Below are 72,089 nucleotides of genomic sequence, written 5' to 3' on the forward strand. Positions count from 1 at the left end.
CCTATAACTTTATCCGCTCAGTGCGATTATTACCCTATTGTTACCTATTTCCTTATCCTCCATCTGTAATCTTGTGCTCTTACCCTGTTGGTTAACCTGTATCATCACTTAACATCAGGTTGATATCATGTGTGATGCTTCAGCGGCCCTGCTACAGGGTACCGGTGCTCTAAAGATACAGATCTTCCTTTTTTATTAATTCATAATAACTGAGCTTGGGTCATGCATATTTTCCCCGAGTGTGGAAGGAATATGTACAGAATGTAAATAATTGCGGATATTATAACTCAACGTGCATTGTTTTCACCCTGTTCAGGTAATGCCTTACTGACACCCTTGCTGTAGCCCCACTTGTCATAGTTAATTGATCTTACTGCTAACAAACAAAACCAGTGTCTTTGGACCACAAGTAACAGCATATGTGGAACGTCTGGTTAACCTGTGCACGAGTTTGGCATATTTTATGTGACACATAATGTATTATCCCTTGTTAAATCTAGCTTCCTAACTCACTTTATTTTTCAGATGCCTACAAGAGATATATCTTAGAGCTATCATCTAGCATGATCTGTAAAGGTGTTGAAGACGCTGTACATCAGGCAAGAGTGTGATTGTTCAACAGACATGTCAGAGGGATGATGAACGATATCAATAAAAAAAAATAGAAGCTGCATGATTTGTTATTTCCTAATATACACAGCACAAAAGGGTGCACAAATTATACAGGATCACCACGAGAGACTTGGACCTATTTGCATGTAGGACCCAACGTAGGTCCCACAATCAAATAGGATCCTGTTTATATGTAGGATCGCATTTGCATGTAGGTCCCACAACCAAATAGGATCCTGTTTATATGTAGGATCGCATTTGCATGTAGGACCCACAATTAAACAGGATCCTATTTGTATGTAGGTTCCTTCATCATGTAGGACCTGGTGTCATAATACCATATGGAGTCAAGTAGGAATTTCCAATAGGGTGTCTTCCCGCATTGCATCGCAAACAACGATCAGCATCAATATAGCGTCGGCGACCGGCTGACAACGGGACAACAATAGAGCACGGCGAGGGAGGTCGCTTAGCCGTGAGGCCGTGATGTCGCATGACGCGATTCAAGTTAGGCTCCTCCTAATGGCCAAACTCTCCCCATAAACGGCTCTGCATTCGTTGAGGTCGGACGCGTTTGTTCTCGCATCTGGATTTTCGCGTTTCGTTGTGGCTCAGGGCTCCTCTGGTGCACTGAACTGCTGTGGACGTGTTATTCTGCTCTACAGGTGATGCCTGGACATGCTTTCTTGTGTGCGTGTTGGAAGATACGTCCAGAAGCTCTTAGATTTGGTGAAGTAAAGGTTAGTTGCGTGCCAGTAGTGTCATGTTTCGTGCTTCTTATTCAGTATCCTTTCCAGCATGTGGGTTCGCCCTACTTTATGCTCTCAGTGTGAATATTACCCTTGTGATTCCTATTACGTTATCTCTATCCGTTAGCTCAGTGTCCCTATTGGTCCAACGCCTATCAGGGTGAAGATGTCACATGTGATGCTCCAGTGGCCCCGCTACTTACGACGAATTTGTGAATTTCAGATGCTTTTCGCGGATGGATTTGCGTGAACAACGCAGATGAGCCAGCACACACACGACGTGGGAAAATGAACAGATACGTCACGGAAATGTTGAAAGACAGCAAGTAAGTCGCGTCAAAGTACGCTGCAGAGCTCTTCACTCATTTGTGTTTACTGTGAAACAGATGAGGCATACACCTCACCCATGCAACTCCGTCATCTGCTCCACGGCAGTGCAAGCCTCTACAGCTGTGTCCTTGAATGTAAAAAATTGTGAATGGTATTAATAAATAAAGGGAAGTAGACGGTATTTTATTGTACTCCTCTCTTATTATTTTTGTTCATTGCATGTGTATGCATGTATCGCAACAGCCAAATTTCATACCGTGTCCCCATGCACACAGTGTACAGATCATATAGGAGACTCAGGTCCTACATCTCCTATAATACCTATATTGCTCCTATAAAACCTACACCACTTGGTACACCACTTATAGGTCCTATATCCAATAACATCATGTGAGGATCTACATATAGGATTTTCCAGTAGGGACGGTCCATGTGAGAATGTATGTCCGAGCAGAACAGACTTCAGACTTCATTTTTTCTTTCTGTCATCATTTATACAAAAACTATGTAATTAACAGTACCACTAGGCAAGCCTGTGATGTGGTTCTGCATACATGAATACTACAGAAAAAGAATATGCAATATCATATACATGCAGCCAATGTATATAAAAAGCAACGTAAGAGATTAAGTTAGAGTAGGGGGCAGTATCGTAACAACAACAAGATACTTCAGCTTAGGCACAGTGATCACTGAAAAAAAAAACAAAAAAACGAGAGTCTCTTTTTAAAGGCATAAAGCGCAGGGAAAATTGCGGATAACAACAGGAAGACTGTTCCAGTTCTTACCGGAAAAATAGCAAAACGAAAACATCCCAAAGTCAGTACGAGGATATGGCAAACCCAACATAAAATCATCAGCTCGACGGTCGTAAACACTTGTGCTAAAATGAGGAGTTGTTGAACAGGAATTCACAAGATTATTGATTATTTTATACAAGAGTATCAAGCACTTATACTTGATAAGCACAAAAAACGGCCAAATGTGCAACAAGGAAAATGCAAATGTAACAGTGTCATGGAGTGGTATTTGTAGCATTATACGTAGCGCTCTTTTCTGCAAAACATACAGATCACGGAGTGGGATTCATATGTCAACCCGTAAACTTCTACTGCATATGAGATGTGGCTATGAAATAAGGAATAATAAATCATTAGTAGGCTCCGTATTGGCAGGATGAATTTTAGCCGTGATAACGCATATAATCCACTTGTGACTTTCTTTCTGACATGCTCAATATGAAATCGCCATGACAAGTGAGAGTCGATGTGCAGCCCGAGAAACTTTATATTTTCAGCATTTTTAAGTTCGATATCCCTGAAACGTAATTCTAAGTTACTTGTGTCTAGCACTCTTTGTTTAGGGTGGAAAATAATGTAGCAAGACTTATCAAGGTTAGGTCTTAATTTGTTTATACAAAGCCATACACTCAAAGACAGCTGTGCGTAATGCGTTAACAGACGTTATGCGTAAACACTCCTTCTTATGAGAAGCAAACCGGGAACGTGGTTATTGTATGTACGTATCACAATGCACAACGCAGTATTAAAATAATTTTGTCCCCCTATGCTCGTCCCCCGGCAGACAACCGCAGGATGTACGCAACTGACCATCACTGGAAGCTATCTAATGACGACACTCTGTGGCCCTCCTCCAGACATCCCATCGCGGATGGGGACGTGATGACACCTTGAGGAAGTCCTGAGTTCCGCGGGTGTTCTTGAGGGGTAGATATGGTACGATGGCGTCAAACCTAAGGCACAGTTCAGCACCAGGAAGCTGCTCGAACATTTCTTCAATCAATCTCAATTTCGTCATCGCCAGTGGATCCTCCAGCAGCACCGGAAGTACTAGCTCCGTAATTGTCGATGGAATCGACTATACTCTTGTAATCCAGCGAAAATGCTAGATCCCTCGCCGTACGATTTCGGTTGTCCTTCAGGTCGACGTTGGAGTTCTTGTCAAGGAGAAACTGAACAATCGCTCCGTCGCCAGCCATAGTCGCCCAGTGCAGCGGTGTGTAGCCATCTTTGTCTTGAACGTTAACGTCAGATCCCGCATCGAGAAGTGACTTCACGATGTCTGGGTAAGCCATATAGGAGCACCAATGGAGAGCTATCCTCTTGAAGTCATCCTGAACATTCACGTCGACTTTATGCTCTATGAGTAACTCCACAATAGCCTTGTGTTCATTCGTCGCGGCTACGTGCAAGGCTGTTAAACCTTTTTGGTCTCGAGCGTTTATGTCTGCACCAGCTTCGAGAAGCGCTTTCACGGACTCCGTGTTTCCATTGTACGCTGCCCAGTACAACGCCGTGCGATTCTTTTCGTCCAGGGCATCCACGTTGGTGCTCTCAACTTCTTTCATTTTCTTTATGACCTCAGTGTGTCCGTTTGTGGCAGCCCACTGTAGCGGAGTCTTCCCTATTTTGTCCGGTGCATTCTGATCTGCATCCTTAAGTAGGCCGACAACCTCCGTGAACCCACGAATCCCTCCCCAGTGCAGGGGTGTCAGCTTATTTTCGTCGCCAATGTCCAACTTGATACCTTCTTTCTTGATGAGCAACTCTACGACCTCCTTAGCATTACTGGCAACTCCCATGTGCAATGCTGTCAAACCGTTCTTTGCTTGGATGTTGACGTCGATGTTTTCTACCCTGAGTAGCCTTTCGACTGCTTGAGGTTTGTCCATAAATGCCGCCCAATGCAGCGCAGTTCGATAGTTCGAGTCTTTGGCGTTGACATCTGAATGGGGCAGCAGCATTTCCATAATCTCCATGTGACCATTGTACGCCGCAATAGCTAACGGCGTTAATTCGTTGTCGTCCCCTTGTTTGGCCAACGACGGGTCCTTTTGCAGTAGTTGCTCGACAGATTTGATGTCGTTCATGTACGCACATCTGTGCAGCGGTTTCCAACCACTTTCATCCGCTGCCATTGTGCAGTGTGGAAGGTGCTATCGGCTGGTGTCACGGAGTGACGCTGGCAGATCAGGATGTGGCCGTAGTTTGATAGTTGCGATGATCCTGCGGAGATATTGCGTATGGTATAGTAAGAGCCAATGACAGCATAACAGTTGATCGCATTTAAAGTGATAGGCGACACACCCTTTTGATATATTCAGGCTATCCAAGCTAAATGCGAACATATCTCTTAAATATATACATACAGATATTTATGTATGACTTTTTCCGAGGGTGGACTCAGTTTGCATTATACCATAGGGTGATGGGCACTTCTTAAAAGGGCATTATCAAGCTCCTAAGGCAGTGCCTTAATTAACTTTCAATTTAATTCGCTTTTTAATTCCAAAAGCTACGAAGTTGTCCCAATAAGAACATCTGGTACCTTTGGTTACCTGATACCGGAGCCGTTTTCGTAACAAAAATCAGTTCGATGGATCGACCGCAAAAAATTCGTGAAAGAACACCATTTTTCTTTATTTTGTTCATTGCGCAACTTCGGAGACACGGCTTTCTTTCGAAGGGTGAAGGGACACAGTGCTGCCTCATGCGTCTAAGATGAGCTTCAACTTGCGGAAACAAAACACAAACAAATGTATGGGGTGACTCCATATGGGCATTTGCTCACCCCATACATTTGTTTTTGTTTTGACCTAAGGGACCAGATTTTCACATTGGGACAGCTTCGTAGCTTTCATTATTAAAAAGTTAATTATGAAAATGAATTAAGGCATTGCCTTAGGAGTTTGCTAATGCCTTCGTAAGGAGTGCCCTTCAGCCTATGCTATCACGCAATTGATTTCGTCTCGGAAAAAGTGATATACCGATATTTTTCAAAAGATATGCAGGCATTATAGCTGGGACACCCTGTATAATTATGGAGTAAGGTGATCAATAAACCTCTACCCGAGAAACGTCAACATGACGTTGGTAGACACACCGAAACCAAAACAGATCGGAAGGGGAGTGCTGGGTTCCACGAATGGGGACTTGTTCGCTGCCTCCTATTGAAAGAAAAGTAGGACCGAAGATCGCGTCCTTTTCAGAGACCATCGTAATCCCCTCAAGACCGTGGCTTTCGGGCGCGATCTTGTTCGCCACTAGCATTGAACGTAGTTCAACTCTACCAAACTCGTGGCGCTGTCGAACCTTATGACGTCATTTGTTTACAATCAGGTAGAGGTCTATTGCACTCTTATAGAACCCTCAGTTTCGAATGATAATACATGATCATACTCTGTGCTTGAAGGTTGCGTCATCCAAAGCATAAAAAAAACAAAAAAACAAAAAAACTACTGAAACATAATGCTCAAAGTGGCCCAGGAATTGCAAGACACGCTAATGCTTAGGCTTTGGAGCGGTCAGTACAACGAAGGCACCCAAACAGAATTCATTATGTGTCACCCGGCAACAAACGCGAGAAATGAAAACGAAGTGTCACCTAGAGTGAAGAAACGAAGAATGAACAGGCCGAACCAGTACAAACCGAAGTAACTATACAATAGTTAGCGCATCAAAATCGTCAGGACAATTGACGTTCCGCAAAACGGTGTGACTTTCAGCAGACAGCTAAGAATTTTTAGAAAGAACTGATGACAAATGTTTTTGCATCGTGGCACTGTACAGATCTCTACCCGAGAAACGTCATCATGACGTTGGTAAACGGACTGAAACCGAAACAAATCGGAAGAAGAGGTCTGGGCTCCACGAATGGGCACTCGTTCTCTGCCTCCTACTGAAAGAAAAGTAGGACCGAAGGTCGCGTCCCTTTCAGGGGCCATCGTTCCCCTCAAGACCGTGGCTTTCGGGGACGAACCGTAGTTTAACCCTACCAAAATGGAGGCTTTGTCGAACGCTATGACGTCATTTGTATACAAGCAAGGAGAGCTCTATTGGTAGGGTGAGATAGGTATGTCGTTTTAGATGCCCCGCTCATAGACAGCCAAATAGGGCTTCTAAGCAGTGCATACTTAATTTCTTTTTGTTTCCCTTAGTTTTCATTTTCTTTATTTTTTTGCTTTTTCGAACAGCAACTACATGGTGATGTTCTGACGACCGTGGGTACGATACTGAATGTCCAACTTCGATTTCCACACTTGGATGGCCTTAGACAAACAGGTGGCTCAAGCTGCCGTTAAATCAGCGTCAAACAGCGGAGGTTACCATCTTGTGGAACGCAGTTGCCAGACCCGGAAACACGAAGTTCGCCCGTGACGGCGACACAGAACGCCGCCGTTGTATTTTTGTCATATTTTAAGCAGAAAGCTGAGACAGGTGTAGCCGGTGGAGGAAGGGTTTTTAATAACAGTCGGAAGGCATAGAAGCCGAGACCAGGATCAATTGGCCACGGTCTCGCGTGATGGTCAGAGCGATGGGGATGATTGCGATCCGTGATCTTCTTCACATATTTGCTTAAACAAATGAATTTATTGAGAACAACAACTAACAACAACCTTATTTGAAGATGGAGAGTGGGGAGGTTCATCGTCAGAGGCGATACTCTACCCCATTGCTGGTGGGGATGTGGGGAACAAAGAAAATAATGAGCCCCTTTGCAATAACGATTGAAGTCCGATGGTGTTCAGAAATTTCAAAAGAGGTTTGAGCGCAGATCGTTGCTGGGCTGGATTGGGGCAGGGACCAAGCAATTTCGATAGGGAGAAGGGGCGAGAGTCCAGCTGACTGAGAGACTCGGGGAGTGCACTTCGGGAAGATTGGTCGTGTGGGCAATGAAGAAGAATATACTCCAGATCCTCAAGAGCACCACAGTGGCAGCAGATGGGAGAGTCAACTTGTCTCAAGCGCACTCTTTAAAAAAAGGGTGTACCTTAACTCCTTTCCTTGCCACCCTTTTGGAGAGTACAATTACGCTCAAAAGGGTGTCTCCTCACTCCCTCAAGGGAGTAGCATAACAGCTTCTCCCTGCAGGGGAGTAATATTACTCTCCAGTAGGGAGAAAGGTGTTATGCTACTCCCTGGAGGGAGTGAGGAGACACCCTTTTGAGCGTAATTGTACTCTCCAAAAGGGTGTTATATATGTGGCAAAAAAAGGAGTTAAAGTACACCCTTTTTTTAAGAGTGCGGCAACGCCACTGAGCTGTAAAGGCCACATCGAGGCGCATTCGGTGGATTAATGCAGCATGTTGACGAGAGGTGTTTCGTGGCATGCGGAAAGCGAGCGCTGGATCAACTCTGCTCAACATAGATGGGGGAGTATGTCGGTTGTCCATTGGCGGGAAGCCAGGGGTGTCACGAGGCGTCGCAGAATGGAACGGCGGTCTCCTCTCAGCACAACAATACTGGGCCGTTGCCGATACGAGGGTGCTGCTTCTGCGGCGCTGTCCGCTTGCTCGTTCCCCACGACACCACAATGGGCTGGAACCCACTGGAGAACTAGCCTGTGGCCTGCTGCATAGATAGTGTGGTAAGCCATTAACACATCTGTGACTAGGGGTGCGGATGGGCTTCGTATGCCGGAATTTTCAGTAGCTTGAAGTGCAGATTTGGAGTCTGTGAAGACTGCCCATTCCCGCGGTGTAAAATCAGCGATATGTTGTAGAAAGAAAAGGATGGCATATAGAGTTCCGCAGCTGTGGAGGAAGTTGGATGTGAAAGGCGTCTTCCGTGCACTACGCCTTCGGATGGTATGACGAATGCTGAGGCGGACTTGTTGTTTCGGCATGCGCCATCTGTATATGCTGCCGTAAACGTAGAAAACTTCTCGTCTACCACAGCATGGAAATGGGCTCGGAGGACTTGAGGGGGGACCTGATCTCTTCTTTCCAGAACGTTTGCAAGGCACGAAAGTCGGCGGCACCGGGAGAGACCAGGGGGCATCCGGCGGTATAATACCCTTAGCTATAAAGCCAGTGAGAGTCTGACGTGTCCTCTGCATTACTCGATAGAAGTCGCTTTCAGGGCGGTGTCGAATTTTCCTGAGGAGCAGGTGACGGCGAATGTGAGCACGCAAACGTAGGAAGTGCCGAGCCGTTTCACGTTGACGTAGAACCTCAACCGGGAGTTCACCAGCTTCAGCCAGTACGTGCAGTGTTTCAGCCATTCTTGGGACTCCGAGGCAGCCACGGCGGCTTCGAGCAAACAGGGACCGAAGGGTATTTAATGATGTTGTTGATATCCTGTGCAGAATACGAAGGCTGTAAAGCACAGTCGCCCTCACCAACGCCGCGTGAACTGCGGGCTGGGAACGCTTATCACAGCCCCATTCTGAGCCAGAAAGATGTTGAATTCCGCGGAGCCAGCGCTGCACTTTAGTTTCAAGGTGTTTAATGTGGCGAGCCCAGCGCAAGTCCGAGTCGATTACAACGCCAAGAAAGCAGTGGAAATGTACCGGCTCAAGCTTCTTGGCACCAACCCAAAGAGGGAAATTGGTCATAGCTTTGCGCGTGAAAGGGAGCTCGACGCACTTTTCGGATGAAAGGTCCATTCCAAGGTGTTTGAGGTACGTATGTACATTATTTAAAGCGAGCTGCAGGTGACGCTGTATGGCTGGGCGTGATTTTCCTACTGTCCAAAGGGCGACGTCATCTGCATACACGGAAAACAACACTTTGCGTGGAATTACTGATTGTAGGCCGGCCATCACCACATTAAAGAGTGTCGGACTGGGAATACTACATTGGGGGACTCGTTGAGGAACAGAATGCTGAGGGCTTTGGCCTTGGGACGTAAGGACAGCGACAGTTCGGTCCGTAAGGAAGTCTTGGAGCCAGATGACGAGCCGACTGGATATATCCAGTCTGCTCGTCATCTGGCTCCAAGACTGGCTCCAAGACTGTGCTCGTTTGGGGTATACCCCAAACGAGCACAGGGCGTGCAGCACACAAATGTGCGAGACGGTATCATATGCGCGCTTGATGTCGAGGAAAACCGATAGGACGATCCGCCAATGAGCACGAGCATGTTGGACTGTAGAGACTAGGTCGAGAATTCGATCCGTGGAGCTTCGGTGGCGACGAAACCCAGCCACTTCTTGAGGGAACGCACCGTGTTTTTCGAGCCACCAGTCGAGGCGATGCAAAACCATTCTCTCCACCAGTTTCCCTATACAGCTTGTCAGGCTCACATGGCGAAAGGGGGATAGGGCATTTGGGGGCTTGCCTGGTTTTAAGATGGGAGCAACCAATGCCTCGTTCCAGGTAGGTGGTAAAGATCCTTGTTGACAAGACGTATTATACACATGAAGGAGTGCTTGGAATGACCGTCCGTCAAGGTTTCGCAGTGCGGCATAAGTGATATTATCGGGTCCCGGGGACGAGCCGGCGTTCACAAGCTTCAACGCTGCCTTTAGCTCGATTAGTGTGAAGTCGCAGTCCATTACTTCTGGTGGACGGGGCCAGTCTTGGTGAAGTTCAGCCGTCAAACTGTGGACAAAACTGCGATGTAGCGGTGTCGTCGAGGCAGCCGCCGGTACGTTAGTACCACACAAAAGTCCGTCGCTAGCGTGTTTTCATGTACACCCTTAATGATAGCCAATGCCGCGAGAGGATTCTTTTGAGGAGACGCCTCCTTCAAGTTGTGAAGTGGTGAAGTTCATTTGTAAGAGTGTACACTCTTAAAAATTAACTTCACCGCATAGCACGCTCCAAACCAACCATCATCGCAAATGATATCGTTATCTGCCCTGATTTGTTGAAAACGGGAGGCGTACGCCTTTTTTGTGACACTTATGCTGTTCATAATTGTCACAAAACAGGCGTACGCCTCCCGTTTTCAACAAATCAGAGCAGATAACGATATCATTGGTAATGATGGTTGGTTTGGAGCGTGCTATGAGGTGAAGTTCATTTGTAAGAGTGTAGATACCACACGGACGACGAGTATAAAGGTAGTCACTTCTTCGCGCAATGTCCTCGTGGGATTACGCTGTGCACCTTCCTCTGCATCATCCAAAGCGGCCTCTCGCTGACCGGCGTGCGTCACAATACTTAACGAACGCCAGACACATCTGGACAGAACGCACAGGATCGTACGTCCGCAGCGATTGGAACACCGTGAATACGCGCACACACGCACCGGCATTCCTTTGGTAGGCGTCACCATTTGAGAGCTGGCTTCGCCTAGCACTTTCGAGTACTGCGGGCAAGCCCGCTTTATGGAACGCTGAGCGTTGTTGTTGAACTCTTCGTCATTCCTCGCTGTTTCCCGTGGTTTTGGTGATTCTTTCTCTATTTTTGACATTAACCAAGCTGACGATGTCTTGGGTTAGTGTAGTGAAATTAGGTTATGTTAATTGGGCCATGGCGGCTAGCTTTCCCCCCAAATTCGCTTCCATAATGACGTCGGGAGGGCGAGGCAGGCTGCCATAGCCCCAATAATTTTAACTAATTTATTACTAAACAATATCTATGATGTCAGGTTGAAGTTGTCTTTCCCGCAACACAAATAAATGAATCGAAAAGTTCCGCAAAATTTACAAACATAGAATTCCGCAACAATAAGCGTTCGTTGAAGTGGGTTTGCCCGCAGTACAGGGAAGTGTTAGGTGAAGCCAACTTTCAAACGATGATGCCTACATAAACAAAATACAGAAGCCGACACTGAAGATTTTTGTTTAAGTTTAATTTGTACAAGCTTTCGCGTGGAGGTCCACGCTTCCTCAGGTAGCTGAGGAAGCGTTTACCTCCACGCGAAAGCTTGTACAAATTAAACTTAAACAAAAATCTTCAGTGTCGGCTTCTGTATTTTGTTTATGTGATCTACAGGACCTGACTCCCCTCTTCGTATACACAGATGATGCCTACCAGAAGGAATGTCCACACACCAATTCAGGAGCGACGGCAGCCATAACTCACGCTGGACTGGACGCGGATTGAACTGAATATTCTGAGAAATAGCAGGCTCGGTGCACATTGTTTGCAGATTTCTACTTCGATACAGATCTAGGTGGAAGATTTTACGATGTTGACCACAACCGCCCCACAAGACAGCGATTGCCGTTGTTTCGCGCTTCATCATCCCTTGGAAGAACCCAAATCGAAGGTCATATCCCTTCCAAAGAAACAACCGGGCGCGCAAACTCGCGCTGGGAGAGCGCTAGAAAATTGACCTCTGGCAACAGATATTGTTTTCCAATTGTCCCGGTGTTTTTTGTTTTTTTTTGTTTTTTTGTTTTTTTTTTTTTCAGGAAACCCCTTTCCCTGACGGGGAAATCCGATCCGATTTCCAATCCGACTAACGCGTCCTCTTTTTGCTTCTCTTTCTTTCTTTTCTCTCTCTCTCTCTCTCTCTCTCTCTCGTAGCGGCTTCGGAAAGCGACACCAGGTCAACTAGCTTGTACCGACTTCCCTCATGCAAAGGCTCAGATTATATGATCCACTCCTCCAAGTGGCAAAGAATGTTAGCAGCCGTATTCGAGACCTCATGAAACCCGCTTTATTCACCCGCTAGTGTAAAGAGAATGAATATAATTCCAACATTGCTTTGCTGCGTCAAGATGATCCAGGTGGTCCAATGTGCAAGAGTATAGGCGTACCAGTATGCAAGGAAGGCGACCGGCCGCACGCTCAGAGTTGTCGCCCCATATCTCAAAAAATGGACCACAGGTAAATTTTGGGACCACATAATAGCAAAGTCTTTACCACAATTCTCGTGTGGAGACACCATTTTGCCTAGGGATGTGCCGGCCACACCATAGGCAGGGATTCCGAATCCCAGTGCCCCAACACGGCGAATCGAATCTTTCGAATCCACGACACTTGCTTCTTTAAACGTGAAAGAACGGATGTTCTGAGGCTGGGACAACACAGAAGGAACAAATACATACAAAGCCTCAAGGCTTTGCATGCGTATTGAGGCTTTGTATGTATTTGTCCCTTGTATGTTGTTCCAGCCTCAGAACATCAGTTCTTTCATGTTCAACAGTTGCCGCCTGCGTCGATCCCGTCGTATGAATGTGTGTATGAGTGAGCAAAAATGTAAGAGTGAAAGGAGGATGAGTGAGAGAGAGTGGCTGGTCTGTCCCTTCAGATGTCGCACCCTGGAAGTCGCTGAGGAGGCCTGTTAGCTTAGCTCAATTGGTAGAGCCGTGGACCGGTAATTCAGAAGACGTGGGTTCGATTCCTACAGCTGGCTAACCTTTTCAGTGACTTTCAACTTTCATCGTTAATGTCTTGTTTCTTTCTCGAATTGGCGCCTCTAGAGTCTCCCGAAAGCCTCATTGGCCGACGAGTGTTTCCCTGTTTAAACAAGTTTAAAAGTAACGTGTTTTTTCTTCTTTTTTTTCCTTTTGATTGTGGTTTAGTTTTATGGAAATAATTCAGACTCGAGAATATAGGCATTGCTTGTAGTCGGCGAGCAACACGTTAAATAAATTATGTTTAAGGAGAGCTATCTGGGGGTATATGTTTTCCTGAGACTGAAGCCGTATTTAATTTATTTTTCACTAAACAAATGCATCATATTCTGCTTCGAAACAATTTTCACTCGAAGTGTGTTTTCCTTGTTGTTGTTGTTGTTTTTCTGGCTTTTAAAACTCCTGTTACAGAAGGGATTCGAAAGATTCGAGACTGGCAAGATTCTTGGATTCGTAGAAGCTGCCTTCGATTCGGATTCGAAAAATTTTGGATTTGTCTCGTCTCTAATTTTTTTCTGAATATCGGCATGGGCAGATCTGTAAGTATTTGGAGTATCGTATTTAAAATGCTGTATTTTAAATACAATTTGCGGTATTTTGGTACTCTACTGAATACTCTTTCTTTTGTGTATTTGCACTCTATTTAAAATACATTTTATGGTATTTTCTACTCAACAAACTAATTACATATTTTGGATCTCCCTCTCAAACTGTCTGCGTCCCGTCTTTTCAACATCTTGCTTCTTCAGCGGAGATTTCCTGAGTCCCTCGGTCTTGACCCAGATAGTGACTCTAGACCCGGACATGGGCCGTTCTTGGAAGTCTCCATTTAGAGATCTTGCCCCGTGTGTACTAATCCTTAGCCAGTGAGGGTTCTATTATGTGTGCCCTGAAGCGGTGACACTGAATTCTGACCTCTGTTCTGGTTCACGTATATTTAGTGGAGTCATGTGGTATCTCTTCATCTTTTCGGACTTGTGTTTCGATGACTCCTATATCACACAGCGGCGGCTAGCGTAGTGCGCGGGGGTTCAGGTGATGCATGGGACATAACGGCGACTTGCCGCATTGACCAGTGACCGGTGACTTTTTGCGTTGAAGGATAAATAGTATTTTAATCGTATTTCAAATACTTTTTGAAGTATTTTGTACTCCATCTTAATTACTTTAATTTTCGTGTATTTACTGCCTTAATTACATTCTAACGTTAGTATTACGCAGTAGTAGTATTAGGTTACCCAACCAGTAACCCGAAGGCTCACGAGTTCGCTGCGGTTCTAGATAAAGGAGGGTAGGTAGACGTAATGTTTCTAGTACTCCAAAAGCCTCCGACAAAGTCCCCCACAACAAACTCTTCGTAAAATTGCAACGTATAGAGTTGTCCCATCCCCACTCATTGGAGTGCATTCAAGCATACTTGAGTGGCCGCGAGCAGTTTGATTACATAGGCGGCGTACGGTCGTGCTCCTTCGAGGTACAGGGTTAGTTTAGCAAACGTTACACATTTCAATCACATCGTAAAAATAGAAGATTGGGTTTACTCTACCCCAAACTTTGAAGACTGATAGCCATTTGTCTCAAGTTTTGTTGGTATGTTTTGTAAATAACGCTGTGGTCACGTAGGAAGAGAATTAAAATCGGGCAAAATCTCGCCCCATGCATTTTCAATGGCCTACCTCACGCAAACACCGCCAATTTTTCTGGCGTTTGCTTCACATTTCACATCACATTACACAAGCAGCGCAACCTGCAGCGATGGCGCAAATCCTCTTCTTTTTTTTTATGTTGGCGCCACCTGTGTGTGGTGAAATGAAATTGACATTCACGGGCAAAATGGTGGCTTTTGACTGATATAGGCCATGGAAAATACATAGTGAGATTTTGCTCGATTTTTAATTTTTATTTTTTTTCTACAGGACCGGAACACTCACAAAAGATTCCAATAAAACTTCAGACAAATGGCTGTGAAGTTTGGGGTTGGCTAAACCCCATCGTCTATTTTTACGGTGCATTTGAGATGTGTAACGTTTGCTACACTAACCCTGTAGAATCCGGAGTACAGCTTGAGAAAAAAGTTCACGGAACACCGGGGTGTCGCATTTCTCCTTTGGCGCGACACCCTAGCGGTAAACAGGAGCGGACTCAAATACTGCAGGATGAATAGAATCGTCTGACACCTGTTTCTTATTCGATCTCTTTCTGATATCTCGTAGGGGGCGGCTCTGATGATGAAATACACCAGTGCCCTGTCCCGCGAACTTTTGTCCCAAGCTGTACCTCGAGGATTGATTGATGCGTAAAAGAAAAAAAAAGAATGGAGATGTTAGTCCCGAGCCACTCGGGACTGGCCACTCCAGGAAGCGTTATTCAGAAAAGGAAGGGAAACTACACAAATCTATACACTTTGAAACGGAATGGATGAAACCATCACCACAAAACTTGGCACCGAGAGCAACAGTGTAGGAGTCCACGTGTAAAATAGCTATGCACACACACAAACACACACACACAAACACACACCGAAGAACAAAGAGAAAACAAAGAGTGTGAGAAAGCGTCAGGGAGGTCCGCCGAGACGATTATAGTACAAGCCCACGCGTGGCAGGCATGAGCTGTTTAAGGGTTGGTATTAGGATGCCCCGCTATTCTTGTCCTGCATATAAATCTCCTGAGAGAAAGCGTTGGGCCGTCACGTCTCCATGCGCATGTTTGCAGATGATTGCGTGTTATGTACTCAGGTTTCAACAATTCAAGACCAGAAACGCGTAGATCAATGCACAGAGAATCTTGATGTTTCTTTCGGGTGAGAACTGGCACTTAACCCCGCTCAGATAGTATAGTATACACGTGCGTAACGGCAAAAAGAGAACCTCTCAGTTGTTCTTACAATACTTTCTACACGCTTATTAATAAGGCTGATGAATATAACCTTAACCTGGAAATTATTATGGTCGAAATACGTAGATATCATATGTTTCACAGCAACAAGAACAACAACAACAACGAAAAAAAAAGGAATTGTATTAACCACGACGAAAATTTCCGAACACTTCTAAGGATCTAATGGTAGCGGCTTACAGGACAACGATTCGTTCCACACTGGATTACGTGCCTATCGTATGGGATACCCAGGCCCCCAAAACAACATAAACAAATTCAAAAATAAATTTCCAAGGTTCGCCGCCCGATGCATCTTCAATAAATATAATAGATATTGCTCGCCATCACATGTGCCGTGAGAAGCCCGATTACTATCGTTGGTTTATCGAAGAAAGTGCGCTACAGATAAGTTAAATGTACGTACTGCGTACAACCGCAAGTTTTGCATGCATTCCGACCACTGCTTATCTAAAGCACAAACCACCGGACATACACGCCCATATACGTTCGCACTAACAGGTTCAAGAGCTTTAAAAAGAGAACAAAGTACCGAAAATTTTGAAGGATGCAAGGGAGGACGCGACGAGGTTACTGACAGGACGGGGAAACGTGGATATCTGCTCAGCATAATAAACAGATAGGTAAGAAAGAAAGAAATAAAAATACAACCTACTCACCTTGAGCAGGTGTAGCGTGTACAACACCATATCCGCATAACTTTTTTTCCGTCCCAAGCAGCACAATGTACCGAAAGTCGAGTGCAATAGGGGTTGACGGTATGTGTCTTATCAATGTTCTTTGTTTCACGAGTGTGTTCAAGGCCTTCCACCTATACCCGTCTGCCCCTACTGCACTCAACTTTCAGTACACGTTGCTGCCTGGGGTGTTTGTTATTTCACGTCCATTTGTATACGGTCACTCCTGCTACAGGGCCCTAGTGGCGCCAATACAGGGTTGCGTAAATAAATAAAAATAAAATAAATAAATAAATAAGTCGTCAGGGAGTCCAACGCTGCGGCTTCCACGGCATACACTAATAGGCTGACTCCGAACCATTATTATAAGATACTATACTGAGCTCGGACATTTGAAACCGACACCCAGAAAATTCAACATTACCGCCATTCAAGCGGCACCGGAGTGCATCGGTCCCTCTCTGGGGAGCAACGAACACAGACAGGTGTAATTTCATGTACACACACATAGACGCATGTATACCCACCTTTCTTGCGGGGCTGCTCTTGGGAACTGACCTCTTTTTCATGTCGAGGTGTGCCTTTGAAAACTGTTACAACACACTAGTGCAACACTTGCCCCTTTGGACCAGCGCCAATTTCACTATATCCACGACGAGCGTCCAATTCGGCGGCAGCAGTGAAGCTCCACGAGAAATGCTGTGCGCGGCCGCAAAAGCTTGCAGCGGCTTACAGCAACCCCCTCTACCCGTGGATATTTGCCACGTGCCACCAGGAAGTTCGCAGTTCTGGGTGGCTGTGGATCTTCGTTCGCGTCGAGTGAAATAAATAACGACAACAACGACCGGCTTCGGTGGCTCAGTCGGTAGCGTGTTCGCCTTCTGATCCCGAGATCGCGGGTTCGAACCCGGCCGAGGACGCCAGCAACTTGGTGGCAGGGTACAAGTTGCTTAGACACGCCGTCTTCCGCGAGGGACGTTAAATACGGGGCGCCGTGTGATGAGCTTTCATCGCACGTTAAAGAACCCTCAGGTGGGCAAAAGCAATCCACAGACCGACCGCTGTGGCGTCGCTCATGATCTCAGTTGTCTCGCGACGTAAACACCCAATTATTATTAACGACAACAACAAATTTATTTTGGCTTTGGAAAGTGAGGAGGTTCATCGCCACAGACGATACTCTACCCCGTTGCTGGTGGGAATGTGGGGAATAAAATAACGAGCCCCTTCCCAATAACGATCGAAGTCCGATGGTGTCCAGAAATGTCGGAAGAGCTTTGAGCCCAGGGCGTTGCTGGGCTGTATTAGCCCAGGGACCAAGCAATTTCGATAGGGAGAAGGGGCGAGAGTATGAGAGAATAAATAAACGAAATAATATAAAATAAATATGAGAGAATAAATAACGAAACGCTGTTAGCGCTGACTGTTTCCGTTACACAAAGTGCTTTATTTTTCGGGATCGGTATTTTCAAATGACAAATATGCAGTCTGCTGTAGGCGCGCCAAACATGGCCATGACATGAACATTCTTTCTGAAGTTCGAGTGATATGCCGAAGCAACTTTCCGTGTATTGATAGTTGATATCTCACGTGGAAGATTTGGCAGTAGAACAAGAGTGTATTGACTGGCACAGGTACATGCATTCACGGATCGGCATGGCAGAGAACATGTCCATATCCCTTTGCTGCATGTATAGGCGTCTGGTTGTCCCATTACAAAGGGGCTTATGCAGCCGGTATGCCGAAAGATGAAGGTGCTCCAACGACTCAGAGTGGCTTATCCATACAGATGCTTTTCTGTAGCAGATATGACTTGAGTGCTTATACATGAGCCAGGAAGATCAGAACAGGAATCTGAAACGCGAAAACCAAACAATTTTACCGGCAGAAATGCTGCGAATTTGCCACAGGTGCGATTCTATGCTATTCTAAGCGGCAAAATGGAATACGAACTGACTTACCTGTCATCGAGTGAGTATCCGAAAAACGCAGTATGAGTCCTTCTTGGATCTTTGTCGCATCAAGCAAGCGAGGCAGACCTGCCTTCCACTTATCTATCACTGAATTGACTTCCTGAAGTATCCAAGAGGCCCTGAGTTTTTCAAAGTCAGTATCGACAGCATGTTAAAAGGTGGACACCAAAAACCCTCCAAAGCGGTGCTGGCATAGATGCACTGCTTGCGCCCCGGCTGTACCCACCATATTTCGAAACTTTACGCCGAGCTGCTCCGGCACCGCGCGCGCAACGGAAAGTTCATTATTTCAAACTGTCTAATCAGCACTCGCATACCGGGGAACCAATGGGCTGGTAAGGGTTGAGAAGTCGCGCTTTGACGTAAGAAATCTGACGCCCCATGACGTTTGATGACGCGGAAAGCCGCAAACCCTCACTTTAGTCCGTTTCGAGCGTGTATGTGTAAGTTTCGTGTAATACCCCTGTCACACGGGCATTTCGATCCTTCTCGAATCCGATCTGCATTGAACTTCCCGAGCACGCTCGAGTTTTGACGCTGCTACACGGCCACTTTGAATGCGCATTGAATGGTTGACCTGTGCAAATGAATAAACGGAACTCATTAATTTCGCGTTTCCTATATAGCAGCGATATTAGTGGTAATTTATAGTATACCGATGTAAGCATCATTTGTAGCTTCGCGCGCATGTCCGTCTTAAGTTATGACAGTTCACCGGGGTCGAGGATGCAAATGGCGGCCGTCGAGCAGTCTCGAAACTCTCAATCCTGTTATGGGAACTGTCTTGAGTCAAGCAGGATCAAAGTTCGATCCTGCTTGGAAGCGGCGGTGTAGCACCATCCGATCTGCATTGGGTTCAAGCAGGTTCGGTCGAGCAGGATCGAAAATGCCCGTGTGACAGGGGTATAAGTTTCGAGCGTGTAAGCTTCCAGCGTGTATGAGGAAAGTGACCGTTTCAAGAGATGGCTATCGCGCGTGTGACCAGAATCTATTGCATACTGCGTGGAAACGGATAGTACTGCAGCGCCTAAACAGGCGCATCATAACAAACTTACGGTAAATAACTTTCGGTGTTTACTTTCCGGTGGCAGTTCAATCGAAATTTCGATCACGATACTTGAGCGGGGTATGGGAGGCGGGGGGGGGGGGGGGGCACTGTGAATTGAAAAGTACGTATTTTTCTTTAGCAAATGTAGTTCCGTTGCTAGCTGCTGCTGCCGACTAGGAAATGGATCGGTCGCTGTTACTGCGATAGCGAGCGGAAGTTGTTGCTAGAGGTTAGAGCTCCATTCCTGCAGCGTGACAGCACGGAAGCTGACGTCCGTGTATGGCATAAGGGCGGTTTCCTATTGCAACATTCCGCTATAACCGGTTTGGTCGTTTCTCCTGGCGCTTTGCTGAAACTTAAAAAGCAAAAAAAAAAAAAGAAAGCTGGTCATATCTGATACCTGTTTATTCCATAAATGGAATATCGAGACTTCCTGCACCATTATTTGTCTCTGTTCTGTCGTTTGCCCCACCGAAACGTTTTTCGTTCCGCTTCTAGCATAAACGGTCCGGTACCGGTTCTGCTCCGGAGCAAAAACATACCGGTTCATACCGGTTTTAACCGGTTCCGCTTCTGGTGGGCATATTCATCCCCCCCCCAAAAAAAAATCAATGTTCAAAAATGTAAACCCGTTTATTCCGCATACATGGTATTTGATATTAATAGGCAGCGGTGAAATTGGTAGCTTCAGGTTGCTGTAGGTGACTCTCTGTTCAAATAGGCCTTCTTCTTTCCTGAAGGGCATGATACAGACGGACTTGTTTGTCGTGAAGTCATACGTAGAGTACTTTCTTGTTATATTGGTGCGATCGCGTCCCATTCGAATGTCTGTTGCTGCTTCCTAGCCAGCAGGCACCACCGCACTTTTACGACACAAATCGAGGAAGACCTTCACTCGCAAACGGGCTCGATTGCTCCGTTTTCCTTTCTTCGTGTCCTGTCTACAAAAGAGGCGTCACTTCGCATGCACTTGCCCTCACAGATATGTAAATGTATTCAACTTGGCTGTTCTCAAACAAGGGACGCGTTGCACGACGTTGCCGACAGAGAAGCCGTTACGCAGCCCCTTTGGGTCGCTGTTTAGTTGAGGAGAGTTTGGCCGGATGAAACCACAACGAAAACTACGGCACATTGGTAGAGAGTCACAACCGGTCACATGCAGTTCTAAGTCTATGTGCGCGAACGATAAAACGTTAAAAAAGGGAGCCTAAGGGATACACAATACCGACATACATTCCGCCGTAACCGTAACCCTCGTAATGTATCCATGACATGACTTCAGAACACACGACGTCAGTTTCATTCGCCTCTTCGTAGTTCAAACTGGCGAAGTTCTTTCGTCGACCGAAAACCCGGTTAAATAAATTTTTCGGGTTCCCTCTCGAGCGAAAAAAGCGTATACAGTTTCGACTCCGTTCCGGTTCACATCAAAATAGCGTGTTCTTTTTCTTTATTTGTTTTTTTGGTTCAGGTTTTTCGTTCGCTCCGACACCCTCTTCGTATCACGTTTTAGAAATGTAAACTGATGAAACCGCGGAGCCAGGGACTGCGAGTGCGTTCTGTTGCGCGACCGGCTGCTTCCAGTTGCCTTGCCAAACAGTGTGAAGATATCCAATAAGCTGTGTAAAACGTACTCGGAGACCAATTGTCATCTTAATGAACTTTTTAATTATTTAATTTAGGAAGCACATTGCAGTTGCAATATTAAAGCCTGATCACTACACGATCCCCTCGAACCACTGATGAAGCATCACCTCGGCCGTCCGCTGTGAGGAGAAAGTGATCGCCAAAAGAGCGACGGTGACATGATGTCTCCGTCCTTACTTATCGTAGCAGGAAAAAAAAAGAAAAACGTAATGGGTCGCGATCTTTGGTTTGTTTTATTTTTTATTGTATATATATATATATTGTTTTATTATTAATTTTTGCTTGCAAAGAAGTTACAAAGAACTTTCGGCATCAGCGCTACGTATCAGAGCTCATCGTACTGGGGAAGGGCATGAGCTGTGTCCGGAAGGATGAAATGACTCATACGGCAAGCGGCTGCGTACACATGAAAGAAAGAAAGGAAGGAAAAACAAAAACAAAACAAAGATTCTGAAAAAACGGCGTGATAAGGGTTTGCCAACATCGCGTATGACCTTTTTCCGTGACTTCAAGCGAGGGCGGAGACATCGACGATACCGTCGCTCTTTTGGTGATCACATTCTGTTTCCAGCGGACGGCCGAAGTGAAATACTTGGGTCCACAGCACGCGCTGAGATTACTTAGTGGTTCATCAGTGGTTCGAGCGGATCATGTGGCGATCAGGCTTTAATATTGCAATTGCAGTGTGCTCCCTAAAACAAATAATTAAAATTTTGATTAAAATATCTCTGTTAATTAGTGCCCACGAAAAAAATGATCATTTGTGGTAAACCGCCCTAAGGAAACTCCCTTTTTTATGAAAATTTGTTGCAGATAAAAGGAAACACCCTGTATATATATATATAGCTTACACATCTTATCGATTATCTTATAAATATCTTATAGATCATAGGATTCAGGAAGAAGACTGCTCTGCTCACGCATCTGTGAGAACGACGTGCACGCCTCCTAATGTACGGAATGGGTATGCAGTGCTGTGCAGTCTCCCCTTGACATATTTAAGGTTTGTTTGTTTTTTTTAGCAGAGAGACAAAGAGACAAGAAACAGACAGGAAGGCTGCGTACTCACAACTAAAGGAAAATTTTATTGTTGCACACTTAAATAGGTAATTTGCATGGCGTAGGCATATCACAAACACGTGAGCAACGTAGGAACAACAGCAACAACTTTATTTCGGGATGATGGGTGGGGAGTTTCATCGCAAGGGGCGATACTCTACCCCATTGCTGGAGGTGAGGCGGGGAATGAAATAATGAGTCCCGTCACAATAAGATCTTCAACTGCACTGCAGTGGCTGCAGTGGGGAGGGGCAACTTGTCTCAAGCCATAGCGCCACTGTGCTGTGAAGGCCACGTCGAGGCGCATTCGATGAGCTAATGCGGCATCTTGACGACACACACACGCGTAGAGATACGATGATGAGATGGGGCTGATGCCGGCCAGCAGGCTGGGCGCTGCCCCAGTGCCACTTGTACGTGATGAGAGAGACGATGATGGAGAGGATAAGGAGTCCGGTAATCAAAGAAGGGGCAGAGGCCTGTTGATGACAGGAAATCCCAAAGGTGACGGAGACCTTGGTGTGCATGTGCGGTACTGGACTATGGGCCCAGCACCTTGCCTATGGTAAATGGGCGGTGATCGATCGCATGCAGTTCGTGCTGCAAGATTTCCTGCTCCCGCTGGTAGTCCGGGCAGTCCATAAGTAGGTGGTGCAGGTCTGCGCGCACATTGCATGATGCACTAAGGTCCGAAGGCGCACGGCCAAGACGCTCCCTCATAACTGGTGTAAATGCAACATTCAGCCGCATGCGGTGTAGAAGGGATGCGTAGTGTCGTGGAAGGCGACGAGGAAGCGACAGTGAAAGAGAAGGATCCACTGGGTGGAGCAGAGAGTAGGGTGTAATGTCATGCAGCCACTGTGATCTTGTCTTGTCTGCAGAGAGAGCACGGACGAGGGCCTGACGATCACCTTTGGCATATTGTTGAATGCAGCAAGAAACAACACAAGGAAAACGAAGTCGACACCACTGCTGCTTGCTCACAACTGACAGAATATTTATCCTGCGGCGTGTGATCACCTTTGGGCAAGATGATAGAGTGGGCTGAGGCTATATGATGACCCCGCAGGGCAGCCCGGTCAGCCTCTTTATTGCCGTGTACGCGGACATGACCGGGTACCCACTGTAATACTATGCAGTGGCCCAGGTCCAGCATCTGCTTGTAAGTTTCAAGCACGTCAGCAACAATGGACATGAGATGACCTCGAATGCCCATTCTTGCGAGGCATTGGATAGCAGCCTTCGAGTCTGTGTAGAAGACCCATGGCCGAGCTGAACACCGCAGGATCTTGCGCATGGGAAAGAGCAAAGCATGTAGCTCAGCACATGTTGACGACGTCAGATGCGAGAGACGGAAGATACCAGTTATTTCTTCGGACGGAATAATATAGGCGCATGCAGAGCTGGCTTTTTGGCATCTTGACGAGAGATATGTGCTGGCATGCGGAAAGCGAGCGCTGGGTCTCACTCTGCTCAACATGGCAGGGGGTAGCATGTCAGCGGTCCGTTGGCGCGTAGCCAGGGGAGTCACGAGGGGTCTAAGTATGCGTCTAGGAACATTAGGGCACGTGAAGACTGGGAATCATTATCGAGATACATTATCTCAGCTTGTTCGAGTACAATGGATGGTGTGCTTACACATTTATCACCTACTTTGTTAATCAAGTAGGCTTCAAGGATACCCCTATAGGCTTGTGTATAAAAAAGTACCTATACTATTGCGTTTTTTTTAAATAGTTGTTCACACCCGCAGTTTTTGCAGTGAACTGGCAGATGACCAGATAGGGTGTTAGATTTTTGGGGAGTAGTGTGTTCGCTCAACCTTGTGTTTACACGTCTGCTCGTTTGACTTATGTAGATTTTGCTGCATGATAAAGGGATATTGTAGACAGCCCCTTGTGTACATTCTACCCAGTTATTCTTGGTTTTGTATCTGACAAGCTCTAATCGTGTTCTCGGTTTTGTTTCTGGCAGGGCATAGGGCAGGTTTGTCCCTTCAGATGACGCACTCTTGGAAGTCGCTGAGGAGGCGTGTTAGCTTAGCTTAATTGGTAGAGCCCTGGACCGGTAATCCAGAAGAAGTGGGTTCGAGTCCTACAGCTGGCTAACCTTTTCAGTGACTTTAATCTTTCATTGAGAAGTTTATTCGGTGCCATGGTAACCACGGGAACTGCGTGCCTTTTTCCTACATTTTTTGAAATTGTGCGTGATGCTAAGGATGTAAGGTAGCTTAACAGGTCTCATCCTCGCTTTCTGTTGTTGTGTCTTATTCGAACCTTTTAATTTTCTTAGCATGGTTTCTGCTATCTCTAACAACTAGGTTTCTTGGTACCCGCTCCTTCTCATTCTAATTGCATGCAGAAGCCTTCATTGAGGGTATGCGTACATGATTTGTCCAAGGCTGCCGTAAGCGCGGACATGATGATATCTCTTTTCACGATCCTTGCGTGACCCGAGTCATGTGGAAGAATACCTTTTTTGTACCTTGGGTGATAGGTTCAGCAGAGGTGATCAACCTCCCGTGTGCTGTTGATGTCCAAAAATTGAAGCTTACCATTGTCAGGTAACTCATGTGTATATTTCATTCCCTGTGCATACTGGTCGAAAAGATTCATTATATAAGTAACACCACACCCTGAATGGGGGGTCTCCGAAATCCACCATTAAGAATAAACGATTAAGAATAAAACATTCAAGAATCATCCGCTTAAAAAAATACACGGTTAAAAATATATCTCCTAATAAACCGCTTACTATCCCCGCTTAGAGATCACCGTTTAATAATCCACCATTAAAAATAAACTGTTTCAAAATCCCCTCACCATCTAGCACGGGGATGGACTGATTGCAATTTGCGCCGGGTTAGATCATGTTATGTTAGGTTAGTTTAGTTTGGTTTCGGTTAGTTTGGGATAGTTTAGAGTAGTTTGGTCCTGTGAGGTTAGTTCAAGCCCTTTGCTTGCAGTTCACCTTGGTTTGGTCCATACCACATTACTCTAGCAACTGTAGGGTGGATTTGGGGGATTCTGAAACGATTTATTTTTAAAGTGCAGCTCCGCTGCTGTTCCGAAAGTATGAAGACGTTGTGATATTCAGAACCGTGGTCCCAACTTCATTCATAAACGCACATTGCTTTCCAAATTTCCGTACTCCTTCGTGAGAAATTTGAGAAAAACTACCGGGCGGCGGTTCCACTTGTGACGTCATACTTGGAACTGCGCGGATTGGATAGCCACACCTAGCCAGCTCTGCCTGGCAACCAGTTTGTGTTTACACTCCGTCATGGACGCTGTATCGTGCTGAAATAGCTGTCACGAGCTATCGGGGACCACCGCACCGTTTTATTATGTTTCTTATAAGGAATACTTCGTCTTCGAGCACGTTCTCGTTCTCAATAGCTTTGGTGGTGCTTTCTGCACGCGCAGCAAGTCCGCGCATAGTGCGCTGCCAAAGCTATTGAGAATGCGTAAGTGTACGTCACACGTTAGGTGTTAGGTCTTGTTGGTAGCATGAAGCACAGTGCGGGCACAGAATGTCCGCTCACGACGGCCGTCGTTGCACAACGAGGCCATCCTGTAAGGATTGTTAAAGAAGACCGGCAAAACTATCTTTGAGGCTATTAACGACAGCAATTATCACGGAACATACCCAAAACATTCACCTTCCCCATAGATCTCCGCCATCGCATCGACGATTTGGCGTTAGCCAAGCCACAAGCGCGGCTAAGCCGGGATTGGTCAGGACGAAGGATAAGGACGAAGCCGGGATTGGTCAGGGTTTGCCGACCACAGGACCGCCGTGCCAGGGAAAGTTAAAAAATTGTTTTCTTAAAAACTACAAACAAATGGGTGAAAATTTTTCACATGTATGCTCCCTGTGCGGAAACGAACGCACAGCCCAAGCATGGCTCCATTCTGTCGCAGTCGAAAATCGGCGGAGCTGAGCCAGGGGAATGAACGTGTAGTATAATTCTATTGTTGGGAAAAACTCACGTGACCTTAAGCGTTGGGGCAATCGTTGGACGTCGGTTGAGTAGCTTTTTGCTTTGCTTTTTTTTTGTCTCCCTGGGTGACCTGTGACGCTGGCGAGGCTTTCCCTTTCCCATCTGTTCTCTCCCTCTCCCCCGCTTTGGCGGTTCGGGGCAGTTCTGGGTGGTTGTGGATCTCCGTTCGCGTCGAGTGAAATAAATAACAAAATGTGGAAGCGTTGGCTGTCTCTGTTACACAAAGTGCTTTATTTTCCGGGATAGGTATTTCCAAAGCACAAATATGAAGTCTGCTGTAGCTGTGCACAACACGAACATGATATGAACATTGTTTCTGAAGTTCGAATGAAATGCCGAAGCAACTTTGCATTCACTGATTTATTTATTTATTTATTTTATTTATTTATAAAATACTACAAACCCTGAAAGGGTCTCAGTAGGAGGGGCACAGAAAGTCCAAAATAATTTACAACAGGACACATATGTCACATCATGTAACTGCGTTCAAGCCTTTCACAAATGCCGTGACAGAGCGGTGTGAGACCTGAGCAGATGACAGAGAATTCCATTCTTCGACGGTTCGAGGAAAGAACGAATATTTAAAGCAGTCAGTCCTGCACTGGAATGGTTTGAGTGTGCGCTGATGGCTTAGCCGTGTTGATCTGGGTGCGTGTGGAGTGATATAGTCCTGATGATTGATTCGAAATTGACCATTGAGTAAATGAAAAAGAAACTGGAGCCTATGAGTCTTTCTACGCTCTTCCAGCGGTATTAAGCCACTCCGTGCGTAAAGAGGAGTAACTGAGGTGAGACGATGGTACGACTTAAAAATAAAACGTAACGCTCTCCTTTGTACGGATTCAAGAAGTCGAATATTCGCAATGGTGTACGGGTCCCAAACAATATCACTATATTCCAGAATAGGACGGACTAATGTTTTGAATGCCGTTAACTTAGTATGAGCTGTGCATTCACGGAAATGACGTTTTAAGAACCATAATTTCTTGTTAGCCTTCTTTGTTATGTACTGGATGTGCTTATTCCAGCGCAGGTCTGATGTAAGAAAAAACGCCCAGGTATTTGTATTCGGAGACCCTTGAGAGATTCACTGAGTTAATACAATAATTGAAGGTGAGCGGTTTCCTTTTCCGAGTGACACTCATGACCACACACTTATTTATGTTAAGAGGTAACTGCCATGTCTCACACCAGTCAGCCATTTTCTGCAAACAATTATTGAAACATGCATAGTCATCACCGTCATTGATCTCCTTATGCAATACACAGTCATCGGCAAAAAAGTTCATTTTAACATCGATACCCATACCAACATCATTTATAAAAATTAAAAACAACAAAGGACCCAAGACCGAGCCCTGGGGAACACCGGATGTAACTGGTACGAAGGACGAGTCGGCGTTATTCGCATGGACAAATTGTTTTCTATTGTCAAGGTAGTTGGAAAGCCAGGTAAAGAGTTCATCGTTTACAATTTCCTTCAATTTTAATAATAATTTACTGTGAGAGACTCTGTCGAATGCTTTAGCGAAATCCAGAAAAATAACGTCGACTTGTCCACGAGCGTCTACAACTTTGGCAAGGTCATGGGTAATGTTCACAAGCTGTGTCACTGTGCTTAGACCGTGGCGAAAGCCATGTTGACTGGTGGAGAAGAAATTCTTACTTTCCAGATATTTTGAAATATGCTTATATACGATATGTTCTAATACTTTACTACATGTGCTCAGAAGGGATATCGGCCGGTAATTTGCAATATTTAGTTTGGAACCGGTTTTAGGAATAGGAACAACCTTGGCTATCTTCCAATCGTCCGGGAGCTCCCCACGTGTCAAAGATACGTTAAAAATAAGAAAAAGGTACTTGGTGCACCACTCGGCGTACCGAGTTAGAAAAGTATTTGGGATGCCGTCTGGGCCTATGGCCTTTTTGCCGTTTAAGTTAAGGAGTAGAGTAAGGATTCCTTGCTCGCTAATGCTAAGTCGTGGCACTGGTTCTGTGGGAAAACTGGGCACAGTATGGTAAGCACCCGTCGTCAATGGTAAATATGCCAGCAAAATGTTCATTGAGTAGAGAGGATACGGAGCAGCCGTCGTGAACAATATTATCGCCATGTGCTATCATTATTTGATTATCTTTGTTCGGCGAGGCGTGCCTCCAGAACTTGGATGGGTCCGATGTTAGCAGATTATGTAGTGTTATGTTGAAATACCTTGTTTTTGATTCCCGTATATCCGCTTTCAGTTCAGCACGAAGCCGCCTGATATCAAGAGATAGGTTCTTGTCGCCCTTCCTAACTAATCTTTGTACTTTCCTTTTCTTATGAGTTATTGAGCGAGTTATCCATGGATTTTCGGAACGAAACCGTTTACGTCGTTGGGGCACGAACTTCCGGATGCATTCGTGCACTGTTCGTTTAGAGAGGTCCCACAGGGAGTTGACTGACACAGATGAAATTGCTAGGGCACTGAAGGTATCAAAGAAGTTGGAAAGCTCATCAATCACACTATTGTCGTCTGCCCTAGAAAAGTCATTAAATACGCGAGTTGTTAACTGCTGCCGTTTTGGGTGAAGGGTCCCAAATTCTAACAGTACCATCCTGTGGTCCGATATGCCTTCAAGGATGCTGCATTCCGCTTCTCTAGTAAATATCTTGTTTGATACAAACATCAAATCCAATATTGACGAGGTAGTGCCCTGCGTTCTCGTAGGCTCCTTAACGAGCTGGAGTAAATTGAACGAGAATGTCATATCGGGAACATTCATCGTTGGTCAACGCAGACCAGTCAATGTTGGGCAAGTTAAAGTCACCACCAAGGATTACATAGGGATGGCTGATATAGCTGATGTCTCACGTGGAAGATTTCACAGTAGAACAACAGTATATTGGCTGCACAGGCACACACATTCAGAGGTCCGGCATGACAGAGAACGTGTCCATATTGCTGCTTGTGTAGGCGCCTGGTTGATCCGTCACAAAGGAAATTGTGAAGCTGCTACGCCGAAAGATGATGATCCAACCACTCTGAGTGTCATCGTGTCATATCCATTCTACTGTATCCATGCAGATGCTATTCTGAAGCAGATATGAGTTGAGTGCTTATACCTGAACAAGAAAGATAGGGATCAGAAGTGTGAAAACCAAAAATTCTACCTGCCACAGGTGCGGCGCTATGTTATGCTAAGCGGCAAAATAGAATAGGAACTGACTTACCTGTCATCGAGTGAGTAGCGGGAAAAATACAGTATTCGACTTCCTTGAATCGTTGTCGCACCAAGCAAGCGAAGCACACCTGCCTTCCACTTATCTACCACTCAATTGACTTGCAGAAGTATCCATGAGGCACCGAGTTTTTCAGAGTCGGTATCGACAACATGTTAGGGAAGGACACTAAAAACCATCCAAAGCGGTACCGGCGTAGATGCTTTGCTTGCGTCCCTGCTGCACCCAACGCATTTCGAAACTTTGCGGCGAGTTGCTGTCAGAGTTGCTCCGGCACCGCCGACACGGTCGCCGGCTTGAGCGCGCCGAAGAAAGTTCATAATTTCAAACCAACCAATGAGCGCTCGCATAGCGGGGGAGCGGCCTCAGGAGCCAATGGGCTCGTGACGGTTGAGAACTCGCGCTTCGACGTAAAAATTCTGACGTTTCATGACGTTTGATGACGCGAAAAGCTCGCAGCGCCTCACTTTAGTCCGCAAGTGAACTCGCGAGTTTCATCCCCTTGGCTGGGCTTTAACGATATATTCTTAACCGTGGATTCCTTAGCGCTTTTGTTTACACGTATCTTTTGTTTACACGCGCTTTTGTTTACACGTACCGAAATATTCCCGTACGGGAATATTTCGGCGATTATTTTTGTGCGTTAATTTTTAAGCGTATATTCTGGGAAATATTTTTTTAAACAGTGGGTACTTACGCGTTTATTTTTGAAAGATTATTTTTAATGGTTTCAACAGAAGACCCGATAGGGGTACCTCCTTTTTGAATGCAGTGTCGATGCTGGTCTTCGACAACTGTGGAAGACAAGTATGTCAATAGCAATCTCCATAAAGGAAGAGAGCGGCATTCCCACGTTGTTTCGAAGGGAATTGACTCCTGGCACTTTCAGTAGCTCTTTGTAGATCCCTGCACCATCGGCGGATAGCCGCAAGATACTTGCGGTTTCGGATGTAAATTTAGCACTTCCTGCGCTGTGCGGATCGGATGCGAATGGCTCGAGGTTGGATGCGGATGGGATGCCGATGCGGAGGCAGCGGATCGGTAGCAGATCGGATACACCGCGTACTGTAATTTTTCCGACAGCAATTTATTTATATTGCGCGCCGACAGCGAGCGCAGGCTCGGGTTCGCCTTTGACAATGCACGGCCAAGACGGGAGAGGAGGCATTCTGGCGTCTCGAACAAGGCGAGCACTGGCGAGGTACAGTGTTCGACGCGTTCCTAAAGTCTCTCTATATAGCGTTTGTTGAAAGGTTTACGTTTCGTTAACGTCGTGAGTCATTCCGTTACAACATGGAGGCATCCGAAATTATACCAACATGCTTCTGGCGGTCTTTACGCGTCCTTCGAAACGTGCGGATTTTGCGGATCGGATGCGGATGTTGCGTTCTGCTCAGCGGATCGGATGCGGATCTAAACGGTTGTGTATGCTGCGGATACGGATCAAATGCCGATAACGTGCGCGCAGATGCGGGTCGGATGCGGATGCCAACGAGCTGATCCGCGCAGGGCACTAGGGCTTTTGGGGAAGTGAATAAAACATATGCTCTGTATCAATGGAAAAGAACTGCCACGCGCCTCTTCTTGTTGTAGGAAGTCAGTAACTGGTGAAGAGTCCTTGACCTTGAATGGGTCCACTATTTCCAATTTTCTAAGATGATTCTTAGTATCTACTTTCGGCCAAGTTCCGTTCTCTGTGACGATGACCCTGAACTGTACATTGGGCTCGTGTGTTTGGGCCGTACAAAACGGTTGCTTTTTTGCTTTTTTTATCCTCATAGATAAATTCTATAGATTATTCTTCTTGCATAAGTCCATGGTGTTTTTCAAAGGCTAGTTTTTCTTTCACTTTCGATGTTACCTGGAAGTGTTTGTTGAGGGCTTCTTCACATTTTTCTTTGTAGGTGTCGGAATGGATAGCAACAAAGCTACCTTCTTTATCAGCTACTAACAGATTGAGCCGTTTTTCTTCAAAAAAAAAAACAAAAAAAAACAGGGTGGTGCTTACACGGGCTGATTTATTGTTATCCGTCTTTAGTGCCTGTACTCCTTGTGTGATGCACCCATTTATTTCTGAATCGGGAACATGTCCGGCTATTTCTCTAACAAGGCTCAGCAGCGCTGGTTTCTTGAGGGAAGGTTGTATCGAGAACTTCGGTCCTTTCTGTTTTCTTTTTTTAATGTCGTTGACATCTCTTGGTAGTTCAGTATGTGTCATGTTGATCACAGGCTGGGGAGTCCAAGTTTGGTGCTTTTTTTTTTAAGAAGGTGTCGAAGTCTTACCTTCCATATATTATCCGCATGTTGGCGGCACATCTTGAAGTACGCTGAAAATCTTTCTGAAGATTTGGTATCCGGTTCATCCGGAAGGTAGCAACGCACACGTAGTTCGTCCTGGGCCAACTTGGCTGATTTCCAACATTCTCCCTTCAGGATTTTTGCTATTCTTCTAGCGCATGGCTAAAAGATGGTGTAATAAAGTCGAAGATTTGCTGCACCTCTTCTGGAATATCACGTTGGTCAAGGAAGAGGGCGATGAATCTACACTCTAAGAAAAAAAGGAGTACTTTTACTCCTTTTGGGGGCTAATTGCATTGCCACAAAAAATAGTCCCTTTCGGCAGTAAATGCACGGGAGTAAATGAATGTCACAGAGTGAAGACCGCATTTCACGTGCTGTTGTAAGAGTCCCAGGTACATAATTGGTGCGCATGCATGAAAATACTTCGAAGCAATCCGTCAACCGTGATATACCGAGTGATATAAAATCGTGCGCCATACTAGGGCACAATTTGCGAAGAAAGATGCGCTAACTGTTTCTTACTCTGTTGGGCTGGAAAATTGCTACGTTGTCTGAGTTATAGAGCCTTATGTCGTTCAAATTGACCAAGGGCACATATTTACGTAGACTGTTGCAGTCAGGAGGCCATTCGCGAAGTTTAGTGACAATCTGCAGTCCTGGGGAGTAAATGTCGGGACTAAATGTTGGGTTAGCGGACTAAAATGGGGAGTAATTGCAGACTAGGGGAGTAGAAGCTGCAATTACTCCTCGTTTTACTCCTTTTTTTTTCTTAGAGTGTAGCTGTGCACGTAGCGATGGCTGATCCGTGTATGCATATCGAAGCTCTAGTAGGAAAGTCACGTTGATTTTGACACAAAACAGAAATTTACTCGCTTTTTCCTTGCTCACCTTGACCAAGGGAACCTTTTTTTTTTTTTCGCTGGCGTTCTCGTCCTGGAGGTGCCCCCGGGGAAGAAAAAATCAGTGGCGATATAGTGGTAAATGGGAGAAAAACGTTACCATTAATCGCGTTTTCCGTTCAGTACTTGGCTTCCGGGTATCCACTTCCGATCTAAACCCGACTTCCGCTTGACCACTTCCGGTCTAAACCCGACTTCCGCTTCTCCACCTCCGGTTCTCCAACTCCGGTGAATACCTGACTTCCGATTCGGCACTTTCAATCACTATATGTAAGCCCATTTCATTAACTTTTAATTAGCCTCAGTTACTTTCAATTACCCTTTAGTTACCGAAGGTAACGGCAGGTTACCTGAGGTAACCTTGAATTATTTCACTTGAGTTACGTTTACTTGCCTTAATTAATCAATTTCCCTTTAACTGACGTTAATTACATTTAATTACCTCCGCTAACCTGTGGTGACCTGCGGCAACCTTTAATTTCATGCAGTCTTTCTCTTGATTACATATATCTTACAATCATTACCCGTAAACTCAACTTTCCCGCTTTAGTTACCTTTAATCACTCTTAATTACTTTCAGCTTCTTCATTTTCGTGTCATTCACCTCCATTTAAGTTTACCCTCTTCTATCCCCTTTACATGTTCCCTTATACTTCAGTCTCGGTGAGACTTGACCGTCTCAAACACAGACACAGCGCACACGTGCAGCTTTCTCCCATTTTGACACTCCCAGTGCCAACGCATTAAAAACTGTGACGTTTAAAGCAACGGTTAGATGTACAAGCATCGACCCCCGTATGTTCGAATTAAAAAGCACGGGAATGCTCGCTGTCTGTCGACGCCAGCCATCATTCCTTGAGCGTCCTTGTTGTGCGCGGTGCCAGTCGGGCTGGCGCCCCTGTGTTATGCGCCGTGACTTCTCAACGCAAGCTGCGCAGCTCCGCTGTAGTTTGTCGAGAGAAGCTCTCCTGCGAATACTATACGTACCACAGACTTGTGCCCGTTACTCCAAAAAAAAAGTAATTGATTACCCTTACTCTTGTAGTAAAAGTAATTGATTACCTTTACAAATTACTCGACTCAAAATGTGATTGAGTAACGAGTAACAAGTTGCTCGGACCGTTACTTTCAATTCATGCAACTCCCCCGCCCCCGCCCGCCCGCCCGCTGTGTGCTTTGAAAAAGAAAAAAAAAATGAAGAAGACAAAAGAAACGAAAACCAGCTCCCAAGTGATTGCGACAGCTGAAATAGCGCGAAAGAATGACGTCCTACGAAGGGCTCGCGCGTGAAACGTAAATATTTTTTACCCCGCTTACTGTCGTAGAATAGCCCAATAAAGACGCAGGAAATTTGTCACAGAGCACTGTTACTTGGAATCAGACTTTATTTTAAAAGTAATTGATTATTCGCTAATTGACTGCTCAAAATTGTATTCGAATTACTCGAAAAATTACTCGTTCAAAAATATAATTGACTACTCAAAAAATTACTAAAATCGGAATTGATTACAAGTCACGCAATTACTTCTAACGCGTTACGTACAAGTTAGCCACGCCATACGGATGGCTGTGTACTGAAGGTCACACACGGGCGACACGGGGATAGGAGAACCTGGTTGAATGGCACGGGAAGCGGACCAAGATGGAGTTCAAGGAGCTGGAACTGAAAGCTGTTTAGAGAAGGTGTTTGATCGAAGGCCGCTTGGTCGCAAGCCGTTCGATCGAAAGCCGGTTGATCGACGTCGTTTGTTCGAAAGACGTTTTTTCGAAGGGAGTTCGGAGCTCGCAGCGTGCCATTAGCACCTCTTTTTCTGTAACTTTTGACTCGAACATATGGAGCATGAGGCAATCAATGTCCTCTCCTATTTGTGTTTGTTTCTTTCTTGCTTTTTTTTTTCAAGCTAAAGAGGGGAGACCACTGGTTATTTGCAGACCTTTGTCATTCACAAACAGCACAGCCTTCTGGCTTTTTACTCTCTCCATCCGAAAAGAAATAAAATCGAATAAAATTGAATTGAATTGAACAGAACAATGCGGAAGTATCCCGCGTAGCAGTAGGACACATACCGAGGAAAATGTCTTCAAGTTGGGAGCAGCCAATAGTCTGTGCTTCCTCTAGGCACCCTTTTCATTGCTGGGATCCGAAATGGGGTAGTGATATGTGCACGAAAGGCACTCGAAGTTCGAATGCTAAGAAGGAAATTTCGCCATAGTATGAAATACAGATATTGTAGTAACAGCCATAGAAAACTTTAGTTCAATCTTGTATAGAGTATGCATCCGCTCCAAACGAAGCAATAAAAAAATCAATCAAACGACCGCTGCCGTTTCGATCAAACGGTGTTCGACCAAATGCCCCGCGTTCGATCAAACGGCTTTCGTTCTTGCGGAGACGATTCCTCCGGGGGACATTTTTCCCTGGGGACGGTTCTTCCTGGGGGTATTTTTTTCCGGGGAGGAAAATCCGGCATCTCGGGCGAGCTTTGATTGTATGAAACGACTTCTCCGTGATCATTCCTTCATTTGGCAACTAGCGCTCATTTTCATCTCTGGAAACCCCAATTTTGTAATTGCGTCTCTGTTGCCCTTCAAGAATAGTGATTTTCCTAAAATACGCATAAATTTGGCTCACATGGTGTCCAGTTTTTCAGCTTTTCCACGACCGAATTTCACGTTTTCAAGTTTGGATTGAATTAACTGAGACCTCAGCATCCAACACAACAAAATCTGGAGTAAAAATTTACGCTTCAGAAGTTCTTCTAGAAAAAGAAAAGAAAGCATATATTATCCTGTCCCACATAATAAGGAGGCCGAACTGCACTTTTTTGCAACACTCAAACAAGAACCTGTTATGTTGTCAGGTGACCATTGTTATTATTTTTCTACTTTCCGAAGCCTTTATCGCCCTTCACCTCCGGTACGGTTTTGCAAACTGACCCACCAGAAGAAAGGAAGTTCCCTGTCACTGGGGTTGTCGACTGACATCACTTTTCTGAGCGGGTGTAAGGTGAAAGAAAAAGAAGGGAGAACATGGGGGAAAGGATCCTTTCAAATATGTTACTGAAGTTTCTGGGTAATAATAAGAAGTCTGTTCTACGACGGAAATTTTGAAAAGTCTTTTGCACCAACGCCTTGTAAACGAATTCAGATATTTGATAATGCTTACTCACCAGAAATATACATATCAAAATGTCATTTTTGCATGACTAATAGAGTTATTATCAAGGCAAATTGCATGTAAGCGAGTGCAGAAAAAAAAAAGAATACCGTTTCGAGCACTAGATTTTCCAGACTCGCATTGTAAGCGATGTGTGTAGGCAATGTTTATCGCCTAATTTACAGCCGCTGGTAGATCCAGTTGAGAGCCTCCGAGATACCGGCATCCGTACTATTCAATCACACTTGTACGTCGGCATACAGTAAGTATGCACTAGTAAAACAATACGAAGAGCAACTAAAAATTCCATAATCAGTCAGTACCGGCGCCAGTAACCTGTGAAAACAATAATTGTAGCATAAATATATAACAACAAAATAAAAATAACGTACTCATATAGCAAAAGGTGACAAGCAAAAAGACGTCAATGTCTCGAATCGAACTGCGGACCTTTCGTGGCAAGGTCCGACACTTCACCTCTCGACAAACAGCGCAGAAGGCGCGGATCGCCTCAAACTCGCGAGGTCAACCATGCACAACGTGGATTATTTCGGGAGTCGGAGGCGAACGGCGTGATAAGTACGGCGAGCGTGGCGCCATCTAGAATCGGGAAAATCGTGAATCGGAGTTGCTCCCCGACTGGTATGGCCTCTTAATTGTCTTTCTTTGTTTCCTATACCTCTATGGCTAGAGATAAGCGCCGAAGTGGCGCTTTTGTCCGCGGGGGTGTAGCGTGTATTTTGCAGGCGGGTGGCATCCAACATATTGCTCCGTAGATGAAAGCGTGCTGGGCGAACGCAACGCATCGTGGACAAGACACGGTTTCACGTCACAGGACGCCAGTGACCAGCGGTCAAGCCGTTTGTTTACAATGCGGTTGCTGTTTCTGTGCGACATTTTGAATGTCATGCGGCAACGGCAATTATTTTTATGAGATAATCTCGCAGTCAAGCGCGCAGTTTTGCACGCGAGGCTTCGTACTGTTGACGACTTCCAAAGATGGATGACGACCGTGCATTACGAGTCACTGAGCTGATGCGATGTGCTTAAACTAAGGAGAAATGGGCTACCATGTTGCGGAAGAGGCACCGCATAGTTCACTCTGGGAACCCTGGGAACCAAGTGGTAGTCTAGTAGACATCCAGACCTGTTCTAACCATAGACTTTAGTGTTAAGTCACGACCTGGAACAAATTCGACGTTCACTAGACATCTAAAGGCCTAAACGCATGGTGCGTTTTTCCGACGTTTTCAGGACGCGAGCGCGATCGGCGTGCGTGGGACCTCATAAAAACCAGTTTTTCAACGCGCGCGGAGGGCGTACGCCGGACTCTGTCGACTACAGATATTCGTGCGCGTCTGAGCGCGTTTTCCGAGAAGACGGAACCAAGCACCGGCAGACAAGATTGCGTACGAGCCGCTCGCATAAATTTTTGAAACATTATCCACCACACTAAATTTACGTGAACATTTTAATGGTACCTGGAATGAAGGAACGCGGGAACAACAGGAAAGAAGAGCATCAGCATGCTCTAACGTATATTTGTGGTCGACGAATATAGCAACTGTGGCGCACGTCACTAGCTCCGTACGCGTGCCACGCGCGTTTCTGGTGATCGCCTCGCTGGCATTACTTCGCGGCGTGTGCAAGGCCATGGCGTGCGCGCAACGTTTTCACGCTGAGAAAACGTTCAATGCGTTTCCCCCTTACAAGTATCTTGAAGCGAGGCGAGAGAATGAAAACGACACAGACAAGACGTCGCAACTTTCGACCACCCAAGCTGAAAGTCGAGTGCAATAGGGGTGGACGGTATGTGCAAGGTAAATATAAATGGTAGCGAAGCTTGCATTGGCCACCACGTCTTCAAGGGCGGCCATGATAAAGACCGTCAGCGCCATCCATCCGTTGCGGGGCAAACTACAAATTCCGTCATACTGACGTCACCTGGTACGTCACCTGGTACGTCACCATTACGTATAGCGCGGGCCGTGCGCTCGCGCTGCGCGTTCCTTCCGTCGCGATGTCGAGCCGCGGAATATCACAATCTCTGTTGAAAGCAAATCCAAGAGCAAAAACTCATAAGCAATTTGTAAACAGGGAAGAATGAACACTAGCGACATGCGTGCAACAAAGGACACAGGAGACCAGGTGGGGGCTTTCTTTATTTATCACAGGTAAATTCGCTATGCTGTTGTAAACACTATAAATACCCACATGAGACAATTGATGTTCTGAGGCTGGAACACAGTGACTTTTCAATGATTTCCATCTTTCATCATAAATACCCACGACAGAATAATGTGCAAAATAACCCGTATGACAGTCCATGTACTGAATAAGCACGAAAGGATGTGTACAAATTCCAGCAAACACAGGTGGGGCCCAGGACCTTAATGTCCAATACATGCTGCTATAGCTGTCCTCATGCACATGTGGAACTTTCCACATATCTCTCGTACAAAGAAGATGGAAGTGAACATATTTAAACTTGAGAGAACTGATGTTCTGAGGTTGGAACAGTTCCGCTGGGTTCGAGTCCTACAGCTGGCTAACCTTTTCAGTGACTTCCATCTTTCGTCATATTTGCACCTGAAGATCATATTATATGATATTTGCATACTGTGTGGTGCTATGTCTGCCCACAGTTTATTGTAACGAATGCTATGGGGGAATTAGAAGGCACAAGTCTATTAGCTCAGTTTGGAAGTCTGTGATACTTAATCTTGCAAAACAGCCACAATAATATCAGCTTCCAGCAATGACAACCCTGTTCAGTGTGTACACACCCTGCTAATGATTACTTCTACTTTGATTACAACAGCATTTTTGTATTAAAGGCATGTCAAAGCATCGACAATGTTCTGTGCTTCTGCAATTTTGTGCACATTTTGCCATGTGGTGTAGATTTTCAAGCTGCACAGACTGCTTAGCCCTGCACATAGCTGCGCCTACATACTGGCGGCTGTGCACACAACTACTGAACTCAGTGCAGGATTCAAAATATAAAATTACGTGCTAGGGATCTGTGTACACAGGCATACATTTAATACGTATCAACGAATAGGCAAACTGCTGAAGATTTAAAATAGCAAATGTATGCCAAATGGTATGCTACACAGGAATGAAAGAATTACAAGAGATCATGTGTAATCTAGATTACAACTGAAAACACTGGATAGACAACAGAATCATGCATATCCTTTCGCATGGAAAGAAACCTTCTGGTTACATCACAACAACGTGAAGAGGTTACGAACTTAGTCTCGCTGCCTGCTGCAGTGCCTTCTGACGTAACGTACGACTTCGCACTTCCTCATTTCTTTGCCGTGCAAACCAGAACAGTCGTACCCTCAGAAAAAAGTGAACTAGATCATCATACACAGGTGAAGAACACAAACTCAATGTCTTTGGCACAAGTGCGTCTAACACTTCACACAGCCTTGGACCTGACCCCTTGGGAGGTGAGGAATGTCTTGACGTTGGCTTTGAAGGCTTCCTCACACGCACACACAAACGTCGCAAAGGCAGGAAGAGGAACCGACACCTCCAAAGTCAGTACTGTCCACATTCTTGACACTCAAATAAAGCAATAGCTGGCTACTGTCCTGAAATGTGGCATTCCCCCCGAGGAATGTCCAATGTTGGACTTGGTGGTTTGAAATTGAAGAGACGACGACGAAGAAGAAAACGGCTATGAACAGTCACAAAGTGCGCAGTCAACGTACGGCAAACTAGTAGCTAAGAACATGGAGAGGGACAGGAACCGGAAGCGTACTCGGCTCTGTCTATAATCTTACGTATTACTGGCAGACCGCGCGAATTGTTATATTAAAAACATGCATATTGCATTAGTACACACATTATTCGCGCCTCCGATTAAATTATTTTTGTTTACTTTCGTAGTGTGCCCCTCAACAACCACGCTCGCATGTGTATCATGAAGGGCGCAGGGTTGCTAACACAGCTTTCGAATTTTTTTCCCGCCTTCGCTACCATTTATATGTACCTTGGTATGTGTCTTATCAATGTTCTTTAGTTTCACGAGTCTGTTCCGCCTACCCGTCCACCCCTATTGCACTCGACTTCCAGTACATTAATGTACTGGAAGTCGAGTGCAATAGGGGTGGACGGGTAGGTGGAAGGCCTTGAACACACTCGTGAAACAAAGAACATTGATAAGACACATACCGTCCACCCCTATTGCACTCGTCTTTCAGTACATTGTGCTGCTTCGGCATTTACTCACACTGAAATGAGGCTATACGAACTCAAAAATTTTACCCGACACTCCCCCACATGATATTAAGCAAAAGATAACATCCGATGTCAAACACCGATATCACCCGAACCAACAACCCTCCGTTAATCACTTCTTCCTGCTTCTTTGTAAGCAAAGCGGTGAGGGCACTAACACAATCTTGACCTTGTTCTGCAATGAGTTGGGTTTCTACAATCTGCCTGACGTACACATTCTTTGACTTATACTTTACCTCGGTCGCTTCAAAATTCGGCTCACAACCGCAACCCACCACATGCTCAGCCACATGCGAGGAGCTGCCCTCTCAATTCAATAGGCCTGTTGCACTAATCAGGCGGCGCGCTGCGATTTCCCGACACATGCGCCACGGGCGCCCAGACACGAATAACCAGTGATGGCTAATAACTACTTCTAAAGTAGTTTAACTATAACTACTAACTACTTCGCGACGGAGTAGTTTAACTAGTAGTTCAACTACTTTTCAGGGGAGGTAGTTAAAACTACTTCTTTAACTGCTGCAATGTATTTTAACTACATCTTTAACTACTTAACGTTGTCCATCAACACCAATCCCATTCTATAGTGTTCTTGGACACCTAAATATGAATCACAAGCAGCGATAAAAGTGAAGATTTAGTACACAAGCACGGCACAATTGCTCCACACCTCCGTTCTCATCAAACAAGTAGCTCGAGGTAAAAGTCGGAAGCGCAATCGTGCCGTAAAGCTTGCGGCAAAATCGGAAGTAGTTGGCGCCTGCAGTAACCTAACTACTGTAGTTAACTACTCGAAATAGTAGTGTAACTAGTAGTTGCACACTACATTTCTGCAAGTAGTTGATAACTACTTTTTAACTACAATCAGGTAGTTTAACTAGTAGTTTAACTACATGTAGTTAACTACTGGCCATCACTGCGAATAACTTCCTAGTTCTCCGGCGGTCGGTCGTGCTGGGCCTGATGTGATTTCTCCGTGTACGACGTTTCTGCCACTTTTACTGATGTGCAGTACTGTACAAAATAAATCATGTGTTAGTCAACATACACTTATGTGATGATGTGAAGTGTGAGTTAGCTAGAACACGACAGACGATGTTGAACACAACACGACGATGGTGAAGGAGCCTCACGCGTAGAAGATGCCGCCACAGTGCCGCCTCATGCCCTGGAAGATTAGCTTTAACTTGCGGAAACAAAACAAAAGCACATGTATCGGGTGACGCAATCGGAACTGGTGTTCTCTTGGGTTGCATTTTCTGTTAATCTTATTCCAGTACGCAATAGGCCACCAGTGTGCTCTTTCCCCCTCTCACATTGTGGGTGAAGGAAAGACGAGTCTCCGAAGATGCGCAATGAACACAATAAAGAAAAAAATGGTGTTCCCTCACGAATTTTTTGCAGACGATCTACCGAACGGATTTTTGTTGTGAAAACGGCTACGATATCAGGTCACCGAAAGGAACAGATGTTCTCATTGGGACAACATCGTAGCTTTTATGATAAAAAAGTTAATTAACGATTTTTAGGCAATTAGTGGTTTGACGGTTGAGCAACATATGGCCAAGAACGTCCGCCGGCCCAGAGATGATAGAAATGAAAACAGCATGTCTATGGCCCTTATAGTTTCGCCTGTATCTGTATCGCCTAAAAGAAGACACCATGTACATTGTAATGCTCAATATTGAACATTACAGAAGCAACCTATATAGGTTGCTTCTGTAATATTACTAGTGACTGCATGTGTTACGTTTGCAGCAACCTTGCATAGCTCACATCGCCACAATGTTAGAGTAATTGTACTTCAAAACTGGCAAAAATGTCTGTCAACATTGCCATAAGCACTAGCTATCAACACTGCAGCATATAGGGCACTGCATCATCAACAGTGTTGGGTTACAATTCCCTCTCAACACAGCATCTGAGGGGGGGGGGGTATGTTTATTTTGGGAAGGTCAGCCTGACCCAAGGTCGGCTTGCTATTCCTAAGCTATTCCAGCATCTAGCATTCAAACAGCATCCAGAGACAAAAGTTGAAGCAACATCTTTTTTTTCTTTTTTTGTTGCAATCTGACTTTAGCAGCAGTACAACTACGTACGTTTTGTGCTAACTGGGCAAGCATCGTGCGCATACGGTGCCTGCACGTTGGACCTGAGAAAGCACGTTGATAGCGTCAAAGGCGTCTGGACTCGGATCACCATGGGAAATGCTTCTAGTCGTATACTATTAGTTATAACAGTGCACTTACGTTTCCAGATTCAGCCAGTATTGTTCCCTGAACTGCGACAACAGACGCTCCGCTCCCTCTATCGCCCCTCTTGCCGTGAATGATTTGCCGGCAGCAAGATTCGCGGCCTCGGCAACAGCTGCCCATCTCGCCGCGGACACGTAGGGATTCTCGGCAAGAACCTCTTGAAGAAGGTGCAAGTCGTCCACAATTGTGAAATGATTATGCGCAGCTCAAGCTGCAGCAGACATTCCTAAGCTTAAACCGTCGCGGACTCGGTGATCGCATCCTCCGTCCGGAGGTCCGGAGCGGCGCGGTCGGGAAGACGCCAGAGGCGCATGCGCGGTTTCGTGTCTCCTCCGACGGTAGCACACTGTACGGGAGAAGATTGTCCGCTAAAACGCTAAAACTCCCTAATAATCGTTTCCATGACCTAGCGTTTCCTTCGGCGGTCACCTGGAGTACTTCAGGATTCGCCGTCCGGGTTTTCCCCCAGTCTGTTCCCTAATTTATTTGACACGTGACCAAAGCATTAAAACAAGCATCGCACCGAGGAGTATACGGAGTGGTCTTGTTGAAAGGGCAACTAGTTACAGTGCTGACGACAAGGTGGGACACGAGCGAAAGCTGCGCTGCGGTTACGTCAATGAGAACTCTGACTTCGAGGTCTCCACATCGTCCCGCGGTCGCGATGCAGAGCTTGTCGCATGTAAGTACTGCCGCATAACAGTGAGCAGTGCACAAGGAGAGGGTCTATTTGGAATTTTCGGAACTCCCTAGTGTGCGTCGCACGAAATGCGTTGCTAAGCTTGTGTCTCTTTAGTGTATATAAGCAACAAATGTGAGAACAGCGTTTTCGCTGCACAACTGTGCGTGCGTCGTCAAGTTTTCTCCAAATTTCGCATATTAGCTGAGCTGTAAATCATACACCCCGAAAGTTAAAAAAAAAGCAATAAACTCCGAAAAAGATCACGCGGTAACGTCCAGAAACAAACTTCGAAAACTCGGAACCCCAGGTATAAAGTATTTATACATTTTCGGGAGGTATAACTTTATACCCTGATATGTACGAGCTACTGCACGGGCGATTTTTACCTTAAAAGGCGTAATTTTTTCTAACAGCGAGCTCCAGCAGCTTCATCACCGAAAGTACGTATATGCGCGAGATGGAAGCCACATTTGCTCAGTAACGTTCGTCAAGAGTGACGAATTTTGAGCAATTAATTCAGCTTGCATTTTCCTGTAATGGTATCAAGAGGGTCAAGATGAATTTCTTGGAAGCATTATTATGAATGAAACGTGGGTGCATTACGCAAATGGGGGTGGGCCCTCGTCAAGCAGCACTCTTGCTGCTTTTAGGCCATCCCTTGTATACATAGCCAGTGTAATTTACATTCGCATAGCTTGAATAAGTTCAATTCAGTTCAATTCAATTCAAATGCCGAGACAATACACCGTATGGAAGTCGTGGTGGGCGCCCGTGTGGAAGCACTCAGAAGAAGGTAAAACTCGCGTTTCGTCTGCAAAGGTTATGCCCACCGTGTTTTACGACTGCGGTTGTGTGCAACTCGTAGATTACCTGACATGCGCGAACACGAATGCAAAGATGTTCTGTGACATCCTTGGTAGGCTTCGGAATGCAATCAAACAACAATGCACGGAACACGGAAGGGTGTTGCGTACCACGCTAACGCTGTTTCCACTCGTCTCGGAAAGCCCAGGATTTGTTCCAAGAAATTCCGTTACCCGCGAGGAGGAGTTCCTACTACATCGTTTTCGGCTGAACGTTGCCCTCACCCGTTCACTCCTGTTCAAAATTGGCCGCGTCCCATCTCCCACTTGCCCCTGCTGCGCCGTAGAAGACGATATCTCTCATCAGCTCCTCCACTGTCAGCGTCACCACCATCCTCGGGCCGTGCTCTGGCACCTCTCAGAGCTTGGGTGCACGTACGGACGGACAGACGTTTCTCTCGCAACACTCCTTGGCCCTGTGCAGCGAGCTAGACAGTGGAGTGTCAAAAAAGCGGTGCTCCGCTTTCTGCGTGATACGGGCCTCCTGGGCTCCGTGGGAGCCGAGTGTCTGTTTTCATTTTTTCTTGTTTTTATTTATTTATTTATTTTTGTTATTTCCTTTTTTTGTTGTCGTTTAGGGAAGAGCAAGCCGGCGTGCTGCATGGCTGACCTTTCTCCTTTCTTTTTTCTTTCTCTTATTTTTTTCTGCCAATAAATCCCCCCCCCCCCTCTAATCCGTACATTTGTTCAATGTCATTCTGTGGAATTATTATTTTGTTCACAGTAGTGAAACTTGGTGAAACTGTTGGATGGCCCCCATACATGAAGGGAATTCTATATCCTCTTACTTTCCCTCACACGTGTGTGAAGCAGCAAATAGAATCTGTTTGCAAATGGCCATACTGAGGTAATCGAACTGGGCTCGGTGAAAATTTTTAGAAGTTATGCACGAATGGACCACATTAACTTCGTCCGATTATATTATGACAAAGTGGATATGTAGTTTCCGGACAGCTGTATGCCCATATATTCCAACAAAAGATCAATCACGTGAATTGAAGCCAATGTGACTGAGGTAGATCATATTAATAATGTCCATAGATATGATAATGATTCGAGTTCTTCGTTTGTTTTTGTTTTTGTTGTTGTTTTGTTTCCTTTTGTTTGTTGTTGTTGTTTCTTTGGCTCATCGACTTACATATATATTGCGTTCACGACTGGGAAACATTACCAGAATCGAAGTGTTGTCAAGTACTGTGTTATTTGACTAAATATATTTCTTTTTGTTTTCTTTTTACGAAATTGCGCATTTCTTAATTTGGGCTATGTTTCTTGAACTAACGTTCCTGATGGTGTTATCGTTGTTGGTTAACGTAAATTTTGTCCGCAGTAACTCCCCTGCAGAGCATACACCAAATATAAAGAAATTACGAACAAAATTATCTAGTCATTGAAACTTTAATAAAAAAAGTCGACGACTCCTAGGAATCGTTCAGAGCAAGCATTATAAACAATTTCTCTATACAGACACGGAGGCACTTTGCCCGTACTGTGAGCAGCAGATGGCAGATGATTGCTTACTGCGCATCATAGGCGCCGACTGCGGGGGAGGCTTGGGGGCACTGAGCCCCACGGAACTTTCCTAAGGGGGGGAGTAGCATGCCCCCACCGGGAGGTCTGCCCAGCAGACACTCAAGACGAACTTTTCGAAGCATATCCTAAGAATCTCGTGTTTCGTGCTAGTCACCATTAAAATCCTGTAAAAATTTGCCTCACAACGTCCCAACACTGAGTTCCCGATGCCCTACCTGACCTTTGTGTGTGAAAAATAGAGAAAGAAAGGGGGCGTTGTGCCCCCCCCCCTGGCAGATTGAAGACTCTCCGCCCCTGCTGCACATAACGTTTTTGCACAAGCTACGCTACTGCAACTGCAAAAAGGAAACTGACGTGACTCAGCCTTCAGGGCCCCTCAAAGAACAGTGAAACTACCCATTGTATCTAGTATTTGAAATCGCTGAACAGGCAATGCACTAACTATTAGCACATTAGCTCAATAACTAAGTACCAGTGTTACAGTGCACTGATAAAATGGTTCGACAGCGATTTCCAACACAGAATACTCCACAATACTCTTCGATACAACGATGGCATGATGATGGTGATGATGATGTTGGTGTCACTTCCGCTGGATCGGCATATGTGCTATTTAACATTTCAAGGAGCGGTCTAAGAACGAGAAGAAAAAAAATCGTTTTGATCGTGACGGTATGTCCGATCACTAAATAAAGTTTTCGCGCAAGAAATATGAGCGTAGCTGAAAAATATCGCGCGCAGCAGTCGTTTGATTCTCACGAGTGCGGAGAGCTCTCTGCTACACTCGTGGAAGACACGTGAGAAATGCCAGGCACTCCATCACGATGTAACATTGTACGTTGTGTCACCTTCTAGGGCCGCAAGTGGCCTCGGCTGCGACCTGACACCGACAGCCGTCACGGTGATGGCGGGCGCCTTTCGTGCGCGTTGTTCTGTCGGGAGACGCATGCGCATCAGAAACAGCTTTTTTTTCCTACAGAACATGGCGTCGGAAACATTCGTCTTCTGATCAGTCTGCCACCAGTGAATTGTGCAGAAGGGTGGAAGAGATGCAGGCGAACTGATCACGTGATATATGAGGTTCGCTGTGAGGCGGAGCCGGTGTGAATCGAATTACAGCCGAAAAGAGCCTGGAAGAAGACCGAGAGACAGGGACACAGAAGACGACACGTGAGAAATTAAAAGGTATTTACCTTTTAAAAGGTAAAGGTTAAAAGGTAAACCTTAAAAAGTAAAGCTTAGCTTTTAAGTTGAGATGAACCAATAAATTATTGCTGTGTTTGAGAACTTACGTGTGCCGTCTTCTGTGTCCGTGTCTCTCGGTATTCCTCATGGATCTATACCAGCTAGCCTGCACCCTTTCCCTTGCTTGGAAAGAGCCGTGCCGAGCATTGCTCCCTAGGCGGTGTCCAGCATGGAGGAAGGAAGCACAGGGGGGGGGGGAAGTGGGGGGGGGGACTAGCGTAGTCACCCTCTAGCGGTCGCTCGAGTCAAAATCGCCACGTGATCCCCTCTAAAGTTTCGGTTTTGCAAGGCCTTGTTTCTCGCGCTGCTCTCAGTGCGATTTTGCTTTCCGAAAGTAATTTATTGTGAAAATGTGAGCACCGTCGTGGAAACGACATATGGTGATGTCTTCCTGCCCGGCTGCGGCTCTCGTTGAACCGAAAGCAGCTCTGTCACGGAAACACGTTTTGTTCGTAAGTACAAGATCAGTTGTTTTAGTCGTCTGTGTGTGTTCGAGTCATCTTGAATTGTTCGTTTGGGACCTGACACAGTGCCGCAGATTCATTTTATAACCTCTGTTGTTGTACACATCTGAGTAATAGTGTTCTGAGTCATGCATTGTTTACCACTTAATCCAGGACAAAACGTCCTGGCGTCTCCCGGCTTTTTGAGTATTTTTGCACTTAATCCAGAAACGTACAATACGCTGGAAGTCACCGTAGCCACACGTGATCTTTCCGGTCCCGCGTATTCCTTTTGCGTTCTGTACACTGTGACTTGCTTTCTAATAGAAGAGTAAACACTTCTTCAAGTGGCAAAGAATATTAACGGCCGTAATCACCACCTCATGAAATCTGCTTTATTCATCGCTAGTGTGGGGAGAATGAATATAATTCTAACATTCCTTCTAGCATCGTGTGTCGGAGATTTCCGGCGCACGTCAAAAAGGCCCAGGTGGTCCAAGTTGCACGCGTAGTATCAGTATTCAAGAACGGCGACCGGTCACACCCACGTTTAGAGTTATCGTCCCATATCTTTAACGTCTTTAACCTGTATCACAGGTAAATGCTTGGAACACATAATGGCATAGTCTTTAGGAGACTTTTTGTGCTGACACACCATTTTGTCAGAATATCAGCATGGATTCCGGCGGCGATATTCTAAGGCAACCCAACTAGTAACGACGGTTCACGAGTTCGCTATGGTTCGAGATAAAGGGGGACAGGTAGATGTAATTGTTCTTGACTACTCCAAGGCCTTCGACGAAGTCCCCCGCAATAAGCTCCTCATAAAGTTGCAACGTATGGGTGTCCTATCCCTACTCATTAAGCAGACTTGACTGGCCGCACGTAGTTTGATGATAGAGACGGTGTATGACGGTATGACGGTAAAGAAGTAGAATCCGGAGGGTAGCATCTCATCACGGCCGAAGTCTCATTACGGCCGAAAGTCTCATTACGGCCGAAAATCCTTTAATCCCCAAGTGTCTCGTTACGGCCAAAGTCTCAATACGGCCGAAAGTAGTCTCATTACGGCCGAAGATGTCTCATAACGGCCAAAAAGAAAAAAGAAGCATCCACCATATTAACTCTGTATATACTGTGTTTTATGCTTCCCAAAATGTGTCCGAGGCGGTGTGCCTCCACGGCTTGTGTCACACACAATGGTTCATGCACACAATATTGCGACAGTGTTTCATGCATCCCTCGTGAAAAATGTTTTTGTTGTCATATGTGTCACACGATATTTGTATGTGTTACGCAATTTTCTCTCAGTATTCAAGCAACATCCTACTCGTTGGTTCTGTGAACAAACTGTGTGTGTGTGTGTTCTGAAAAGTACTTCACAAGGGAGCCCACTGGGAGCTCCAGGAGCCACATGACCTATGACCATGATCTTCTCCCCCACTAGCTGGCTTCTACAATTTACGTCCACCTGAAATTAAAAAAAAAAGTACATAAGGCACTGAACAAAATGGCATATGCTCTTGTTTGATGGTGACCATAAGACATATGCTGTCAAGCAGACTTTTTTCCATATATTCAAAACATATTCAAGAATTATGGACAACAATGACAATTACGTCATAATGATGCAGCTGCATATTCAGGAAAATATTTCAGGAGGTGTTTTATGAGGCTTGACATGGGGTGGAGGAGTCCCCCTCGTCAGTGCTTTATCCAGACCCCCCTAACTTTTTTGCCTGTGCACCCCCTACGGGGGGTGCCCTTGCGATTTCAGCTTCAGATACGTCTGTAATGATATGTTAAGCTGTAATGACGTAACTATAATGATGACCTCCCCCCACAATTTTTTCCAACACCCCTCTCGTGCTTGGGATTCTGGATAAACCACTGCCCCTTGTTCATTTTCATGGGGCACTACATTAGAGCTTATGCCACTGCACTGATGTCACAATGTTATAAGTGTGTGTCACTCTGGGCATTCGGAACTCCTCTAAGCTACAATATGTAAATTCAGAATATCCGAAGGGTAAGCATCAGATGTTGCCTGCAGGCTTCATGCTGAAACGCGTGTATGCAAAACACTTCCGCCGTGGTCGGCGACGTCGTTAGTGTAATCATACACGCAAGACAATTGCGGGCACATGGACTAGTGGCAGCAACCTGAAAACGATACATTTTCTTGTTATATATGAGTAATCAAAAATATACATTCCCACATGTTTCGTTTTGTCGTTTGTAGGTAGCGCTACTAAGGGAACAGCACTTGGTTGGTCACATGCAAGCCACAATGCGAGAGGTGCCGATATTTCGATTACGCGATCGAAAATTAAAAGTCTAGAACCATGCACACTTCCCCATGCAACTACTTCCCTAGCATCGTGAGACATGACACCCATGACATGACACCACGTATTCACGTATAGTGTAATGTGAAATGATATGCAGGAATGAAAAAGATGCCAACATACCTGTAATCCAGTGTCCCATAAGTTTGATTCGATTTTCTGGTAGCTACCATGAAGAGCAAATGCACGATTCACAAGTTTCGTTTCGCCATTTTCATTGCTGTTAATTTCGCAAGCGTCAAGCAATCCCACGTGACCTCCTTTGGATCAGTGAAAAGTGAAAATTACTCGCGTCATGAACATATATGTTCATCTCAGCGCAAATCACGTTTTGCATGCTATAGAAGCAGGGGGGATCAATACTCTTCCTTTCGTGTTTCGATATCTTGTTGTTTTGCCTCTCACTTTGGAGTTCGGATGGTGTCTAGCAACGTTGGGTGGTGAGCGAGTGGTTGCTGTTTACGACGTGTTCATATCACGACTTACTAGATTATAACGACCATGTCAGGCGCACGACCTACTAGATTATAACGACCGTGTCAGGCGCACCCCTTCTATGCGCCGCATTTTTGGAAGGTAGCGGTGGCGCTTCTGATCGTCCCAGTTATTGCTTCCTCAACTTCTACAATACTTTGTACTTCAGCTTACCTTAGTATTTCTGTACAAGCGGTGGACGTACCACAGATGTTTCATTCTGAGGTTGATTGTCATCATCATTCTTCGCGTTTTCATCGGGGCTATCGCCGTCGTCTGCTATACGGTCGCTACGGTAGTCGTACACACGCTTCTGCGCGTTCAGAATTCAAATTTCCATCGTCCAATCGTGTTGTGCCGATCAGTAGCGCCCCTGGCGGATCGTGCGGACAGGCTCCTCATAGGGTTTTCTGATTGTGACATGGTCGTTATAATCTAGTAGGTCGTGGTTCATATATCGATTTGTAGTGCTGTAATGTGCAAATTAGCGGACTTTATAGCGGCTCTCTATTTTCCGTTGTTGTCTTTCGAGCAGCGCCTGTTGTTCCGGTAAAAATCGAGTTGAATGAATCGCCACAGCCCCAACGTATATCGCGCAGTGTTGACCAAGACCAAGTCTAGCAGGAATTCTGGTGAGTAATGCTTTCGTATAGATTGTCTGGATTAGTAGTGTGCTGTCCACACATAGTTGGATTTTCATACGAGTAATTGAAATGAATCAAAACAGCCGAAGTGCCTGTAATAGATGTAACTCGCAGTGATGGCCAGTAGTTAACTACATGTAGTTAAACTACTAGTTAAACTACCTGATTGTAGTTAAAAAGTAGTTATCAACTACCTGCACAACGGTAGTGGCAACTGCTAGTTAAACTACTATTTTGAGTAGTTAACTACAGTAGTTAGGTTACTGCAGGCACCAACTACTTCCGATTTTGCCGCAAGCTTTACGGCACGATTGGGCTTCCGACTTTTACCTTGAGCTACTTGTTTGATGAGAACGGAGGTGCAGAGCAATTGTGCCATGCATGTGTATTCTTCACTTTTATCACTGCTTGTGATTCATATTTAGGTGTCCAAGAACACTATAGAATGGGATTAATGTTGATGGACAACGTTAAGTAGTTATAGATGTAGTTAAAATACAATGCAGTAGTTAAAGAAGTAGTTTTAACTACCTCCCCTGAAAAGTAGTTGAACTACTAGTTAAACTACTCCACCGCGAAGTAGTTAGTAGTTATAGTTAAACTACTCTAGAAGTAGTTAGTGGCCATCACTGGTAACTCGGTATCTGTTCGTAGGTTTGCGTCGTTTCTAGTTGGTTGCGCGTTTAGGAACAACAAATTTATTCGAAGACGATGAGATACCGACAATGCATCACCGTACATCACCATTTACTCATATCATTGTGAGCCATATTTAATTTGTTAAAATTTGTCGTCGTATTTCTTCAAAAATAAAAGCGCAAGTCGGCGTACTTGAATTGATCTCCTTGAACTGCTTACGTCGAACGTCTGCAAATGTTGTACTTATGTGCCTTCGCGCACCATACTAGGCACAACAGCATATCTGATTAGAATAAATACTTCAAGAGGAAGTCATTCAAATACATTGTTATTTATAGCTGGTTTTCCATTCCAGGCATGGTATGTGGCTGCACGGAGGATTCCGGAAAAGAAAAACAACAACATGGCTAATAGGATGTTGCTGCCCAGGGAGTCCTGGCCGAAGAGGTGAGCTGTTAAGATCATCATAAGGTTCTGTTGTGAAGTGAGAAATTTCGTAGTAGTGCACGAATGTTAATTCGTGCACTACTTTTATAAAAAAGAAACCAGAAATGGAAAGCTTTGCATGCATCATTTCATGAATTGTAATGTATCACTATTTGATATTCACATGTTTCCATTAAGGGAATGAACTACTGAACCTATATTCATATCATGGTCATGCTCTGTGCTTACCTGGAAGTCACATTTTTAAGGCTTGTCTTTCTTTTGTCGAGATGAAGATTTATGTTAACCTTGTGTGAAATAACAGACACGTATCAACAAATGTGCAGCCTGTGCACATTAAAACCGACCATGTAGAGACAAATGCTTGTTTTTTTTGTTTTTTTTAAATATTCTAGCCTATTCATGGTTGCTCTTCGCTTCTTGCAGGTTTACTCATTCCAGAAGCAAGAATTGTACCATTGTAAGGCGAATGGAAATAAACTGACATCGACTGACACAGGTGTTCCGTCTTGGCCAGTGACTGTAGGATGGCTCCAAAAGCGTCACAACAAAGCCAATATTCATCTAGCTCTCTAGAAGTAGCTAATTCCACATAGTAGCCTGCTTCACAGCAACATCAACACTACCTTGTGGGAGTACACATTACGCAATATGTTGCATTGTGCTGTGGTATGATAACATACCGTTTGTCTCGCAATCTGTGTATATAAATATGATAAGGGCCCTAAGGGCACAGTGCATGGCTTATACCCTGCTGAATATATATCCATACCTTGCTGCGACATTGCATATCAATGCAGGTTACAATACACATTTTCATATTTGGCCGTTATGAGACATCTTCGGCCGTAATGAGACTGCCTTCGGCCGTATTGAGACTTTGGCCGTAATGAGACACTTGGGGATTAAAGGATTATCGGCCGTATTGAGACATCGGCCGTAATGAGACTTTGGCCGTAATGAGATACAATCGAATCCGGAGTACCTCAAGGATTGATTGATTTGTAAAAGAAAAAAAATGAAGATGTTCGTCCCGAGCCAATCGGGACTGGCTACTCCAGGACGCGTTATTCAGAAAAGAAAGGGAAATTACACTTAGAAACGGAATGCATGAAAACATCACCACAACACTTGGCACCAAAAGAAACAGTGTAGGAGAGTCCACGTGGAAAATCTCAATGCACAAAAAACAAAGAGCGTCACAAAGTGCAAAGAGGTCCGTCGAGACGAGGAATTGCACAGGGGCGCGCATGGCAGGCATGAGCTTATTTCGAGGATCAGTATTAAGGTCCATGCTACTCTAGGCTTATATAAATGATCTGCCTGAATTTTTGGGCCATGACGTCTCTATACGTGTGTTTGCAGATAATTGCATTTTATTTACTCAGGTTTCAACCAATTCAAGACCAGAAACGCTTAGATCAATGTCTTAAGCATTTAGAATCTTGGTGGTTCGAGTGGGGCATGAGACTTAACCCCGCTGATAGTATACATGCGCGTAACGACAAAAAGAGGACCTCACGATTATTCTTATAATATTTGTGACACGCTTATTAATAAGGTTGACGAGTATAAGTACCTCGGCGTAAGCTTAACCAGCAAATTATTATGGTCGAAACACATACATATCATATGTTCACAGCAAGAAAGAAATACCAGGGCCGGTGCTAGGGGGTGCAGGGCCTGAGGCAAAGGCACATCGCGGGGCCTGTTTCACACCAGCAGTAATGAAAAGATAAGAAATGATAAGATTTTCGCAGTGGGAGATTTTAGCAGTACGGGAAATGGCAGCAGGAGAGAAGGGTACCAAATCCTCGGTATATAGCTTGCAGGGTTGGCAGATTTTTCTCATCACATGACGGAATGGCACATAACACATTCTTCTCTCAATTCTGTTTTAGTCGAAGATCGCGCGTGTGTTTAAGTGCATACTTGATATTTAAAAAAAAAAAACGTAATCCCTGGTTGAGGGCTTCGTGCGCGGGGCCTAAGGCGGTCGCCTTACTCACCCCGCTCCCTTCCCCCTATCGCCGGCCCTGAGAAACACGTATTTACTACGACAAAAACGTCCATGTCTAGTTTAGGTCCGCCGCTCGATTTGAAACTTGAAATCTACATACCTGGATGGAATTATGCAAGATCCATCGTAATCCGTTTTAAAAATGCGGCGCTCGGTTCCACCATGGAGGAAGTAAACGCGGGAGCGGCCCTGCAACACTTTTGACATTGGGACGTGCGTGCCAGCTTTCGCATTGCATTCTGGGATGCTCCATGTGACAGCTCACGTGGCTCCAAGAGCATAAGCACAGGTGCCCCAAACTCCTTCAGAATCGCCGTCAAATGACGGAGGCTGCCATATTGTGCCCCCGAGTTATCCGACCGGAGTTGATGCATCCCGCTAGTTTTGTCGAAAGAAATCTCAACTATGTAATAGTTCCGTTTTTCCTGCTTTCTCTTGCTCATACCAAAGAAAAGTTTCGTAGATGACCGAACAAAACGATTAGAAACAGAAATGAGCTGCGTACTGTGCATTTTACTATTCTATTTAGATAGACGTGGTTCACCTCAATGCAACTTTCGGTTTCTGCTTTGTGGCTGTCAGACCATAAGATGCGCCAAGGTAACTTTAATTAGCGCCTGAAGGCGCTGTTTGTTAAAACCGCTACAAAACACTCCATATCGGCAATCATCTGCGTTTGCTTTCCGGTTTCCTGTGGCAATAAAGTGAACATGTCATGCAAATGCGCCGTAGAGGACTGTAATCGAAGGTGGGACGTAAGGAGTACCTTTCCACAAGTAAGTACTGCACTTTCATGCACGTTGAATTGTTGCAGTTTATGTTTCCGTGAATTGGCTTCAAATGCCCGTGATTCTACGACGTATCATCATCTTAGTTATCCAGTGAATATATTGTTGCAAATTCGTACTACGCAAAAAGCAAGATATATTTCCTATTAAAGATGAAAGTCACTGAGAAGGTTAGCCAGCTGTAGGACTCGAACCCACATCTTCTGGATTAGCGATTCATATCTGCTTCCGATAGATCTTCTGGATTATTTTCTAGCCTCTTTCAAATATATATATATATATATATATATAAGAACTGAAATGAGTATTTGTACTTTACTTTAAGTACTTTTCTATGTGTGTACTTGGTACTGTGCTCCAAGTACTTTTACCCAGCGCGTTCTCATAAAATAGGGGCATTTGGGAGAACGGAATGCAGCGTCGACAAGCTTTGCAAGTTGAGAAGACATAACTACTGTGCTACTTTTAGTCCTTCAGCAATCGAAAGTCAGGACCATAAAAATTTTCAGACGTGTTGTGCTATACTAAATGCAGTAGCTTATTTTTGAATAAAATCATGTTGACCATCCGTGATTTCATTGCTGACACTGTGCCTTTAGGTTGTCAGTACAACATACAGTTTGGTTTGGCGTTTTAAACAATAAAATTACCGAGTGAAGTAATCAGGATGATAGTTAACGGGAAGAAAAAGAAAAGCGAAGAGAACTGAATATAAATTAACATATTCCTTCAAAATGGACAACTTTTTTTTACTTCTTCTGTGATGAATGAAAACGGGAGACAAGAAGGCACACATGTTTTTCTTTCATATTTTTACATTTCACCCTTTTCATGTGTAGCACAAAGGTTGTAGCACAAAACGGACGCTTCAGATATAACGTTCCAGGCTTTGCTTCCTACATTTTTTGTTGTGCTGTAGAAAGCCTGTAGTACTTTATATGAAATATATCATCCTGATCTATTGGCTTGTCTCCTTTTTGTTCGAAATTATGTCCTAGTAGTCCATTTAATATTCAGTGATCAGTACCAGGATCCTATGCTCTAGACATAATATTTTGTAGTCGCACAAGTGACAAGTCTTGTGAGAGTGGAAATGCCAGTTGAATGTGTGTGTGTGCATCAAGGGAATAAGCAAAAAAATTCCAAACCGAGAAAGCTTCAAGTGAAAGTGGCAAGACAATTGTGGTTGGTATTCTTTGAATAATGCAAATCTAAAATGTGTCCTATGCACATGTATATCTACTCTACATGCATACGTTGTTAGCACCGTGTTAGGGTGTGTCTAATTCAACAAAATCCAGGAAATGAATTCTCACATTTTTAATATAATACCCCAGGCACGGAGATTTGGTGAAAAAAAGACAGAAAAATATGTCTACGAGTCTGATGGAGATGATGGCTCACAATGGTGATAGCAGGTAAGATGTATTGGCTTAGAATAACCAGGTATAACCGGAGCAGCTATGGTTGTGCTTATTCTGCTGCAAAACAAGCACACTCTTAGAAATAATGTCCGAGTTGACCAGCATTTAACACGACTTATTAGTTCTCCGATTACAGTGCTGACACTGTCACGTGAGGTATGGTGAACATGTTGCTTGAATGGAAGACTAAGTTCATGTCCACATCGTAACAAAATTGAAGCTACACGATTTTGTATGAGTGAAAAAAAAAGGGGTCTAATATAACTATCTATCTCTTGTAGCAACAACAAAATGAAATACGGTTCTTAACTCTATTTTGCTGGTGCACTCAATTGTCGTTTGATGCCATCACAACAAGGACATTCCCTTATTGCACACAGAGGTTCAATTATTATTCTGTGAGGTCCACTTGGTATTTACCAGTGAGAAATAAAATGGTCCTGCTTCACAAAAATCGCAAGCTAAGCAACCATTAAAAAAGTAATTGCTTTCTAGCTCTTTGTCACCACCAATCAGCATTATAGCAACGACAATATACTTGATGAGTACTTTAATATATCGTGTTCATTGCGCTAGGTACACTTGTCATGTGGTTCTCCTTGCTGTTGTTTATATCCATGATCACATATACTCACATATCACGTGTACACACAGTTTAAGGTGTTGATGTCGGCGAAAAAAAATAACAGGGAGACAATTTGTGATGCTACACAAAATGTGATGCTTTGCCCATCCGAGCAAATGTTCATGCATTCAACATAATGTAACTTAATGTTTATCTGCTTCTGTGTGTACATTTCATGTAAATGTCGAAACGAACAATGCAATAAGATATTGCATTGTGAAACTTTCCGTGATAAACTGGAATCTGGAGGAATTTGTGGAACCGGGCGCCGCATTTTTAAAACCGATTACGAGGCACTTTGCATAATTCCGTCCAGGTATGCAGATTTCAAGTTTCAATCGAGCGGCGGACCTAAACTAGACATGGACCGTACGCGCCTATAGTATGGGACCCCCACGCGCAAAACAACATAACAAATCAGAAAAAGATTCAAAGATTTTCCGACCGATTCATCTTTAATAAATAGAAGAGATATTGCTCGCCATCACATACACTGTTAGAAGCCCAATTACAATCGTTGGCTTATGGAAGAAAGTGTGCTAGACTTAAATTTGTAGCGGCCGTAAATTTGTGAAGAACGTTCTCTTCCCCAGGCTGAGTACGTCCAGCGGCTCCGGCATTTCTTTCGTGGCCTGGCGCCGGTTCCCTCCAGGTCGCCGCCCCCCTTCAAAGTTTTCCTCCACCCCGACCTCAACACGAGCACCCACGTGTTCCTGCGCCATGATGCTGTGCGGAAGCCGTTCTCGCCACACTACAATGGTCCCTACCATGTTCTCTCCCGGAACAGCAAGACCTTCACAATCGACATCGCGAGCCAGTGCCATGTCGTCTCGCTGGACCGCCTCAAGCCGGCCTACCTTGAAGCCGTCGCCCCCGCTCCCCCACTCGCTCTTGGCTAGGACTCTTCCCCCGCCTTATCTTCTTCTTCTTCTTAGGGGGTTCGGAAGCCTCGTCGCAAGGTTACTTGGGCAGCTCCGCTTCGTGTCCACGTCGCTTCCTCTCTGAGGGGTGGGGGGGGAGCCCTGTAGCGGCCGCAGGTCGGCGCCACCGGAAGATACGCGCCAAAAATTGACGTTGACGCGCGCTCACGGGCCCCAGTTCTTAGCGAGCCGCGTGCAGCCTCATTCTGTTGCCTCCTTGCTGTCTGCCGGTATACTTTTCTCTGCGACACGCCACAAGTTCATGAACCAACTGTACAACCACCAGTTAGGCACACATTCCGAACACTATTTATCCAAGGCACCAACGAAACAACATACGAAACATACAAATATAAACACAAAACATAAACATAAAACGTAAACATGCACTTCAAATAACGCCCATATATGCGCTCGCACTAACAGATTCGAGCGCTTTCTTTCCTTTTCTTTTCTTTTTTTTTTTTGTGTGTGTAAAAACCATCGAAAATTGGAATGATATAACGGAGGAGGTACTGATATCGCCGGGAAACCTGAATATATGCTCAAATAATAAATAGATAAATAATAAATAAATGAAAAGACAACCTGCTTACCATGACCAAGTGTAGCATGTATAACAACTCATCCGTATAACCAATATAGCTTGTATTTGTGCCACCGAATAACTTTTTCTGTGTTCGTTATTTTGCGTCCATTTGTATACAGTCACCCCTGCTATAGGGCCCTAATTGCGCCTGCAGTATTGTGTAAGTAAATAAAGCTAAAATATGCAAATCAGCCGCAGTCCTACACTGCGGCTTCTGCAGCATGTCGCCACACAAACAGGCTGAATCACCTTGCGAGTAGACTTAGATCCAAGGTGAGTCAGGTGAGTCAGCCTATCATCCGAAGCCTACCCCTAACCCTATGAGCCTAAGTCTACTCCTAATCGTTGTTATGAAATTCTACTGAGCTCGGACACTTCAGGACCGCCCCCGGAAAAATTCAAATCAGCGATATTGAAGTGGCGCCGGGTGCACCGGTTCCCGTCAGGGGAGTAACATAGACAGGTATAAAGTAACATACACGTACACAAAGATAGACACATATATACCCACCTTTCTTGCTGGGCTGCTCTCGGGAACTGACCTCTTTTTCATGTCGGGGTGTGCCTTTGAAAACTGTTACAACACACTACACTCTTAAAAATGAACTTCACCGCATAGCACGCTCTGCGCCAACCATCGCCACGAATGATAGGGTTATCATTTCTGATTAGAGGAGAGAGGAAGGCGTACGCCTTTTTGTGTCAATTTGGATATATGATAATTGACACAAAAAGGCGTACGCCTCCCTTTCTCTTCGTATCAGAAGCGATAACCCTATCATTCGTGGCAATGGGTTGGCGCAGAGCGTGCTATGCGGTGAAGTTCAGTTTTTAGAGTGTGGACCATCGCCAGCTTCATTATATACACCACAAGCGACCAATTCGGGGGTCCACACCGGGGGTCCACGAGTAAAACGCACGACTGCATAAACTTGCTTCTATCCCCCCGTGGATATTTGCCACGTGTCGCCAGGAGGGATAAACGTGCAGTGTAATTCTATTTTTGGGAAAACCACACGCAACTTCTAGCGCCGGGCCAATCGTTGGACGACGGTCGAGCAGCTGCTTGCTTTGCTTTTTTGCCTCCATGGGTGGCGTGTGACGCCGGCGAGGCTTTCTCTTTCTCATCTGTTCTCCGTCTCTCCCCCGCTCCTGCGGCTCGGCAGTTCCTCGTTCGCGTCGAAATAAATAACAAAACGCGGTTAGCGTTCGTTGTTACTGTTACACAAAAGTGCTTTATTTCCAATCACAGTACCAGTATTTCCAAATCACAAATATGCAGTCTGCTCTGGCTGCGCCAAACACGAACGTGACGTGAACATTGTTTCTGAAGTTCGAGCGATATGCCGACGCAACTTTGCAAGCGCTGATAGCTGATATCTCGGGTGGAAGATTTGACAGTAGAACAACAGTATATTGACTGCACAGGCACATACATTCACAGATCCGGCATAACAGAGAACATGTCCATCCCTTTGCTGCTTGTGTGCACTCTAAGAAAAAAAGGTAGAATTTCCTACCCAAGCTGGTAGAACGCGCGCCTTCCGCGCCTCCGCGCGCGAATCCGCGCGCCTTCTCTTCCGCGGGTATAAGCGGCGGCGTCCCTTTCCCTTGTTCCTCTCTCTCTCACCTTTGTTCCAAGAAAAAAGGGTAGACTTTCCTACCCAACCTGCTAGAACGACAGTTTCTACTCTGTATGGTTTGATTCTACTCTGCAGTTATACCCGTATGTACCGAATTGTATGTAACTTTTTAAAACACGTCAGGACTTTATAAAAAAACGGGGCGACGGAAAAATACGGGGTAAACGGCATTTGTGTGGCAACTGAATTTGCCATCTTGCAAAAATATTTTCATTTGATTTTAATTAAAATAAATTGAATTTCTTTAATTGAACTCCAAAATTTTCCAAGTCAACCTAACGTTTTTTTTTTTACAGAATTAGAGCGCCCGTAGCGAACTTAGTCAGGTCCACCAAGAAATCCGCTCGATAGTGCAAAGGGAGCTGCCCAAACAAAGTCCCGAAATTGAGGCTTCAGAGTTCCGGGTATTCAACGGCGCACGAAATCAGACGCAAAGATTCGTGGAGAGGAGGACTTGCTCCTGCCCACATGAAAGACAGAAGGTCGGAAAAAAAAGCAGGGCGGGAAAAAAAGAGGTGGAATCATTTTTGTTTGCCGCTTATCAACGTATGGTGGAATGTCACCCGCCTTGTTATCGGCGCGTCTTGTGCTGCACGCCGGTCCGCCGATAAACTGTTCTAGCTCCATGGGGGCAGGAACATGTCCTGCGCTTCGCGCATCTTTGCGACTGATTTTGTGCGCTGTTGAATACCCGAAACTCTGAAGCCTCAACTTCGGGACTTTTTTTGGGCAGTTCCATTTGCAATATCGAGCGGATTTCTTGGTGGATCTGAGCAGGTTCGCTACGGGCTCTCTAATTCTGTAAAAAAAACCTGAGGTTCACTTGGGAAATTTTGAAGTTCAATTAAAGAAATTCTATTTCTTTTAATTTATATTTTTGCAAAATGGCAAATTCACTTGCCACACAAGTGCCGTTGACCTCGTATTTTTCCGTCGCCCCGTTTTTTTACAAAGTCCGAATGACACGTTTTTTGAAACACCCTGTATATCTAATAAGTAGGGTTCCGAGTTTTCGGTTTTAATAGAAAAACACCGTATACAGAGGGACATTCCAGGACATGACAGAGATAAGTTGCTGCACATGCCCAGCACATCGTTGATGTAGATCACAGAACCATACAGAAATACGATGGTCGTGAAAAATGTCCGTTTACCTTTTGGTTAGCCTTAAAACGCCACCGCAGCGAACAACGCCATGTTGTACGAGCGTCGTGCAGAAATTACGTTGTGATTTCTATTCGCCGTCAACTGTCGGGTAAACCATGTACACGCCAGGAAAAACATCGAAAAATGCCGACTTCGTGAAAATCAATAAACACCGAAAAACATGCGCCGAAGCCGCCCCAAAAATAAAAACCGAAAACGCAGAACCCCACTTATAAGATGTCTTATAAATATCTTATATATCCTATAGATCATAGGATTCAGGAAGAAGACGGCTCTGCTCACGCATCTGTGAGTACGGTGTGCACGCCTCCTAATGTACGCAATGGTTATGAAATTTTTTTGTACTGTTGTTGACGTCCTACGGGTGCCCCCCGAGAAAAAAAAATCAGTGGTGATTTAGCGGTAATTGCGATAAATGCGTTAGGATTAAGTGCGTTTGCCGGTGTATACTTGGCTTCCGGGTATCCACTTCCGTTCTAAACCCAACCTCCGCTTGTCCAATTCCGGTCTAAACCGGACTTCCGGTTCTCCACTACTGGTTCTCAAACTCCGGTCTATACCTGACTTCCAGTTCGGCACTTTCAATTACTATATGTAAGCCCAATTAATTAACCTTTAATTAGCCATGGGTACTTTCAGTTACTCTTTAATTACTGACATTCCTTTCAGTTACGTTTACTACCTTTAATTGCTCAATTCCCCTTTAATTGACATTAATTACATTTAATTACGTTTAATTACCTCCTCTAACCTGTGGTTACCTCCGACAATCTTTAATTTCATGTAATCTTTCTTTTGATTATATGTATCTTACATTCGTTACCTGTAAACTCAACTTTCTTGCTTTAATTACCCTTAATTACCTTCAACTAGTTCAATTTCATACCATTCACCTCCATTTACACTTACCCTCTTCGATCCCCTTTACATGCCACTTATACCTCTGTCTCGTTGAGGATTCACCATCTGATACGCAGACAGAGCACACATATGCAGCATTCTTCTATTTGGACACTCCCAATGGCAACGCATTAAAAACTGCGATGCTTGAAGGGTGTATCGAGGGCCCTCAAAAAAAAATTCAGAGTAAGACGTCTGATGAAAGTGTGTGTGTCATATCACCGAATGGCGCTAAATGTTTTGATGTGTGCAGTTTGTTTCCCAGAAATAAACTCATATAAATATGGGTCCGCGCCTTTACCCTTAACTCGTCCCTCCGGGTATTACGAGGAGGAGAAGGTATGATGCCACGTCACCGATGACGTTATAAGCAGAACTCGTTCTGATTCGCTGGTCGGTGGGGTTTTTTGCCAGTTCTACAAGGGAGAACTGATGTTCTCTCTTGTCAGCAGTTGCCGCTTGCGTCGATCCCGTCGTATGAATGTGCGTATGAGTGGGCAAAAATGTAAGAGTGAAAGGAGGATGAATGAGAGAGAGTGGCTGGTTTGTCCCTTCAGATGACACACCTTTGGAAGTCGCTGGGGAAGTCTGTTAGCTTTGCTCAATTGGTAGAGTCCTGGACCTGTAATCCAGAAGATGTGGGCTGTCAGCAATGCCAGATGTTAGCCAGCTGCCCTACAGCTGGCTAACATTTTCAGTGACTTTCACGTTCCATTTGCCAGTTTCCCCGGGGAATTAAGGATAGAAGGAGCGGCCCAATCATTACCGAGCCAGGAGAAAGGCTTTTTCACAACGCCGAACAGCCGAGCAGCAGACGACAGAGGAGTAGCAGATAACATTTTTCTATACCAATCGGCGACCACCTCCCGTGGCATAGTGGTTAGAGTGGCCGCTTTCCCCGCAGAGACAGGGAGGTGGCACGGGTTCGAATCCTGTCACCTGCTGTGCTGTCTGAGGTTTTCCCTGGTTTTTTCCGAAGGCTTTACAGACGAATGTCGGCACAGTTCCCTTTGAAGTCGGCCCTGGACGCATACTAACCCCTCTGTCACAGTCCTTCCTGCTGTCCTCTGTCCACGTCTGTACGCCGCTCATAGCCACAGTTGCTTCGCGGCGCTACCACGGAATTAAAAAAAAACAATCAGCGAGCGTTCTCCTTATAGCGTCAGCGCGAGGTTCTAGGCAGATCTCAGTCTGGTACTGCTCTTCACCGCCGTTGCGCATGGTCGCTTTTTCACTACGTACTTTAAATTCAATTTCTGCGATAAGTATGACTCTGTGGTGTGAATTACTTCGCATGGTGTATCTTACTGGCCTACTTAACAGTTTTATAGGAAGAAATCAGGATGTTAAAGATGACTTCTGTGCTACTTTAAAGTAACGGTTACATGTACAAGCATCGAGCCCCGTACGTAGGCATCAACACGCACAGATATGCTCGCTCACCGTCAATGCCAGCCATCATTTCTTGCGTATGCACGGCCGGCGGCGGGCCAGTCAGGCCGGCGCCCCTCTGTCATGCGACGCGACTTCTCAGCGTTGCACGCAAACAGCGCAGCTCCGCTATAATTTGGCGAGAGGCACTCGCCTGCAGATACTGTCCATGATGTCTGTCCTGTCCGGATGACTGTGTACTGATGGTCACACACGGGGACACGGGGACAGCCGAGTGAATGGCATGGGAGGCGCGCCAAAACCGTCATCTAGCCTTTCTTTGTTTCCTACCTCTATGGCTAGAGATATGCGCCGAAGTGCGCATTTGTCGGCGGCGGTGTTGCGTGTATTTTGCACACAGGTGGCATCCAACGTGTTGCTCCGTAGACGGAAGCGTGCTGGGCGAACGCAACGCATCCTCACTCTAAAAAGAAAAGGGAGTCGAAAGAGAGTATTAAGCAACTTTACACCCCGTGCTGCGGATGAACTCTCACCAAACACCCTTGAAGCTCCTTGTTTTTGCATTTCCAGGTTTTGATGCTTTAATAACTCCCTTCAACCTGCGCTTAACTCCGTGGAGAGAGTTAAGCGAGACACATCTGCATATTCCTGGACAGTTTTCCTCCTTGCCATTGCGCAGTCTAGCAACACTGATATCGAGGCCGTTGAGTTTGAGCTCTGCAGCGTGTGTCTCTCTCTGCTTGTCGTGCAGGGACTTGTTAATGGTCTGTTGGACCGCTGAATAATATTTTCTCCCAACAATAACGTTCTTCAGCATGCTGAGGTGTAATGAATGCGACGACTGCAAGTCATATAGCTGTGTGTCCTACCACTATGTACTCAAGCTAAGTCTCCGTCCTGTGAAACGTACTTACACGTATACGTTACTTTTGGGACACTGCTAACAAAATACGGTAGACGTTGGCCTGTACTTTATTCACAAATATATGGTTGAGAGTTTCTTTCTTTTCATAAGCTTGGAAGTACCTTTTTGTTGTGTTCTAAAGGAACTCCGCTAAAGGAATTTTGACAATTATCAGGCCATCTGAATGACGATAGTTGAAATCTGATTTTAGCTAGGACACTGCGTTCATGTTAACCAATGTTAACTATATTGCAGAATAGTCTGGCTTTAATGGCATGCACTGCAGATGATGAAGGTGATAATATCCCCTGAAAGGCCAGCATAGCTTGGCATGACATTCAAGTCACAAACTGTAAAGGTGGTGTGAAGGAGGTCCGCTGCGCTGGTAAGTTTCAGTGGGGTAGGTACTACTGCTGTTCTGTATTAATATTTCATTCATATGTATCCCGTCGATGATAAGTGGTGTCAGTGTTGAGTTCTGATGCTGCTGTTAGTAGGTTTCAGATTGACCAGTGGTGTGCACAGCACAGTGGAAAAGACGATGAAAAAGCGCTGCTCCACCTCCACAAAGGAAGAAAGTACTATGCAAATTGCAAGGAAGAGAAGGGCAACAGTTGAACAAAAGGGTAGGTCCAATGCGGTGAATTAAATCCCTATTATTTTCTTCTTCTATTGCATCACATCACAGTGCTGGACAATAGCTTACGGAACACGCTCCGGAGCATATCTTCCTCAGCGTGACACGCCAGCAGCGAATGGCACCTATAGACTTGCAAACAGATGACTGGGTTACCTAGGCACATGTCTATAAGTTCATGCAGCCCCGTTAGCTGCTAGCGTGTCACTCTGAGGAAGGCGCCAGAGCGTGTTTCATAAACTTTTGTGTAGCACTGTACTAGCATGAATCAATTTTTCCACCCCGTATGATTGAAACCATTGATTTTCCTAGCACTACGTTTGTTTGGCATACGAAATGGTTAATTAGCAAAAATATTTGACATATGATAGCATCACATGTCGCCACTGCGTGGACTCCCATTGCCTATATTCATGTTGCAGATTATTACACAGCAGAAGTAATTTATGTCTTTGCTCATCTGGTGAGGGAGATCAATCTGACCTGTTCACTTGTGTGCTTACTTTATTTCATGTGCTTTATAATAGATATACAGCAAAGTGCGTACACATACCTATTTTAGGAAAGCTGCAACAGATGAACAAACTAGAGATTCACTCGCACACCAATATGCACATCCCAAACACTGTGATTTCTGCCAGTCTGGGATGGAACACACATTCTTACATTCTTATGGTTTTTACAGTGCATCCTACTATCTGTCCCATCCTTATATTTAAGGAAGTAAAATGTTTGCAAATAAGCAAGTTATGAATTTTGGTGTGTATGTGCTCTGAAGGATTTGATTCTTCTCTAACTTTCAGTAACGAAAAAAAATATTCTGCTCCTTAGATTAATAGGTATACATTGCATACTTGACTGATACTACTTCAGAAGGCCATATAGAAAGGAATGTAACATAACTTCGTAATATATCGCTATTTCTCTCCCCTAAGCGGTGTCGCTTAAGACAAAAATGATCTATATATCTCACAAAAATGCTCACAGAAGACCCATTCAAGTTCCAGTCCTGCTGTATCACGGTGAAGGGACGCGCCTGTCCAGTAAGTGACCGCATTCAAACATCACAAAGACTTCAACCTGAAGTATGTTGCATTGGTTAGGGAATGCTTTAGGTGCCGTTAAACGCTTTAGATCCTAACGTGTTGTTTCTAGACATATGATTATGTTCCATGTACATAGCGTGTAATGTGCATTGTAATGTTCAGCTTCTGCTCTGTATCAGAGGCAGAATAAATATATGTTTTTTTAAACATGCTGTTTTACAACACTTCCTTGTATGTTTTTCAAGATGAAAAGTTGACTAGAGTAATGCACACCCCAGGATAGGGGCATAATTTTTACGCCTTATGTAGTGTAACCATAACTCCCCAACGGAGTTACGTTAACCTCAAGAGTGGAGTTGCTTTTACACTCGACATGTTGGAGTAAATAGGGAGCTGTTTGGGAGTAACTTTTTCTCCGTACTATAGGGGTAAATTTTACTCCATAGTTCCCGGAGTTGCAGATACTCCTCAAAAAGACTATAATTTTGCACGTGGGAGTTAGGGTGTTTTACCCCGCAAAGGAGTCAGTATGACACCTTTTTTTTAGAGTGTGGACAGGTCATGGTCGCTCGGTCGCACGTCATAGCAAACGTCAAGGCACACGTGACCTTCAAGATGGCCGGGCCCGTGACCAGCGGTCAAGCCGTTTGTAAATGATGCGGTTGTTGTTTCTGCGCGACATTTTGAATGTCTTGCGACATCGGTAATTATTTTTATGCGATAATCTAGCAGTCAAAGGTGCAGTTTTGCACGTAAGGTCTCGTACTGTTGACGACTTCCAAAGATGTGAATACGACCGCGTTAAGAGTCACTGAGCCGATGCGATGTTCTTAAACTAAGGAGAAATGGAATACCATGTTGCGAAAGAAGCACGGCATAGCTTACTCTGCGAACCCGAAGAACACTTGGTAGTGTAGCAGACATCCAGAGCTGTTCTAACCGTAGGTTTTAGTGTTAAGTCTCGGCCAGGACCAAACAGGACGTTGACTAGACATCTGGAAGTCTTACCATTACTTAAAATTAGTGATCTTCGTCTAGTGATAGACGTCTGAAAATCGACGTCTAATTGTAGACGTCTTGTAGCAGACCTTGTATACACCACTGATTAGAAATCGTCAAGATTTTGTCTCGTGTTTTTAAGAGGTGCGAACACAATCAGGCACCAAATAGAGTCACTAAATTATAGCGGGGATTCTAAACAGTAATTGGGGCTTCCCTAGCCTCTAAGCTTACAAATCTGAAGTTCAATCGTGTCATTTCTATTCAAAAGAAATACCACTAGGACGAACTGGTACCCTGTCGCGCGATGTAAGGGACCTGCAAAGTATAGTGAATGCATGGCGAACATTTAGATATAGTGATTGGAGACGCATGACCTGTGTCGAAAGCCCCCCCCCCCCCCCAAGAAAATTACGAACGAATGTCACACCCGTAGGCAATATAGACCGCAGCCTGTAAGGGGATATTGATCTATCGCCCACCTGCACTCTTCAAAAAAGGGTGTACTTTGACTCCGTTCCTTGCCACATATAACACTCCCTTTATGGAGAGTACAATTACTCTCAAAAAGGAGTCTCCTCACTTCCTTGAGACTCTTTAACTCGCTACTGGAGAGTAATATTACTATCCAGTAGGGAGTTAGAGTCTGAAGGGAGTGAGGAGACTCCTTTTTGAGAGTAATTATACTCTCCATAAAGAGAGTGATATATGTGCACCCTAAGAAAAAAAGGTAGAACTTCCTACCCAGAGTTGCAGCGTGACGGTACTTATACCATTTCTTGCCAATTCACCACGCGGCTTCTCCCCCGCGGGTATAAGCGTCGTCCTCCTCTCTCTCACGTTTGCTCTAAGAGAAAATTGTAGAATTTCCTACCCAAGCAGGTAGAACGACAGATTCTACTCTGTAGTTTATTTGTACTCTGCAGTTATACCCAAAAGGTGAAATTGGTTCGAGTAGAAATGTGGTTGCAATGCAGCTCTACCGAAATGGGCAGAAAATCATACCTTTTTTCTTCTTCTTCGGGTGTGGAAGGAAAGGAGTTAAAGTACATCCCTTTTTTTTTAAGAGTGTGGGCTGCAGGAAGACTGCTTCTCCACTTTCAGTTTACACTTTCGTGCACCGGATATCACGCTTCAAGACAACTGTCAGGGTTATCCGATACCGCTATCACATGCTTCACGTCACCTGGTAGATCACGAGGGTGGCCAGTTGCCAAACGCGCCTGCCGATATGTTTAGTCTTGTCCTTTTTGGTTCGTGTCTTCTTGTTATATCATAACCCGGGAACCCTTGCTGAGTCAGTCGAGTTCTGGGCGCAAACTCATTAAGACGCAAGTGTGGCCCCTTTTCTGTAGCAGTGGATTGGTTCCACTAAGTGTGAATGTTGTGACACTGAATAACCCAGTTATCCAGTTTGACGCCTTGCTCCTCCTGGACGACAACATATGTTTACATCAGGCAATTCAGGAAATATGTTAACGATAGGACATCCCTCGTTGGTTTCTTCAAGCCTACAGCAAAGAACAGTAGTTGAAAATAAGTGTAGCACGAAAAAAGAGAAAACACCATTCAGCGATGTAGAATTCAGCACTTACTTGTGCCCTGGAGTCAGTGATGGGCAAAGTACCTGAAGATTATACTTAAAGTAAAGTACCAAGTACCTGGGGTCATTAGTACTTCAAGTACAGTACAAAGTACCCACTTCCAAATGTACTTCAAGTAAAGTACAAAGTACAAGGCAAAGTACTTCAAGTATTCATCAAGTACATTGCGAATTTAATTTGTATCACTTTGCATTTCACTGTTAAGTATCTGTGTCTTGCTTTTTTGGAGAAACTTTAGCGAGCATTCTTGTCAAATCCTCTAAAGCCATAAAGTCCTAGGTTAAGTGCTAACCCGTGAATATGAACTTAATCAGATGACATAATTTGCAGTTACATGTAGAGAGGTAATCCGTCAGCTGTATGTATTGTAACCTGACTGATCCAAGATCACCCGCCTAGTGTGGTGTTCCGGTACTAATCTTCTGCTATAACAGGCTAGGAAATTTCGAGGGAAAAAAGTACAAGTCAACGGAGATTATATATTTCTGGGCATTCCATGTTGCCTTTTGAAATACAACATGTTTAAAAAAAGAATATGAAGAAAGTAAAAGACGATGAAGCACAATGTAAGACATCATTTTTATACGACTGTGATCTGCAGCAATGTAATCCATGTGACAAATTTAAAACAAAAAACGTAAAATGTAAAAATGGAAGCATGTGTGTCTTTCAGAGTGTTCGTCATGTAATGCAATCACACATTGTGATATCAAATGATTATTAATTGCCAATGAAGGAAACAATATCAAAAAAGCATAGAACCCTGCATTGGGAGAACTGGAATGACAACTGACCAAGTCATTGTGCTGCCGGTTGCAGTGTCATAATGTGTGCGTGTCTTTGCATTCCATTCGTTTTACATAATCATAGAAGCGTTGATACTTTTTCAACATTTCAAGCCTCTCGACAATACATTAGCTTCAACAATTATGCTCTTTAGCAGCACAAAAATCCTTTTGGTAAAATGTCAGACTGGGACTCTTGGTACTGCATCCCACTAAAAGCGCTAAAATGACGACAAGGAGACGAAAACACACAGATAGCGCTATGTGTGTGTTTTCGTTTTCTTGCTGTCATTTTAGCACTTTTAGTACGGTGCATTTTTTATACTCTTTTGTGATTTTTTGTCTGGAGTTCAAGTTTGGGTACTTGAGTACTTGACGGGAAAGCACAGGAAGAAAGTACTTTAAGTACAGTACAAAGTACACGATTTAAAATGTACTTAAAGTAAGGTACAAGTACACAGAAATGTACTTAAAGTACTATACTTGAGTACTGCCCAGAAGAAGAACAGTCTCTGTTCGAAATATCGGCGGCTTCTGTCCTGAGGCAACTCCTTCCTACATTCTACCGGTTCGCTGGATTTCTACCCATCTACTTGAGTACTTGGTACTTCAAGTACTGCCCATCACTGCCTGGAGTTATCTCCGTATGTCATTTGGCACAGCAGCACTCACAGGGACCTGCAAGTTTCCAACGAAAAATGAAAACTGCTTCTGCTCACACAAAAGGCGAAGTAAACCAATCTTTTGAAACATTTATTTTCAAAGCACAGTCTCACAGCAAGCAATGAAACAAGTAGACATACGCGTGCGTACATGACATACAGCTCAAGTAACGAGCTAACGAACTACCTGTATCTTTCACCTCGCTGAACAAACGATGAAGTGAACGTTTATGAGCTTTTCTATTCGGGAACGAGAAGCAAGTAACCATCAGCAAACTCGCCACTCTCCTCTCAGAGATCCAAAGTGTTCCACGCTCACCCGTTATCTGCATTTTCGTTTTCAAAGGCCCTTCTGCAATGTTCTTCTCAGTGCAAAACAGTTGCCTGTCTTACACTAACCTTAAGTACCAAATGGGCTGGTACCCAACGGAGACTGAATCGTTTCCGTTTATCCCTATGATAAAGAATAGGAAAGGTGACCATGTAGCCAGTAACTCAGACGAAAATCTGGACTGGTCCCACAATGGTTCCCGTCGAATCTGGACTGGTTCCAGTTGAATGCCGATGGTCCCAGCTGGATTCCCAAGTGGGGTGGCTGATTCCACTTTGGTGACGGCGTGTGGAAGCGTTCTGGTCTCAGATGTTTTCAGAAGTCCCAGCTGGAGCCTCACAGCAGGTACCATCTTGTTTCCAGAATGGACCAGAACCCACTTGAGATTCCAAGCTGGGCGTGTTCCCGGCTTTCCCTTTGAGATTTCATCTTGTCTACACTTGCCATATATCCTTCTACACATCTGATGTATTTTAGCACGTGCGTGATCTGTTTTGATTGCTTTTTATCCAGGTGCGCGCTTCTGCGATAAAATATACTCTGTAACTTCAATTCGTGGACATGTTATCATTTGAGGGTGCATATCATCACAAGACATTAAGTACCAGCGAAATGTAAAAAAAAATACATCTGAAGAGCGACAGAAACTAAGTTAAATCACTAGAAAAAAGAAAACAAAAAGCGAAGAAAGGGTAATTGCAGAGGCTGATGGAATATAGAACCATGAAGAAGCCACAGCGGCTACAAATTGAAACGGCCGAGAGAGCGAGAGGGTGAGAGGCGCGAGTTAAGCCCGAATCCCATAACAAGCGACACGCGGCAGATACACGCGAGAAGCGACAAAATCGACGTCACTGCCGCCACACGAGCGTCAAAAAAGCTTTGTCGCGGCTCAATATTTCTGCATCTACTCCCAGTAGATTTTTGTAGCATGTCGCTGAGTTCGTTGCCTGTTGTTTGACAAAACCAGCTAGATTTGGCGGCGTGAAACAAGAACTGAACGCGTGGGCAAGGGAGAGGGTGGAGAGGGCAACCAACAAAACTAGCAGACGAAGAAGTGGGCGGGGCGTTGGGTACTTCAACCGCAGCGCCACTGCGTTACGGCGAATATTACATAGCAACTTCATTACAATTTCTCCTCGTTTTGACGAATGAAATACTATTTTTGGTATATTTATGGCAATTTACAACTTAGCTCGAATAAAATAAGCACTGCTTCTCCAAAAACATCATTTCTCGGTGACGAAATGTCGCTGCTCAAATGGACCAGGAAGTCGCGCCATGACCAGACGCGACAGCGACAAATTCTGCAGCGCGTCGCGTGTCGCTTGTTATGGGGTCCGCGCTTTACAGTTGGGAGTTGGACGCGTCGCAGCAAGTTGGCGTTGTCTTCGGTTGCCCTAGCAAGGATCGTGTATCACCTGTGCAGTATTTGCGTGTGTTTTAGTGCGCTTTGTAAGACAATGGGATGACAGTGATCCCTGTGCAACCCATTGTCGATTTCCCGTGAGAGTTTTGACGCTAAGAAGACGTACACTCACACTGCCACGTTCGCGCTTACGGGATACGAGTTGCGCTTACGTAGACCCATCTCGTTGCCGGCTACCCGTTCCTCCATCGTTCACATTACTACGTTTCGGCGCTCCGTTCCTCCAATGAGGAGCGGCCTCCTAGAGCGCCATTCTTCCGAAGAAAAGTGAAATAGAGCCACAGAGCAGCATGGCGTCCAGCGTCGAGCACCCCGGTGCCTGCTGCTTTGGAAGACAATCAGACATTCCTTGACGATGTTCTTAACTGTTAACTGTTAATGTTCTTAACTTAACGCCATCGACGACAGTGCAACGTACAACTCGCTACTTCGGACATATTCATTGAGTAAAGATATCATCTGACACACCCACTGCTATGCTAATTGTCATCCATGAGTTTTCTTTTTTCCTGACATCCCTGTAGTCGCTTCTTTTGCTATTGTATAGCCAGGGAAACTTCTCAATTAGGAGAATAAGAGCTTCTAAGACATCCAATGTTTCCGCCTTCTTTGCAAGGAGACGCGAGAAACAAAACGCTTGCGCGGCATCCGAACTTTTCTGCCATCCTATTGGCCAGTGTGCTTACGGTTACGGAGCTTGCGGGAGAAAAGTTGAAGTTGCTTCAACTCCTTGCGGAAACGATTTTGCGGGCGCCGTCTCTTCGTC

At 45.0% G+C, this 72,089-nt stretch overlaps 1 protein-coding gene across 2 annotated transcripts; it reads right to left on the reverse strand.

Moving 5' to 3' along the window:
- Nucleotides 1–1,853: 1,853 nt before the first annotated feature.
- On the reverse strand, nt 1,854–53,674 carry LOC135374152 (serine/threonine-protein phosphatase 6 regulatory ankyrin repeat subunit B-like). 2 transcript variants are annotated; one of them, XM_064607172.1, is made up of 2 exons: nt 53,579–53,674; nt 1,854–4,717 (listed from the first exon to the last, which is right to left on the reverse strand). In XM_064607172.1, the coding sequence occupies exon 2, from the start codon at nt 4,627–4,629 to the stop codon at nt 3,487–3,489; it is 1,143 nt and encodes a 380-aa protein (XP_064463242.1). In that variant the 5' UTR covers nt 4,630–4,717; nt 53,579–53,674; the 3' UTR covers nt 1,854–3,486. The 2 variants fall into 2 exon arrangements, with proteins under 2 accessions (XP_064463242.1, XP_064463241.1); XM_064607171.1 differs by lacking the exon at nt 53,579–53,674 and adding an exon at nt 16,849–17,028.
- Nucleotides 53,675–72,089: the final 18,415 nt, after the last annotated feature.

The sequence above is a fragment of the Ornithodoros turicata genome, unplaced genomic scaffold (assembly GCF_037126465.1).
Source record: "Ornithodoros turicata isolate Travis unplaced genomic scaffold, ASM3712646v1 Chromosome45, whole genome shotgun sequence".
In the NCBI taxonomy this organism is placed as follows: domain Eukaryota; kingdom Metazoa; phylum Arthropoda; class Arachnida; order Ixodida; family Argasidae; genus Ornithodoros; species Ornithodoros turicata.

What these genes read in the sequence shown, in the direction of transcription:
- LOC135374152 (XM_064607172.1), bottom strand. Translation starts at nt 4,629, where the DNA reads ATGGCAGCGGATGAAAGTGGTTGGAAACCGCTGCACAGATGTGCGTAC.